General features: G+C 43.8%; 2 protein-coding genes across 3 annotated transcripts in view; one reads left to right on the top strand and one right to left on the bottom strand.

The window, feature by feature from the left end:
* The first annotated feature begins 12,117 nt into the window (after positions 1-12,117).
* Positions 12,118-50,867, top strand: LOC135525144 (protein shisa-9-like). Its single transcript, XM_064952881.1, has 4 exons — positions 12,118-12,734; positions 21,417-21,535; positions 42,338-42,442; positions 49,663-50,867. Exons 1-4 carry the CDS (start codon positions 12,118-12,120, stop codon positions 50,130-50,132), a joined length of 1,311 nt encoding a protein of 436 aa, XP_064808953.1. The 3' UTR covers positions 50,133-50,867.
* Positions 50,868-61,541: 10,674 nt separating this feature from the next.
* Positions 61,542-72,089, bottom strand: part of LOC135523715 (desumoylating isopeptidase 1-like) — a 21,019-nt gene continuing 10,471 nt past the window's right edge. For both annotated transcript variants that reach the window (XM_064950558.1, XM_064950557.1), the window contains 2 exons: positions 70,972-71,094; positions 61,542-64,954 (listed from right to left, as the gene is read on the bottom strand). In XM_064950558.1, coding sequence (XP_064806630.1) covers positions 64,861-64,954; positions 70,972-71,094 — 217 coding nt within the window. In that variant the 3' untranslated portion in view covers positions 61,542-64,860. The remainder of the gene's footprint in view (positions 64,955-70,971; positions 71,095-72,089) is intronic.

Raw genomic sequence — 72,089 nt, 5'->3', positions numbered from 1 at the left:
GTAGAGGTCTAGAATTTTTTTTTTCTGAGGTCTTGGCTGATTTCTTTTGATTTTCACATGATGTCAAGCAAAGAGGCACTGAGTTTGCAAATTAATTACTTAAAAATCATACAATGTGATTTTCTGGAATTTTGATTGATTCTGTCTCTCACAGTTGAAGTGTACCTATGATAAATATTACAGACCTCTACATGCTTAGTAAGTATGAAAACCTGCAAAATCGGCAGTGTATCAAATACTTGTTCTCCACTGTGTGTGTGTATATATATATATATATATATATATATATATATATATATATATATACAGTGCCTTGCGAAAGTATTCGGCCCCCTTGAACTTTGTGACCTTTTGCCACATTTCAGGCTTCAAACATAAAGATATAAAACTGTATTTTTTTGTGAAGAATCAACAACAAGTGGGACACAATCATGAAGTGGAACGACATTTATTGGATATTTCAAACTTTTTTAACAAATCAAAAACTGAAAAATTGGGCGTGCAAAATTATTCAGCCCCCTTAAGTTAATACTTTGTAGCGCCACCTTTTGCTGCGATTACAGCTGTAAGTCGCTTGGGGTATGTCTCTATCAGTTTTGCACATCGAGAGAGTGAAATTTTTTCCCATTCCTCCTTGCAAAACAGCTCGAGCTCAGTGAGGTTGGATGGAGAGCATTTGTGAACAGCAGTTTTCAGTTTTTTCCACAGGTTCTCGATTGGATTCAGGTCTGGACTTTGACTTGGCCATTCTAACACCTGGATATGTTTATTTTTGAACCATTCCATTGTAGATTTTGCTTTATGTTTTGGATCATTGTCTTGTTGGAAGACAAATCTCCGTCCCAGTCTCAGGTCTTTTGCAGACTCCATCAGGTTTTCTTCTAGAATGGTCCTGTATTTGGCTCCATCCATCTTCCCATCAATTTTAACCATCTTCCCTGTCCCTGCTGAAGAAAAGCAGGCCCAAACCATGGTGCTGCCACCACCAGGTTTGACAGTGTGTTCAGGGTGATGAGCTGTGTTGCTTTTACGCCAAACATAACGTTTTGCGTTGTTGCCAAAAAGTTCAATTTTTGGTTTCATCTGACCAGAGCACCTTCTTCCACATGTTTGGTGTGTCTCCCAGGTGGCTTGTGGCAAACTTTAAACAACACTTTTTATGGATATCTTTAAGAAATGGCTTTCTTCTTGCCACTCTTCCATAAATGCCAGATTTGTGCAATATACGACTGATTGCTGTCCTGTGGACAGAGTCTCCCACCTCAGCTGTAGATCTCTGCAGTTCATCCAGAGTGATCATGGGCCTCTTGGCTGCATCTCTGATCAGTCTTCTCCTTGTATGAGCTGAAAGTTTAGAGGGACGGTCAGGCCTTGGTAGATTTGTAGTGGTCTGATACTCCTTCCATTTCAATATTATCGCTTGCACAGTGCTCCTTGGGATGTTTAAAGCTTGGGAAATCTTTTTGTATCCAAATCCGGCTTTAAAATTCTTCACAACAATATCTCGGACCTGCCTGGTGTGTTCCTTGTTCTTCATGATGCTCTCTGCGCTTTTAACGGACCTCTGAGACTATCACAGTGCAGGTGCATTTATACGGACACAGGATTACACACAGGTGGATTGTATTTATCATCATTAATCATTTAGGTCAATATTGGATCATTCAGAGATCCTCACTGAACTTCTGGAGAGAGTTTGCTGCACTGAAAGTAAAGGGGCTGAATAATTTTGCACGCCCAAGTTTTTCAGTTTTTGATTTGTTAAAAAAGTTTGAAATATCCAATAAATGTCGTTCCACTTCATGATTGTGTCCCACTTCTTGTTGATTCTTCACAAAAAAATACAGTTTTATATCTTTATGTTTGAAGCCTGAAATGTTGCAAAAGGTCGCAAAGTTCAAGGGGGCCGAATACTTTGGCAAGGCACTGTATATATATATTGTGGCAAAGAAGGGGGTCGAGTGGTAAATGGCAGATATGTGAGAGCAGAACTAATAAACGGGCTCTGCCCGATCACTAAAATGGCCACCCCTGTCAGAACTACAGATCACAAAATGGCTGACCACCAAAACTACAAGTCCCAGAAGCAAGGGGAACCCTCAGAAGGTGGAGCCAACCCACAGATAAAGGGTCAAGAAAAACCAGGAAGAGAAGAAGAGAGTGCTGGAAGGATCTATGAACAATAGAGAAAGAGACAATAGAGATTGGCTGGATTTACCGTGTATGAGCTGGACTGTTTTGGACTTACCTGTTGGCGTTTGGACCTGGACCTACCGAGAACCCGATTCGTGTACCGAACCCTGCTATCCTTGACCTCGCCTACGGCCTGGGTGGACCAGGACGGAGAAACAAACACACAGGTACTGTCCTGTTCGAAAGAACTCTCATTCTTGGGGGATTTGGTGACAGTTTACCACTTAGTTTGTGACAAACGCTCCTAACCTTGAAGAGGTTTGCCACACGTGGTGGAGGATGCGGACATGGACTAACCATACCACTGGTTAGGTAGAAGAAAAATAAAAATGTTCAGTTAGCACTCCAAAGGGGAGTCAGGTTTTTTGTGTGGATTTGTTTGGTTAGGACAGTTTCTCAGGAAAATGAGTATGGATGGAGCCATACAGGCCCTGTTACAAGCGGCGGCCGCCCAACAAGAGGCAACTAGAGCTCAACAAATAGATCATCAGGATGCAATGCGAATGTATCAGGACACGTTACAGGTCCAGCACCGCACCAACCAGCTGCTCAGAGAAGAGCAAGAGAGAAACACCGGGAGTTAAGAGAAGGCCTAAAGGGTCTAGCGGACCAAATTGGGGCTCAATTACCAGCTGCAAATACCCAGAGGAGGGCCAATCATTTTCTTCAAAAAATGACAGCGCAGGATGATGTGGAAGCATATCTTACCACCTTCGAAAGGACGGCAGAGAGGGAGAAGTGGCCAAAAGAAGAATGGGCAGGGCTTCTGGCACCATACCTGGCAGGGGACGCTCAAAAGCGTATTTCGACCTGGAGTTGAAAGATGCACAGGATTACGATAAACTAAAGGGAGAGATCCTGACTAGACTGGGAGTGACCAATACCGTGAGGGCACACCGCTTCCACCAGTGGTCCTACCGACCGGGACAACCCCCACGAACACAGATGTTCGACTTGATTCACCTGGCACGGAAATGGTTGCGACCAGAGACCCGGTCATCCGCCGAGATCGTCGAGACCATCGTACTCAACCAGTTTCAGCGAGGTCTACCCCAAGAAGTGAGACGATGGGTTGGCCAGAACGAGGTATTTTCCGCTGACCATCTCGTGGGCCTGGTTGAACGGTATTGTATGGCAGGAACAGCTGAGCAGGCACAGGAGGAAAGATTCCCGTTCCCCAGGCATGGGCAAACCAGCGGACAGGGTAAGGCTGTCCCAGCATATAGAGGGGGAAGAGAGCAGCGCGGGGCCATGAGGAAAGAATCAGAATCAGTCCGAGACACTAAGGGAAAAAACGGAAACCGGGACTGGGTGTCGAGGGGGGTCTCCCCCCCGAACCCCTATTATCTGTTACAATTGTAATCAACCAGGACATATTGCAGCCTACTGCCCTATTAAAGAAGAGCCAATGCAATGTAACCTCGGTGAAAATGAAGATGATATACGGTATGCATGTCCTGTTGTAACCACTGTACTTGAAAGATCAAGAAACAAACATATGTGCAGGGTGAAGGTTGAAGGGAAAGAGGTTGAAGCACTGCTGGATTCCGGCAGTATGCTAACCCTGGTCGTTGCAAGCCTAGTGCCGAATCATAAACTGGATACAAGACAGGATATCAGTGTTACATGCATTCATGGGGATACCCGTCTGTACCCCACGGCCTTAGTGAGCATACAAACAGAGGACGGTCTGCTGGATTATGAGGTCGGTGTGGTCCCAAAGATGCCATATGATGTAATATTAGGTAGAGACTTTCCTAACTTTGCGAAGTTAGGCCACAAGAATGCCATATTTGAGAAGCCAACAACCCTGACCAAGCAGGAAGAAGCATGGGGCCTTCAACCAAAGCCAGGAAAAGAGGTCTCCCAGGGGACAACATCACAAGTGCTAGTAGGGGAGGAGGAGGATGAAGTGGCAAACCTCGCTGATAACGAACAGCCCGGTACTAGTGGGGCTGGGGTCGGTCTGAATCCAGAGGACGACGATCTAGAACCCGCAGACCTGGCAGGTTCCTTGACTAATTTTGGGACGGCCCAAAACCAGGATCCAACCCTGCAGCAAGCCAGAGCAGATGTGCAGGTCGTAGATGGTACTCCCATAAATGTTGGTATGATGCCTAATAGTTTTCCCCACTTCATCATGAAAAAGGGTTTGGTGTACAGAGTCTCGAAAATAGGGGTTGATGTGGTGGAACAGTTGTTGGTTCCCACTCGGTACCGGAGGACAGTACTGGATCTAGCTCATGGGCACATTCTGGGTGGACACCTTGGTATCGATAAAAGACCGGATTGTAAGGAGGTTTTACTGGCCAGGAATTCAAGCTGAAGTGGCTCGGCATTGTGGAGAGTGCCCGGAGTGCCAGTTAACAGCTCCCCGACCAGCTGTTAGAAGCCCGTTAGTGCCACTCCCCATAATCGAAACACCATTTGAGAGGATAGCGATGGATTTAGTGGACCCACTACCCAAATCCGCCAGAGGGCACCAATACATTCTGGTCATTCTAGATTATGCCACTCGCTACCCAGAAGCCATTCCCCTTCGGACGATGGCTTCCAAGAATATTGCAAAGGAATTAGTGCTCTTGTTCACCAGGGTAGGGGTTCCAAAGGAGATCCTTACCGACCAGGGGACCCCCTTTATGTCCCGACTTATGGCGGACCTTTGTAAACTGTGGCAGGTGAAACAGTTGAGGACATCGGTTTACCATCCTCAGACGGACGGGCTGGTCGAGAGATTCAACCGGACCCTGAAGTCAATGCTCAGGAAGGTAATCGATAAGGATGGGAAGAACTGGGATTGCATGTTGCCGTATCTGATGTTTGCCATTAGAGAGGTTTCTCAAGCCTCGCTGGGGTTTTCTCCCTTTGAGCTGGTATATGGGAGGCATCCCCGGGGAATCTTAGACATCGCCCGGGAAACCTGGGAGCACCAATCCACCCCGTATACTAGTGTCATAGAGCACGTCACGGCAATGCAAGACAGGATAGCCACAGTCATGCCCAACGTCAGAGAGCACATGAGACAAGCACAGGAGCACCAGCGGCACACTTATAACCGGCAGGCTACCCTGAGGGAATTTCAACCGGGAGATAAGGTGTTAGTGTTGATCCCCACGGTAGAGTGTAAACTACTGGCCACATGGAAAGGACCATATGAAGTACTGGAGAGAATAGGAGAAGTCAATTATCGGATCCGACAACCAGGTCTACGGCCCCAGGAACAGATTTATCACATAAATCTGTTAAAATCATGGAGAGAGAGAGAAACACTAATGGTCACATACCCCACACACACTCAGGAGACAGCCGAAGTAAATATGTCACCCACTCTGTCCCCAGCACAAGTACAGGAAGTAAAGACCCTGATCCAGAAGAACAGAGATGTGTTTTCAGAGGTACCTGGTGATAATGTTTCCCTACCAGGGAGAAAAGTGAGTATGAGGCCATATCGGGTACCCGAGGCTCGACGGGCCGCGATTAGAGCAGAGGCGGAGAAAATGTTGACTGCTGGAGTGATCGAAGAGTCACATAGTGAGTGGTCTAGCCCAATTGTGATGGTCTCCAAGCCCGATGGGTCTTTGCGGTTCTGTAACGACTTTCGGAAGGTAAATGAAATCTCCAAGTTTGATGCCTACCCCATGCCCCGAGTAGATGAACTACTGGAGAAAATTGGTAATGCTCGGTACATTACGACTCTTGATCTGACAAAAGGGTACTGGCAAATTCCTCTGACCCCCAGGGCCAAAGAAAAGACAGCCTTTGCAACACCTGACAGTTTGTTTCAATACACCGTCATGCCATTCGGCTTACACGGGGCCCCAGCCACCTTTCAACGGCTCATGGACAAAGTCCTAAAACCGCACAAAGCATATGCCGCAGCTTATTTAGATGACGTGGGGATCTACAGCCCAGATTTGGAATCCCACTTACCCCGGGTACAGGCAGTGTTAGACGCCCTTAGAAAGGCAGGGCTCACGGCAAACCCTGCCAAGTGTTATGTGGGGTTAGAGGAAACAGAGTATCTGGGATACACTGTGGGAAGAGGGTTAATCAAACCCCAACATAAGAAGGTGAAGGCAATTAGAGAATGGCCGAAACCAGTAAATAAGAAGCAGGTTTGAGCCTTCCTAGGGCTGACGGGTTATTACCGGAAGTTCATCCCAAGTTATGCCACAGTGGCCGCCCCACTAACCGACATGACTAGAGCCAGAGGGCCAAACATGGTCAAATGGGATGAAAGGGCCACCAAAGCATTTAGGACATTACAGGAGGCTCTCTGCTGTAATCCAGTGCTGGTGGTACCAGACTTTGAGAGAGAGTTTATGGTTCAGACGGATGCCTCAGAGGTCGGCTTGGTAGCAGTGCTATCCCAAGAGGTAGAAGGGGTGGAACACCCCATCCTGTTTTTAAGCAGGAAGCTGGAACCACGGGAAACCAACTACTCAGTCGTTGAGAAAGAGGCGCTGGCAGTAAAGTGGGCTCTAGAAAGCCTGAAATACTACCTGCTGGGGCGCCACTTCACCCTCATCAGTGACCATGCCCCACTCACCTGGATGCATAGGGCTAAAGAGAAGAACGCTCGGGTGATGCGGTGGTTTTTGAGTCTCCATCCATTTCATTTTGACTTGAAACACAGAGCAGGGAAGGAAATGGGAAACGTGGATGGGTTATCCCGCATGCACGCATATTTTGCTGCGGTAGCCCGACCTAGGGGGTCGGATCTAGGGGGAGAGATGTGTGGCAAAGAAGGGGGTCGAGTGGTAAATCGCAGATATGTGAGAGCAGAACTAATAAACGGGCTCTGCCCGATCACTAAAATGGCCACCCCTGTCAGAACTGCAGATCACAAAATGGCCGACCACCAAAACTACAAGTCCCAGAAGCAAGGGGAACCCTCATAAGGTGGAGCCAACCCACAGATAAAGGGTCAAGAAAAACCAGGAAGAGAAGAAGAGAGTGCTGGAAGGATCTATGAACAATAGAGAAAGAGACAATAGAGATTGGCTGGATTTACCGTGTATGAGCTGGACTGTTTTGGACTTACCTGTTGGCGTTTGGACCTGGACCTACCGAGAACCCGATTCGTGTACCGAACCCTGCTATCCTTGACCTCGCCTACGACCTGGGTGGACCAGGACTGAGAAACAAACACACAGGTACTGTCCTGTTCGAAAGAACTTTCATTCTTGGGTGATTTGGTGACAGTTTACCACTTAGTTTGTGACAAACGCTCCTAACCTTGAAGAGGTTTGCCACAATATATAATACTTTTAAAAATATTTTATATATATATATATATATATATATATTGTGAGATTTATCAGGGGGTTCTGCAGCACCCTCAGGATCCCTACTTCACGCGGTTATGCATATTTGTCGCCTACAATGCCTTCAGAAAGTATTCCCACTCCTTGACTTTTTACGCATTTTGTTGTGTTGCAGCCTTAATTTAAAATGGATTAAATTGAGATTTTGTTTCACTGGCCTACACACAATACCCCACATAATATCAAAGTGGAATTATGTTTTTCAAAACTTTTACAAATTAATAAAAAATGGAAATGTCTTGAGTCAATAAGTATTCCACCCCTTTGTATTGGCAAGCCGAAATAAGTTCAGGAGAAAAAATGTGCTTAACAAGTCACATAACACATGGCATGGACTCACTCTGTGCTATAATAGTGTTTAACATTATTTTATGACTATCTTATCTCTGTACCCCACATAAAATTATCTGGAACGTCCCTCAGTCGAGCAGTGCATCTCCAACCCAGATTCAACCACAAAGACCATGGAGGTTTTCCAATGCCTAGCAAAGAAGGGCACCTATTAGTAGATGGGTTAAACAAATAAAAAGCAGACAGTTAATATCCCTTTGAGCATGATGAAGTTATCAATTACACTTTGGACAGTGTATCAATACACCCAGTCACTACAAAGATACAGGCGTCCTTCCTAACTCAGTTTCCGAAGAGGAAAGTAAACGCCAAGGGATTTAGTTACAGAGTTTAATGGCTTTGATAGGTGAAGGCTGGGGATGGATCAACAACATTGTAGTTACTCCACAATACTAACCCAATTGACAGAGTGAAAAGACAGAAGTCTGTACAAAATAAAAATATTCCAAAACATGCATCCCGTTTGCAAAAAGCATTAAAGTAAAACACCAAAAAAATGTGGAGAAGAAATGTACTTTATGCACTGAATACAAAGTATTATATTTGGGGCAAATCCAACACAAAATATAAATGAGTACCACTCTTTATATTTGTCACGCCTTGACCGTAGAGAGCTTTTTATGTCTCTAATTTTGGGTTGGTCAGGGTGTGATTTGGATGGGCATTCATGTTCTTTTTCTATGTGTGTGTATTTCTTTGTTTTGGCCGGGTATGGTTCTCAATCAGGGACAGCTGTCGATCATTGTCTCTGATTGAGAATCATACTTAGGTAGCTTTTCCCCACAGGGTTTTTGTGGTTAGTTGTCTTCTGTTTTGTGTCTTTCTGCACCTGACAGGACTGTTTCGGTTTTCGTTCATTCTCTTTGTTATTTTTGTTATTTCAGTGTTCAGTTAATAAAGATCATGAACACGTACCACGCTGCACCGTGGTCCTCTCCTCCCAACAGCCGTTACAATATTTTCAAGCATGGTGGTGGCTGCATCATGTTATGGGTATTTTTGCCAACGGCATGGACTGGGGAGTTTTTTTGATAAAAATAAATTAAATACAGCTAACCACAGTCAAAATCCTAGAGGAAAACCTGATTCATTCTGCTTTCCAACAGACACTGGGAGAAAAATTCACCTTTCAGCAGGACAAAAACCTGAAACACAAGGTCAAATATACACTGGAGTTGCTTACCAAGATGACGTTGAATACTCCTTGGTGGCCTAGTTACAGACTTAAATCATCTTGACAATCTATGGCAGGACATGAAAATGCCTGTTTAGCAATGATCAACAACCAACTTGACAAAGCTTGAAGAATTTAAAAAAGAACAACGTGCAAAGAAAGCTCTTAGAGACTTACCCAGAAAGACTCACAGATGTAATCACTGTCAGAGGGGATTTTAACATGTATTGACTTAAGGGTGTGAGTACTTATGTAAATGAGATGTTTCTGTATTTAATTTTCAATGAATTTGCCACAATTTAAAAAAAACATGTTTTCACTTTATTATGGGGTATTGTGTGTAGATGGGTGAGAGAAAAATATATATTTAATCCGTTTAGTATTCAGGCTGTAACACAACAAAATGTGGAGTTAGTCAAGGGGAATGAATACTTTCTGAAGGCCCTGTATCTGTCTTTCCTACAGCTTCATTCTGTTCTCCTTTGTTCATAATCCCTTGCTTCCATAACCCTGTCATTCCACTGCCTCTCTCTCTCTCTCTTTCCCCATTGGCCCAGTAACTCTCTCTATCACTTTCAAGTCTCCAGTCCTATTTTCTCCTGCTTCCCCCCCCCCCACTCTCATGTTGTACTTACTATACAACCCTTGTTGTCCCCTATTCCCTCCCTCTCTCTCTCTCTCTCTCTCTCTCTCTCTCTCTTTATCTCTCTCTGACCAAGAAAGACCATACAAAGGAAGAGGTAAACATACACACACAGTCACTGAACTGCTTTGGTGGAAGTGAAAGTGTTGAGAAAGAAGAGGAAAGGGAGGATGGTGAACGGGAAATTCAAGGAGAGTAAAGAAGAGTAGAGCAACGGTTGAGGGAGAGCAAAAACCCTTGTCAATCTGTACCTGTTTATAATTTCAAACCATTTAGGTTTTCTATAATCCACACTGGGAGAAATTGTTCTAATCTGAGCTGGCGTCAGTGTGTGTGCAGATATACAGAGAGGAACACCAGTGCATCAGCTGCCGTCCAGGCTCTTGTCGTTGGATTCCAGCTGCTGTGGTTTTGGCTGGCAGGCTGAGGGTATCGCTGTGGTCTCGCTCCAGGATGGAATTGGAAACAAACCAAACACATGGAGGATTCCAGAGTTGGAACTCTGGACTTAATCTGGCAGACTCTCTCTCTTTTACACACACACACATACACACACACACACATACACACACACACACATACACATACACATACACATACACATACACACACACGCACACACTCATTCATGTGAGAGGGTGGAAAGAAATCGAATGAGTGTAGGACAAATAAGAAGCAGACTGAGAAATAACAAAAGCTCCCGCAACTAAACAACAGGATGGATAAAAACAGGTGTTTGCTGTCCACTGTCTGACTTATAGCTACATACCTTTAGACAGAGCAGAACAAACACACACACACTTACATGCAGTACTTACTTAAAAACAGGGTAATTTGTGACAGAAACTATAGAACATCTCAGTTGTGCTCTCTTTTTATATCTTCTACTACCGTCCTTCCTTCTCAGGGGATGATGTGAGCAGCAGCTGTATAGGATTGCCTACCCTCCCTCACTCTCCCTCCCTTTCTCCTTTTCTTGCTCTCTCTCTCTCTCTCTCTCTCTCTCTCTCTCTACTCTCACAATGTCTTGCTCTTCCTCTCTCTCTCTCTCTCTCTCTCTCTCTCTCTCTCTCTCTACTCTCACAATGTCTTGCTCTTCCTCTCTCTCTCTCTCTCTCTCTCTCTCTCTTCCTCTCTCTCTCTCTCTCTCTCTCTCTCTCTCTCTCTCTCTCTACTCTCACAATGTCTTGCTCTTCCTCTCTCTCTCTCTCTCTCTCTCTCTCTCTCTCTCTCTACTCTCACAATGTCTTGCTCTGCCTCTCTCTCTCTCTCTCTCTCTCTCTCTCTCTCTCTCTCTCTCTCTCTCTACTCTCACAATGTCTTGCTCTTCCTCTCTCTCTCTCTCTCTCTCTCTCTCTCTCTCTCTACTCTCACAATGTCTTGCTCTTCCTCTCTCTCTCTCTCTCTCTCTCTCTCTCTCCTCTCACAATGTCTTGCTCTTCCTCTCTCTCTCTCTCTCTCTCTCTCTTTCTCTCTCTCTCTCTCTCTCTACTCTCACAATGTCTTGCTCTTCCTCTCTCTCTCTCTCTCTCTCTCTCTCTTCCTCTCTCTCGTTCACTGTGTTGAGCAGAGGGGATTGAATTTGGCTCCTGAACTGTTACGTTTTCACGGAGCTCAGAGCGAGTTGCATTCAACAGCACACACACACTCTCACACACACACTCTCACACACACCCACCCACTTGCAAACGCGCACACAGGCAGGTTTGTCAGCAAGCGCAGCGCGGTGCTCTTTGGGATTGCAACCACAAGTGGACTGGTCTGGTCTGGACCTCCAAGCCACCCTCAAACATTGAGCTAGGAGGAGGAACAGGGAAACACTGCTTTAACGAGAGGAGAGGTCGCCTGTGGTGGACAAAGCTGCTACAAAACTACTTGGCGAATGGAAAAAACATAAGGAAAAATACAAACTCCTTTACCCTATAGAGAAAAATGCTGAGTAAAGTTTGTGGTTAATTGTTCATGGAATATACCCTGGTATATTGAACCTGCTGCTTTCTCTAAAGGCAATTTCAAAAGACAAAGGTAAGACAAACCTACTACGATGGTTCAGAGGATTTTAGTCCAGAGCATCAGATATTTGAGCTATTTTGCACTGTTCTGAGTAACCGGCATGCTTGTACCAAAACAAAAATGTAAAATCTACAAACACTTTCTGTCTGTTCCCATTATTCATACATCGCATATGTGAGTGATTGAACTGTGGGTGAACCTTTCAATTATGGAACGTCAGTTAGTATTCGTCTGTTTGGGAGACAGGAACCACATACTTTAGATTTTTGGACTTTAGATTTTTCTTTGTTGTTTCTCCCCAAACGTGTTGGTCTGTCTCTGACTACAAGCCCTGCTCTGAGACTCTGATCTCTGGTCTGACCCACCATAGAGAACTGTTCTAAAGCCTTAGCTTGGCACTGAGGATGGGGTGTACCATGGCAGCGTGCCCCCTGTCCTGCCTCCTCCTCATCCTATCCTTCATCCTGACGGGGCCCAGCCTGGCCCAGGACCTCACCAGCTCCACCACCGCTGGCCCATACACTGTCCAAACCCAGACAGACAATCAGACAGCTCCAATGACCCCCACCACAACGGAGCCCATCACCACGCTAGTAACCACAGAGTTCAGCGGCATGTCGACGCCCAGTGGCGACATCGCGGATGATGAGGATGCCATCCCTACCAAAGGCACCCGTTGCCAAGGTTACTACGATGTGATGGGCCAGTGGGACCCACCTTTCAACTGCAATATGGGTGTTTTCCTGTACTGCTGTGGTACCTGCTTCTACCGCTTCTGCTGCCAGTTCAGAGGGCAGCGGCTCGACCAGAGCATCTGCTCAAACTATGACACACCCATCTGGGCCAACACGGGCAAGCCCATCACCACGGTGACCGAGGGCCATGGGAACCAGGAGAGAGACCGCACCCATATGATTGTCTACATCATCTGTGGAGTGGTGGCCATCATGGTGCTGGTGGGCATCTTCACCAAGCTGGGCCTGGAGAAGAGCAGGGGATCGGCAGGGGCGCAGAACGACCTCAGCAACTCCAGGTGAGGGAGAGTGTGTGTGTGTGTGTGTGTGTGTGTGTGTGTGCGTATACATGTGGCTGCAACCATCAACTGAACCAGGAAAATTCCACTACATCATTCTCTTTTGGCAAATTCTAAAGAAATGTGTGTGTTGTGTTGTCAGGGGAAACAAATAAATGTTTTCATACACAAATCATGTCATGTCTTATCAGTGGGTATTTCAACAAAATTTCACAAACTTGTTCAGGAAGCTACCTGATCACTTTAGCCAGTATTGTAATTACATTCATGTTGAATATTGAAGGTAACTGCAGGGTTATGTTGTGTTTACCAACAATCTTTAGGGAATATGACCTGCTCCAGAAAGTGAGAGGGAGAGAGAGAGAGCGAGGAGAAGAAAGGCACAAAGGAAAAGAGACAAAGAGAGGAAGGAGATCACAATATGGCCAGAGGTACAGTATAGTAATCTATAGATATCAAGCTAAATCTGTTACCAGTACAAGCCAAAGATTCTGCATATACTTAGCAAAACAAAACATTGAGGGGAAGTTTCAAGTATTCTAAACCATGTATCATATTCCCTAATAGCTACAGTATGTACATCACATGACTTCTCATTCAGGCTTCATCTCACTGTACAGCGTTTTAGCCAGCGTCAGTCAGGTTCAATATCTGGTTCAGTGTTGGAGCAGAACCACTAGGACATCATTACTGAAACACTGCTATGCTACATTGTGTCAACTCTCCCTCCTTTAATCAGTTTTCCTGTTGTCTTTCCTCCTCTTCATCTCTCTTTCTTTTGTATTACACCTTTCTCTCCTCCTCTCTTCCGGCAGCCCTTGGGTTTTTGAGGTAATCAACGGAGGCAGGGCTGCAGGGGAGAAGAGATTTCGCCCCATCAGAATCTCTCTCTCTCTCTCTCTCTCTCTCTCTCTCTCTCTCTCTCTCTCTCTCTCTCTCTCTCTCTCTCTCTCTCTCTCCCTTTCAAACTCCCTTTCTTTGTGTTGTTCTTTCCCACCTTTCTCTCCCTTTCACGCTTTCTCACCCTTTGTCGTTTTCCCACTCTCCTCCCCTTCCCCTCTATCTCTCCCTTCTCACGACTGCTGACTTATGTTGCCTATTTTACAGTAATGTCTATATTAGCCAATAGTTAATAACTCTGCCATGGTTTCATATAACTCCACCTAGCCAATATTGAGTTATGGAAATCTTCTAATGACCTCAATGATCCCCCTGTCATAAAAACGTGATTTAAATACATTTAATTAATAAATAAAAAGCTCAAAGGAATGTTTTTATTTCTCTCTGAAATCCACTTATATACTTATATGCAGTAGTTATCCCGCAGGGAGTGAACAGTTGCTCTCGTACGAGGCCGTCTACATCTTCAGTTTGGATAAGTATTCCCAGGATTTAATCTTTTTCAGAGGTTAACACCTCTCAAAAATAGAACGCTCCCCGACTCTATACACTCCTCGGCTGGTTAACACTTCGTAACAGATGAACTGCCCTGGCCAGATTAGACTCGCACAGATGAAATAAACTTCTCTCAGATTACTGGAATACTGTCGCTACTCCTCTGCTGCCCAGCTATTACTCCTGACTGGTCTAGCTGTATTCATGCTCTAGAGGCCAACTCATTTCTATACAGACCATTTTCTCTCTCTCTCTCTCGCTCTCTCTCTCTCGCTCTCTCTCCCTTTCTTTCTCCCTCTTTCGGCAAAAGGCCCCCTGCAGTGCTGCTCTATAGGGCCCCTATTAGACCAGCATGGGGTGTCTGTCTCTCACATCTGGTAGTCAGCTTCTACCAGGGCAGGTGTTAGGTCATTACTCCTCTCAATCCCCCTCTAAAACCTCACAGCAGTTAGCAGTGTACGGTCCATCACACACTGCTCCAATTCTTGATTCCCAAAGGACAGAATGTGCCACTCTACCTGCCCCCAGGTGATGCATGTCGATTCTAATGGAAGACATCAACTGGAAGGGACTTAAAACAAACAATGACATTCATCCTAAAAGGCATTATGCCTGACATACTGTATAGTGATTTATAGTTCAATTAACAACAAGAATGATGATACTGATGTTTAGGTTGTGGTAGTGCATGGTTCAGATCACAACATTCAGAGGACACGGGCCCCAGGCATGATAGCATGGCTAACAGTGTCCACTTTAGACCACCAAGGGTGAGAATTAACATGGGGAAGAGAGAGGCCTGGTGGGGTGGTCCATTGATCTGATCTAAGTGTGTGTGACAAAAAAAAGGAAGAAATCATAAAACACCCCTTTCCTGCAGTCAAATGCTCAAATTGCCATCTAGTGACCTCAAGGGTGGAATGTTACAAATCTTTTTCATAATTTCATAATTAATAAACATTGTTTCAAAAAACCTGTCAACTCCAGTGTTTCTATGTCAAACGTTTTTGTAATATTTCAGTCTTCTGTGATGTACAGTATACACAGTGTAATATCTGACATAGTACAGGTGTCTTCTTTGTTTTAAGCCCAGAACCATGTGTGTGAGGTGTAAACTTTTGTTTCAAAGTAGATTTGCTTAAGACTACCAAGAAACACTGTGTGACCCTGATTTAGCCCACTGCAGTAAAAGGTTAAAAGATGAGACTCACCTGCCACCGTGTAAAAAAACGTCTTTACACTGCGAGCAATTGTGATAGAAAAATTACCTGATTTGTTTGATATTAATAGTTAACAATTATATACTTGACATTTCTGTTCTATTAAATGCTGTGTTTCTGTAAAGGGATGGTTTCCACTCGAGCTTCCTACAGTTAGTCTGGGCGCATGGTCAAGTAAATGGCTCTTCCGAGAGATACCTTAAGCTGACAATGACTTGGTTATAAAAACCTAAAGCTGGCATTCCATAGACAAGATGTGGTGTGTGACCCGAGATAGAGATAGCCTGGAAGAGTTTTGAACAATCCCTCATTGTCTCATCTTCCTGGCATCTAGGAAACTAAGCCGGGTTAGGGGTAAAACAACATCCGTGCGGATAACCAGGAGATGACCCAAGGTGGTTTATGATGTCCCCCGATCCGCATGGGAGGGGTGGAACTAGCCCTGACTAAGCATTTTTAGGTCTCCTATATTAAAAAAATATATATTTATTTGTCCTTTTATTTAACTAGGCAAGTCAGTTAAGAACACATTCTTACTTACAATGACGGCCTATGAACAGTGGGTTAACTGCCTTGTTCAGGGGCAGAACGACAGATTTGTACCTTTCGGTTACTGGCCCAACACTCTAACCACTAGGCTACCTGTTTTTTCATTATCAGTTAGGCTGCTCGGCCCAACAGTCAAGAGTGTTGTGTTGACTAGTCTCATTATTGCAATAATTAATCAATATTAAATAAAGACGATTGTTTGAAGAAATGATAAAGTCTCTCTCAGTATGAATTTCCACGACACAACACAAAGGAAGACGCAGACAGACAGACAGACAGTTGGGTACTTATAGAACACAGCACACCCCTCCTCTCCTTCTTCCTCTATCCTGTCCCTCTATCAGTCAGCTTTCCTTCAGGGTTGGTTTATGTTTGCTATGAGTGCTCTCTGATTTTATACCCCCCTCTCCATCTATTCATCCTAGTCCAGCTGTGATGGATACTTTGTGACATTTACCTTCCCCTGACCTCCTCCTCGGGCTCTACCTCTCACCCCTGGACAGACACACATGAGGGTCACTGCTCATTGACTCAGCTCCAAGGGGTTGAATTCTCATGTTAACCCTTTTTTCTGAATATCACAACATGGAGCAGAATTGGATGTACGGCAAGCTAGATACCACGCTCTCAGGGAAACCAACACCAGGGGACTTTGTTGTGAGGCAAAGTGTTGAGGTAGTATTAATGAATCATCTGTGCCCAGACCTGCCGCTAGTTATAGCATAGCGTTACCATGTATCCTGTGTTTGGCTGTCCATAGAGGACAGGTTAGTGTGCTTGTGAGTTTTAAAGATGGCTTCCAGTGTGGTTCTGCCTGGATGCCACTGCATGTTTTATGCCCAATTCCAAATCGATTTTTAACCTCTGCCACCTCAGCACTTGTTTGGATCTGAATAGATTGGATCGATAATATACATGTTTAAACAGTATTTCCTGGAATCCTGTGTGTTTCTGAATGCCACTGAATGTTTTTAATGATCAATTCCACATGGAACCGTAGCTTCTACCTTCTGAGCACTTGTTTAGATCTGCGTACCATTAGGCAGTAGCATTGGGCAGCGTGCCCAATATGGTATTACAAATGCTAAAACCAATCTATTATTTTTAAATGAAGACTATAGAAATGATAGATAGGGGTCGATTTCTAATTGGTTATTGGTGTTCCCAATGTTTCTCTGAATGGGTGTACATGTTCCCATATGGCTGTAGAGTGCCACTGGGTGTATGTGAGCGCTGTAACCATAATCCAAACTGACAGGGCATTCTGAGTGAGATTTAGCTGCATTGTTGATAGAGGGATGGAGAGGGGAAATTAAGAGAGTGCTCGTGGAAAAGGGAGAGAAAGGGAGAAAGAGATGAAGGGAGGGTAAGAGATCGAAAGATTGGGAAAGGGAGAGAGGGAGAAATATGGAGAGGGAAAGAGAGAGTGAGAAAGGCTGTGATGGACAGTGAAAGGGAGAGAGCGGCAGAGTGAGAGTGACATCACAAAGCATTGGAGCTGACACAGAAAGAGAAGTTATCCATTGTTTTGGGAAAAGGTCAGCTGAGGTGACACACATCCATAAACATACAAACGAGACAACACACACACACACTCCATCACAACTCATCAAGGCCTAATTTGTTTGCTGTAGTCTCATTCCTGTCCGTTGTTCTCTCGTTACTCTGTGCTCATCACCATCACAAGCATGCCAATTTCAACAATTCAAATGACATTATTCACACCGATTCCAAATCCAGGTCAGGGTATGGGGTATTGAGAATATGGTTCATGAAGTCAAGGAGAAAACATTGTCAGATAGTACAAGGACATCTCTGCTTTTGAAACTGCACACAGAGTTAATGAAATGAGAAATTACATTAGTACATGGGGTGGTAATTATTTAAAAAAAAACATTATTGTGATTTATCAGGGGTACTGCAGCACCCTCAGCACCCCTACTTCCTGTGGCTATGCTTTGTTTATTATTGTATTGTTTTATATATCTCTGAAGACTATCCAGTTTTGATTTCTATTTGCCATATATTTTTCACCTGTGCTGTGATGTTTCACCAAAGATTTTAACCTTTCTATTCTCATAGTTCCTACAGATTGTAAATTAAAGATAAACATTTTTGCTACGAATTTTATTATATTATTTATTGATCAATATTATTATTGCTTTTCAAATCACCCAGTAGTGCTATTTGCAGAGTTAGCTCCAGGTAAATGTTTCAAATCTTCAGCCATTCCTGAACCTGTGACCAAAAACAAAAAACAACCCATATGGGCAGTACCGAAACAAATGATCTAATGATTCTGGCTCTTCGCAGCAAAATCTTCAGAGCTGGGACGGTTGTGTCTCCCATATATATTTATAACATTCTATTAGTTGCAATCATTTTTTATAATCATTGAAAATCTCAATTTTCTTTAACCAATTTTGGTCTTTAATGCAGGACCAACAGACAAGTTCTTTACTTTCTCCCCCTTCTACTTGCCACTTCCATTTTTGCTGGAATGCTGCAATTAGTTAGTTGTAATTTTGGACAGAGCAGACATTTCCATATATTTTTGTTGCATGTGTGCTGCATGTGTGACATGACTCCACAAGTCCTATTTATGATATGCTAGTACATTAGTTTACAGGGCTGGATTCTCTTATCATTAGAGTGGGGACTGTGCTGGGCTGGAAGCTGTGGATTCCATTATCATTAGAGTGGGGACTGTGCTGGGCTGGAAGCTGTGGATTCCCTTATCATTAGAGTGGGGACTGTGCTGGGCTGGAAGCTGTGGATTCCCTTATCATTAGAGTGGGGACTGTGCTGGGCTGGAACCTGTGGTGGTGAATGACGAAGAGTGGGACTGAATGTTGCTAATTAGCCATCATCCTTCCTGATATGAGAGGAGGGATAATTGATTGTTACACAGCATTAGGAGACTCTCCTTGTAATTCGATATGATGCACTTTCACCACAAAGGATTAGCGATGATGATATCACGAAAGCTCTGACGCAGGAAGTCAGATATAAGAGGCTATAGATACAGAGGCTACTGTATATAGCCTCGCTACTGTATGTAGCCTGTCTTTTTACTGTTGTATTTCTTTATCTACCTATTGTTCATCTAATACCTTTTTTGCACTGTTGGTTAGAGCCTGTAAGTAAACATTTCACTGTAAGGTCTACTACACCTGTTGTATTCAGCGCACATGACACAAGCTTTGATTTGATTTGATTAGTGTACATTTATGGTAAAAATTGGACAGAGATAGAGCCTGAAATGGAAGTTCAATTTAGCCTCTATAAATGCCCTAAATGCCCAGAGATAAAGGCAACAATGCAGATTAAAAGCCTTAATCAGCAAGTTGTTTAGTAGCGAGCCAAAAGAAGAGACAACATGAGGTAGCGAGGGAACGACAGCAACGTAGGTTTAGAAAGAGAAATAAAGTAAGAGTGACATTGGAGAGGGAAAGAGAATGGAATATTTAAAGATTTAGGTGGCTTGAAATTGGCCCAGTAGTTACATAATTTGAGCACAATCTTTTCTTAATTTTACCGAAACCAAAAACTTAAAATCAAGCCACTGTCTTTATCCACTGTACACAGAACCCTCTTGAAGCTCTACACCTCTGCAAAGTCCCCCAGGCGATTCACCAGTTTACTAGCCTAGAATACACTAAATTCTTCTGCTGCTCTGTCTTTCACTACATACTTTAGGCTGAGACTGCAGGCGTTGAAGTCATTTGTCGTGACGAGGGGCACGAGTGGTGTTGTACAAATCAAAGTCATCAGCGATTGGTACAACTTTAGTCGTTTTTTGGGGTATCTGTACTTTACATTACTATTTATATTTTTGACAACTTTTACTTTTACTTCAATACATTCCAAAATAAAATAATGTACTTTTTACTCCATAAATTTTCTCTTACACCCAAAGTACTTGTTACATTTTGAATAGTAGGACAGGAAAAATGGTCAAATTCACACACTTATCAAGATCCCTGGTCATCCCTATTGCCACTGACCTGGCAGACTCTCTAAACACAAATGCTTTGTTTGTAAATGATGTCTGAGTGTTGGAACCGTAAATTGAAAAAAGAAAATGGTGCCGTCTGGTTGAGAATTTATTTATAAATTATTTATTTACTTTAAATATTTTAGCAATCACATTTACTTTTGATACTTAAAACCAAATACTTTTAGACTTTTACTCAAGTAGTTTTTCACTGGGTGACTTTACCTTTACTCAAGTACTTGAGTAAAGTACTTGTGTACTTTTTCCACCACTGGGAAGGAGTCCCTGTAGACGAGACATTTTTTCCATCTGAAAACAGCCAGCTATCATGTCTGACATCAACATTGCTTCCCTCTCAGCATGCCACCACAGCACTCCCCTTAGGGGCAGAATTTGGCAGTCCCACACACATATCACACCTACACACTGTTCCACTCAGCAGTCCCAATGGGCTGGGGCTCACTTTTTGGCAGCTCTAACACAGGGGTTCCCCTCTGGCTGGTTCACTTACCATGTGGTCGCAGTCCCTGATGTGCAGGGTGGAGGAGCACTATTCGGCAGCAGGGAGATACACTGAGCAGAACAGAGGCACCAGTGTGTGAATAATTTTATTTATTTATTTATTAGAAAAATGGGTTTGGGAGTTTTTGTGTGTGCGCATGTGTGCGTGCAAGTTTCTGCAAAGTCTGTTTTGTATAAAAACAGAGTTTGTAGAGCAAGAGTTGTTCATTCTATTAATCTCTCCCATTTGATATACAGTATGTCACATTGTCGCCTCTCCCTTAGCTCACCCCTATGGAGTTCTGCTCTGTCCAGCTAGGGAGGGCAAATTCACCGTAGTACCCTTCCCACATGTATACACATTGCTGGCACGTAATGTACTGTACAGATAACCACAGCCCAGGGGAAGGTCAATCTGTTCAGGAAAGTCCTCCCAGGAGAAGAGAGGAGAGGAAAGCCCTGGCTCCCCACCCTTCCTGAGGTCTGGTTCCGTGGGAAACAAACACACAAAGAGAGATGATGTCTTTCAGTACAGCAGTGTGTTCCCTTACACACAACTCAATGACTTGACAGTGTGTTTTAGGGTATTTATGAGTGTGACACTGTGTGCCTGATAAGATTACACTCAATTAAAATGGCCCATTTTCAGTGTCACTCTCTCTGTCTCCGTCTCTCTCTCCCCCCCTCCTCTCTATCCTTCTCTCTCTGTCTATTTCTCTTTCTCTCTCAAGATTATATTCTCACACACTCAGCCCAATTCTCTGGCTCCTGTCACTTTCTCCCATGTTCCCATGCAGTGCTGCTGTTCTTATTTTTGGCTTTGACTAAGCCTACAGTCACACACAGTGGCCAGCTATGGGGAGTTATTTGCCCAGGAGTTTAGGGTTAGGGCTTGGGTCGATTGCCTATAACCACGGGATGATCTTGTTCAATCCCCACTCACTGTTCTTACTCAATCACCACACATGTAGAGAGTCATTCTAAAGTCTAACTGTAATATGTGTGTGTGTCCATTCACAGGACCCTGACAGAGCTTCTGAAGCAGCCCAGAGGAGAGGTTAGCTCAGTGGACAGCACAATCATCAACCCCCCTATCGAAACCAACTACATCTCAGCTAGGATGCTACGCAGCCGCAGCGGTAAGCACAGCTACTCAGCAGACACGCACAGTGGTGTAAAGCACTTAATAAAAATACTTTAAAGTACTACTTAAGTCATTTTTTGGGGTATTTGTACTTTACTTTATTATTTATATTTTTGACTACTTTTACTTTACCTTAAGGAAATATTGTACTTTTTACTCCATACATTTTCCTTTACACCCAAAAGTACTCATTACATTTTGAATGCTTAGCAGGACAGGAAAATAGTCCAATTCACATAGTTATCGAGAGAACATCCCTAGTCATCCCTACTGCCTCTGATCTGACAGACTCACTAAACCGACATGCTTTGTTTGTAAATGATGTCTGAGTGTTGGAGTGTGCCCCTGGCTTTCTGTAAATTAGAAAACCCAGAAAATGGCGCCATCTGGTTTGCTTAATATAGGAAATTTTTATTTTTTTTATTTTTTGACACTTAAGTATATTTTAAACCAAATACCTTTAGACTTTTACTCAAGTAGAATTTTACTGGGTGACTTTTACATTTACTTGAGTCATTTTCTATTAAGGTATCTTTATTTTTACTCAAGTATGACAGTTTTCCACCACTGCACAGGCACAGGCTAACAAATTCTCTCACTGTACTTTTGCTTGATGGAAAAACTTTACAAACAGCCCCTTCTCTTCTCTTGCATCCCTAAAGCAGCCAGACCAAACACTGCAGTTTCAGTGCTGAGTAAAACCAAGCTGACTCATTAGTGTAGTTACAGGATGAGGATCTAGGGGGCACTTATAACCCTGTACCCAAACACACTATGACTTATTCGAGGAATTCAGAGCGGAGCGCAACTCAGTCCATCCTATTATAGGATCACAAAATTGATGTTGTACCACATGATTTCTGGAGACTTCTTTCAATGACTAAAGAAATGACATGTATTTGTACATACTTCACTAGTTTCCGGCTGTGTATGCATCACAGTATGCATGTATGTGTGTGTAGCTACCGTAGAATAATAATGACTCATTCTAATTCATTGGTGTGTACACTGTGCTGATAGTGGCATCACGTTAACACACAGCATGCCTTAGTGGTTGGTAACATCAGTGAGGCATCAATTTGGAGAGCTCCTTGTCTGATAGTGGCAACAACAGATACTACTCACATCAAGGAGATAAGGAACTAGGGAGAGGAGAAGAAAACCAGGGACAGCACCCTCCTCAGTAAATAGGCCACCTGTACGGTACACATGGTAAACTGGTAAACATCAATAACGAAACCAACAGCAATTACCATGCAAACTCAACAAGCCAGCCCACCAGCACATCAGGCATGTGTCAATAGAATACATCCAGATGTGTGAGAGAGAGAGAGAGCGAGAGACAGAGAGGGGTGTGTGAGAGAGAGGGGTGGTGGGAAGTGTTTGATCTAAAAGGCCCCCTACCTTTTCCCTCACCCCTCCAGCTGACTGTGCATCCATAGACCTAGGTTAGAGAGAACACACACATCACACACACACAAATGCGTACACACATCACACACACATCAAGGATCTGTATTACTGTGTGTTGATGGAGGCCTTGGCTGTAGCACTAGAGATTGGACTTGGATCATCTGCGCAAATGCAGTTTAGTGGATTACACGCACACACACAGCACAGCACTCCTCCCGTCTTGAGGATTTGGGCCGTCGGTGATGTATTATTTACGGTGAGAACTGTAGACTCCGCTAGGCTCACCAATCCTCTTTTTACTCCTTTTTTCCCTCCTTTCTTCTTTCTAAAAGATTTCAGTTTGACACACCAGTGCTTCTGGTTTATAGTTCTGTCACTCCTCTAATCTCACTCTGTCTCAGAGTGTGGGATTGGCACCGTTTAAAAGGTCTGGCTCTGAAGGTGATGTTATTAAAATGCTGTGGTTTGAATAACCTCTGTCCTCTCAATTGACTGTTAAGTGTCATCCCTTTCTGTTTCTCACTTAGTTGAGTGGGACATTATAGCACATTATGGCGCTAAAAAGTATTGGATTTTCCAGTGGGGAGGGAAAGAGATGCTTTGGGAAAAGAAAGAGATGCTTTGATAAAAGAAAGAGATGCTTTGATAAAAGAAAGAGATGCTTTGGGAAAAGAAAGAAATGCTTTGGGAAAAGAAAGAGATGCTTTGGGAAAAGAAAGAGATGCTTTGATAAAAGAAAGAGATGCTTTGGGAAAAGAAAGAAATGCTTTGGGAAAAGAAAGAGATGCTTTGGGAAAAGAAAGAGATGCTTCGGGAAAAGAAAGATGCTTTGATAAAAGAAAGAGATGCTTTGGGAAAAGAAAGAGATGCTTCGGGAAAAGTAATGCTGCCTGCTCACTGACCAAAGAGTCAGATTTACGAAGCATTTTGCTCTGGGTGTAAAGTTTGCACCAGCTTTTTCAATAGGGGATAAAAACCCCAAAAACAAAGCTTATTATACTTCCTCTTAACTCTTAACCTTTATTTAGCCTTTTTGGTCTGCCCTCAATATTTAATTCCCTTAAAAATATTGTGTCTTCTGGTGTAAACTTTGCACCTGGTGCAAATGCTTAAGTTTGGCCCAAAAGCTTAATTTTCATTTAAGTGTAGAGCAGCTGATGATGCTTTTGTGTCTGTTTATGAACCTCTGTCAGTCCAAAGACAACATTAAAACACGTAGAATGTTGGTTAACGTAAGAAATTGATTGTTAAGAGAGGCCAGAGAAGAAAAGGAGCAAATGAACTAGTTATCAATCAGGAAACTACCTTGGGATAAGCATTTTCTCACGATACTCACCTCTCACTTCCTCTATCACTCAATAGCTCTTTCCCTTTCTATTCTGTCCATCTTTCTCTTTGTCTCTTTCTCTCTCTCTCTGCAACACTTATTTTTCACCCACATTTACCTTCCCTCTCTTTCTTAGTATCATCATATTGGCTGATAACCTCCCATCTCCATCTCCAGGTTCCAAAAAATACAAAACAGCTTGTTATTCTTATAAATCACAGATTTTAGCAGGGAGCGATTTGTAGCCCCCCTCCCTCCAGCCCTAAGGGAAGCACTCCAGTTAAATATATAAAAACCAGTCTCTCATAGGGACTGATCAAGTGTGAGTCTTCAAGCACAGAGGGGTGATGGGGAGTAGCACGGCTCTATATACAGGGCGGTAATAGTAGGTGGTAGCAAGGAGTGTGTGTGTGTGTGTGTGTCGTTATGTCGCTATGCCTGTCACACTAGTGAAGCTCAAATGGCCAATGTGAAACTACACTGCTCTCAAAGTAGTACAGACGCATTAGGGCCAGCCACACACACACATTCTTGTGTCTTATAGATAGACGTCAGATGTCCCGTTATGCACTCTCCTCTTTATTACCCTCCCTAAGGCACAAAATACTCTTTAATGTAACATTACAAACACACACACACACATGTGCTTGCTTGCTCGTCTTAGCAGTCTCTTAGTGTTTCACGGCTATGAACACACACAATAGCTGGGTATTGGGAGCAGGTTGTACTATGGGTAAGTGTGTTCAGAATGAGGCACAAGCACACCTCTGGGCCTCTTGTGTAATAACCATGTAATATCCAATGTATTATGAGTCCTGTTACTGTTCTGAAGGATCATGCCATCTCACCAATTCCCTAATCACCCTTTGGACACGCCGGCTCTCTGGCAAACTCACCACACCTGAACTCACTATGATAATCACCATTCCTCTCCTTTCCTCACCTATATAAGCAGCTAGTTTTATATCAGTGTTTGTTCGGTGTTTCTAGTGGCATGGGGCGGCCCAAGTCCTTATTCGATTTCCTTCGTTGTGCTTACCGGACTCTAAAGTAAGTGCCTTTTATGTATATAGAGAATTGTATAATGCTAACTTTCTAGCCGGTATGTTTATTGCCAATCAGTTTATGATGCTATACTTTCCTTAGAAAGTATTCCTTCCTTTCTTTGTCTTATATATCCTGAGTTCCATAGATATTACCCCAAGCAGAAGTCATGGATTACAGGAAACATTCGCACCAAGCTAAAGCTGTCGCTTTCAAGGAGCGGGACTTTTTTCTTACCTTTATTTTACTTAGTCAGTTAAGAACAAATTCTTGTTTTCAATGACGGCCTAGGGACAGTGGGTTAACTGCCTAGTTCAGGGGCAGAACGACAGATTTTTACCTTGTCTGCTTGTGGATTCGATCTTGCAACGTTTCGGTTACTAGTCCAACGCTCTAACCACTAGGCTACTCTAACCCGGAAGCTTATAAGAAATCCTGCTATGCCTGCCGACAAACCATCAAACAGGCAAGTGTCAATACTTTACTAAGATCTAATCGTCCTACACTGGCTCCGACGCTTGCCGGATCTGGCAGGGCTTGCAAACTTTTACAGAATACAAAGCGAATGTAACGCTCGTCTTCCTCCTCTTCTGAGGAGGAGTAGCAAGGATCGGACCGATGCGCAGCGTGGTACGTGTTCATGGTGATATTTATTATAACTCAGAACACTCAAACAAAAATAACAAAGAGAATGACACGAAACGAAACAGTCCTGTCTGGTGACATACACAAAGACAGAAACAATCACCCACGAAACACAGGTGGGAAAAGGCTACCCAGCCTAAAACCAACCTAAAACAAAGACATAACAAAAGAACTAAGGTCAGAACATGCCAGGGAAGCACAACCGAGAGCTGCCCAGTGACACAAGCCTACCAGATGAGCTAAAAAAGTTCTATGCTTGATTTGAGGCAAGTAACACTGAAACATGCATGCATGCACTGTGTGGTCACGTCCTCCGCAGCCGATGTGACAGGTCAACATTCACAAGGCCACTGGGCCAGACGGATTACCAGGACGTGTATACCGAGAATGCGCTGACCAACTGGCAAGTGTCTTCACTGACATTTTCAACTTCTCCATGTCTGAGTCTGTAATACCAACATGTTTCAAGCAGACCACCATAGTCCCTGTGCCCAGGACAACAACCTCCCCCTCAACGTGATCAAGGCAAAGGAGAAGATAGTGGACTACAGGAAAAAGAGAACCAAGCACACCTCCATTCTCACCGTCGGGGCTGTAGTGGAGCAGATTGAGAGCTTCAAGTTCCTTGGCGTCCATATCACCAACAAACTAACATGGTCCAAGCACATCAAGACAGTTGTGAAGAGGGCACAACACAACCTATTCCCCTCAGGAGTCTGAAAAGATTTGGCATGGGTTCTCAGATCTTCAAAAGGTTTTACAGCTGCACCATCGAGAGCATCCTGATGGGTTGCATCACCGACTGGTATGGCAACTGCTCAGCCTCTGACCACAAGGCACTACAGAGGGTAGTGAGTACGGCCCAGTACATCACCGGGGCCAAGCTTCCTGCCATTCAGGACCACTATACCAGGCATTGTCAGAGGATGGCCCTAAAATTTGTCAAAGACTCCAGCCACCCAAGTCATAGGCTGTTCACTCTGCTACCGCACGGCAAGAAATATTGTAGCGCCAAGTCTAGGTCCAAGAGACTTTTAAACAGCTTCTACCCCCAAGCCATAAGACTCCTGAACAGCCAATAAAATGGCTACCCAGACTATTTGCACCCCCCCCCTACCCTGCTGCTACTCTCTGTTATTGTCTATGCATAGCCACTTTAGTAACCCTACCTGCATGTACATAATTACCTCAATTACCTCGACACCAGTGCCCCCGATCATTGACACATTCACTCTGAACCGGTACCCCCCTGTATATAGCCCCGCAATTGTTATTTACTGCTGCTCTTTAATTATTTGTTTTTCTTATCTCTTACTTTTGGGGGTATTGTCAAAAAAATGCATTGTTGGTTAAGGGCTTGTAAGTAAGCATTTCACTGGAAGGTCTGCACCTGTTGTGTTAGGCATATGTGACAAATAACATTTGATTTAATTTAATTTTATTGGTAATGTCCTTTGTTTGGTTAGCATTGTTGATATACTTAAATATTTCTCCTTATTTATGGCACTTTGTCTTGTATACTAATGTATTTTATCTATCTCCTCTTTGTATTCCCTTCAGACCACAACCTCCTATCATAACTTGTCACAAACTTATCTTCCGGCCTTACGAGCCATCAAATCTCCATCTTACCACCCATGTGCTCCTGTGACCTTCTGCTGTGCCCTATTAGTTAGTGAATAAATAACAAGAACTGGAAACCTTTTCTTGAACCTTCGTTCCTGCATTCTTACTGATGCGCCACAGTGGCAATATCACTCTTCAACCTAGCCTAAGATACAGTCCACCCTAGTCTTTTTCTTTAATTATGTTAGTAATAGTACTGCTGCTTCACTGCTGCATAACTCCAGCCTGTTCCCTCTGTCCCTCAAATGACTGCATCAAGTCTCAACAACCCTCCACTGTTCAGACAGAGAGAGTAGCCCAGGACCAACTGGAACAGACATCTAAGGACACATATCTACACTATCTATCATAGATGGCCTGGTCTGCAGTGTAATGTACACCACCCAGCCAGACCAGACTGGGAAGACATGACATTACATAACCATAATGGGCCGCTCCTGCCCTCTTGTTCTTTCTTCAGTGGGTCACCACGCCGAAGGTCTTACTTGGTCATAATTTAATGGAGAATTTTTCTTAATATGCAGGGCATAACTCCAACTCTCCATCTCCCAGCTTCTTCTTTGCTAGATCACATACCACTCATTTGATGTAGGCATACACACATACAGTGCATTCGGAAAGTAGCCAGGCCCCTTCCCTTTTTCCACATTTTGTTACTCCAAACCCACAACGACAAAGAGAAAAATGTTTTTTAGAAGTGATTGCAAATTTATAAAAACTAAAACACAGAAACACCTTATTTACATAAGTATTCAGACCCTTTGCTATGAGATTCAAAATTGAGCTCAGGTGCATCCTGTTTCCTTCGATCATCTTTGAGATGTTTCTACAACTTGATTGGAGTCCACCTGTGGTAAATTCAATTTATTAGACATGATTTGGAAAGGCACACACCTGTCTATGTAAGGTCCCACAGTTGACAGTGTATGTCAGAGAAAAAAACAATCCATGAGGTCGAAGGAAATGTCCGTAGAGCTTTGAGACAGGATTATGTCGAGGCACAGATCTGAGGAAGGGTAACACAAACTTTCTGCAGCATTGAAGGTCCCCAAGAACACAGTGGCCTCCATCATTCTTAAATGGAAGAAGTTTGGAACCACCAAGACTTTTGCTAGAGCTGGCCGCCCGTCTAAACTGAACAATCAGGGGAGAAGGGCGTTGGTCATGGAGGTGACCAAGAACTCGATAGTCACTCTCACGGAGCTCCAGAGTTCCTCTGTGGAGATGGGATAACATTGCAAAAGGACAACCATCTCTGCAGCTGTCACATCGTGTATGTAGGTGGCAGGGAAGTCAAGTGCAGGAGAATCAAACTTGGTATAAATGAAGTATTTTAATAACTTAAAACACAAACTCCAAAACCAAAGTCCATAATAAAATAAATGTGGGTACAAGAACCCGTCACACACTAATCCATAAAACATGAACATAACAATAAACAATCTCTGAGGGTAAACAGAGGGTTAAATACACAATATAAATGAATGGGATTGGAACCAGGTGTGTAAGAAGACCAGACAAAACAATGGAAAATGAAACATAGATCAATGATGGCTAGAAGACCGGTGACATCAATCGCCGAGCACCGCCCGAACAAGGAGAGGCATCGACTTCAGGCAGAAGTTGTGACAGCAGCACTCCACCAATCAGGCCATTATGGTAGAGTGGCCAGACGGAAACCACTCCTCAGTTAAAGGCACATGACAGCCCGCTTGAAGTTTGTCAAAAGGCACCCAAAGGACCCTCAGACCATGAGAAACAAGATTCTCGAGTCTGATGAAACCAAAATTGAACTCTTTGGCCTGAATGCCAAGTGTCAAGTCTGGAGGAAACCTTGCACCATCCCTACGGGGAAGCGTGGTGGTGGTGACATCCTGCTGTGTGGATGTTTTTCAGCGGCAGTGACTGGGAGACGAGTCAGGATCATTGAAAGATGAACGGAGCAAAGTACAGAGAGATCCTTGATGAAAACCTGCTCTAGAGCGCTCAGGACCTCAGACTGGGGCGAAGGTTCACCTTCCAACAGGACAACAACCCTAAGAACACAGCCAAGACAATGCAGGAGTGGCTTCGGGACAAATCTCTGAATGTCCTTGAGTGGCCCGGCCACTATCTTACGTCTCAAATCAAATCTTGACTACCAAAGTCCATTTGATGTCACAAAGCTGTCCAGTACTTTAAAAATATACTCTCCTGTTGTCCTGGTTTCCAGTGGTTTGCAGAAGAGGATGTCTTCCTTAATTGACCCCCCATAAACGTAACGGGCATATACCAGGAACTGTGCCAGGCCCGCCACGTCTGTTGACTCATCCAGCTGTAATGCATAGAATTCACTGGCATGTATGCAAAGCAGAAATTGTTTCAAAACATCTCCTGCCATGTCATTGATGCGTCGTGAAACAGTGTTGTTTGATTAATTCATTGTCTGTTTAGTTTTTTGACCTTTCCCCCCAGCATTGTCCCAATCAGATCCGCGGCAGCGGCAAAAATGAAGTCCTCCACAATAGTATGGGACTTGCCTGTCCTAGCCACTCGGTAGCTCAAGAAGAAGCTCAAGAAGCTTCTAGACTCTTCTTATTAATGGTATCTGTTGCTTTTATACATGTCTCACTACTCAAACGTCGTCTTAATTCTCGCTCAAAAAACTCCCGTGGCTTATTTTTCAAATTGGCATGTTTTGTTTCTAAACGTCTGCGCAAGAGTGAAGGTTTCATCGAGTTGTGAGAGAGTACTTTTGCACATATAACACACTGTGGCTGAGGAAAGGCACTACTCCCAATATAAGTGAACCCCAAATCAATGTAGTTCTCATCATATTTGTGCCTCTTCCATGGTCCAACGTCCCTGTCTGTTTTTCGGTGCTTTCCTGGGTAAGGGGGCAGTAGCTCTTCACAACTGTCAGTGTCCGTGCTAGCTGGGCTAACAACAAATGTAGAATTACTGATGCTAGCATTGGATGTGCTCGTGGAAGCAGAACAACTTGTGTCGTCGACAGGTGCCGGTGTAGTACTTCTGGTAGTAGCAGTACTACCAGTAGAGCTGGTATGTGTCTCTATGGACGCGGGCCTTACTTTCTCTAACCATTTATCAATTTTAGAGCAAAGAGAATGAGCAACGGCTACATTTGGCTACATACAGACCGTTAGTGAAATTCCCACGAGAGAATAACGGTTAATGTGATTGGATGTTAATTATTTGACGAGGCTACCTGTATTTGACATTGTGTTGTTATTTTGCTGAACACTGGATGGTTTAATTTTATTTTTGGCCGTGAAACGAGGCTACTCAGGCGAGAAAAAAACCTCTCCCAAATGTATAGCCCCGTAGGAAAATATAAATTGACTGTTTGAAAATGTGAATTTTTTCTCTCCAATTTTTTAAATAATTGTATTTTATATGTGAGTCACATTTTTATTTGGCTACCCCCGACGGCATTGCGTGTACCCCTGGGGGTACATTGTAGCCCAGTTTGGAAATACCTGTTCTACGTATACCCATGACTGTCAGAGTGCTCACGACCACTGCCATCCTACCCAGGGTCTGAGTAGGACCATGAACCAGCCCTACAGGACTTCATTGAGTGGTGTGACAGTGCGCTGCTGGAGTTGAATGTCTCCAAGATGAAGGAAATGGTAGTCGAAATCAGGAGGAAGCCCCCCAGGATGGGCCAGGTGATCATCCATGGTGAAGAGGTGGACATTGTGGACCAGCATAAATATCTTGTTACAATCTTTGATAACACCCTGAAGTTTGAAAAAGCTCACCAGAGGCAATACTTCCTCATGAAACGGAATTAATTAATTGTCCACAAATCGATATCGCAAACCGAGAGCATGCTGTTTTTCCTTCGTATGCTGGTTCACATTCCTTTCTGTCAAGAACAAGAAGCACCTCCAAGCCATTGTGAACACCTGTTGTAAGATCCCCGGTGTGCCTCTCATAAGTCTGGCTTCATTCTTTGAGCAGCAGGCCAGGAGGAAGGCCTATAACATCCTCAGCACTCATGTCCTCAACCCACAGTTTCAACTGCTCCCCCTTGGACGCCGCCTGCGCTGTCTCAAGTGCTCCACCAATAGGCACAGGGCCTCGTTTGTGCCCGAGGCCATCGAGGACCATTAAGGAAGACCTAGAAATAGTTTAGCCCTGCAATGAATTAAGAACTGTAATTACCATTAACTTTAAGTTTCTTAAATTGCACAATGTGTGTGTTTGTCCTGTCTGAAGCAGCCTGTCAGCCAGGAATTAATTGCCCCTTGGGGATTAATGAAGTAGTATTGTATACACATGGGAAACTGAGCATGAAAAACCCAGCAGCGTTGCAGATCTTGACACACTCAAACTGGTGCGCAAGGCACTTGCTACCGTTCAAAGACATTTGTCTTGCCCATTCACCCTCTGAATGGCACACATATATATAATTAATTTCTCAATTGTCTCAAAGCTTAAAGCTCTTTTAACCTGTCTCCTCCCCTTAATCAACACTGATTGAAGTGGATTTAACAGGTGACATCAATAAGGGATCATAGCTTTCACCTGGTCAGTCTATGTCAACGAAAGAGCAGTTGTTCCTAATGCTTTGTACACTCAGTGCATAAGTATGGAATGTTATTTGTATACAACAAATACAATGTCTTATAAGCCCATATGGGCTGAGCATCATGAAGATGAGTGACACTATAAAAATATATATACATAAAAAAAATAAACAAAAACAAGTGATGATCGGATTTGCTGAAGGAGGGACGAGTAAGGGCCTTGTAATGCATGCTTGTAAGTTGAGTAACAGCAGTCTAGGACTTTATTGCCCCTAGTGGTAAGAAATAGGTGTTGGTAAAAGTTGAGGGTCACGTGTCTTAGTGGTGTGAATTAAAATCACCAGCAACAAGAAAAGCAACCTCCGGGTGCATGGTTTCCTGCTTGTTAATAGCCTCGTACAGTTCGTAAAGTGCCTGCTTGTTGTAGTTGTTGTCGTCCTGAAGTGGAATATATATATAGCAGTCATGATATAAGATAGAATATATATCCAGCCATTATTATGAGCTGTCATCCCCTCAGCAGCATCCTGTGCATGGTGTGGTATCTTGTCTGAAAGCATTGTTTCAAAAAAACAGAGAGTATTGCAGTTACGAGTCCTGTTGATTAAAACAAATCTGTGATCAGTTCTATCCATCTAATTATTAGTCAATAGAATGGAGGGAAGTGGTGGCCAGTTTTCCCTTCGCCTTCAGTTCAGCTGGTGCCTAGCCGAACCCAGCCAGATGAACCGAACAAGTGTGCTCGCATACTCCCTTAAAAGTCCTTCACTTGAAAAACTAGAAAAAAATGGCAATAATACCATTTGTCCATTTTGAGACTCCGTAGCCAGTAAGATAACTCAAGAAGTCTGTCATTAATTTTGATGTTTTTGCCGAGGAGATCTTAGTTATGCAATTGTACATCTAACTAGGATGTATTTATCAATAAAGAAATGGGCATAAAAACAAGTTGTCTCTCATTGAATGACAACAAAGGCTTTATTGAAGAATCCATACTGTTGACCAATCACCGACAAAGGAGAATAGACTTTGGCTACCGACGTCGGCTTGCCTCGAGAAGAAAAATGATGTTCCCGAACAGCCGAAAATACCCTTAATGAAGTCGAAAACTAGCAAAAGAGGTAGGCCTCTGATTGGCTGAACAAGTCACACACCCCCTGACAACCTGGTCATGAGGGTTTTCTACAGCCGCCCTAAAATGTATGTAGTACATGTTTTACTCAGTAAAACATGTGGGCAAGGCTGTTTGTCCCCAGGAGGTTCTCCATGTAGTAACCAAAAAAGTGTTAAACAAATCAAAATATCAGTTGTTGTGACAAGGTAGGGGTGCTATACAGAAGGTAGCCAATTTTGGTAAAATACCAGGTATATATTATGGCAAGGACAGCTCAAATAAGCAGAGAGTAACAACAGTCCATCTTTACTTTAAGACATGAAGGCCAGTCAATCTGGAAAATATAAAGAACTTTTAAAGTTTATTCAAGTGCAGTCGCAAAAACTATCAAGCGCTATGATGAAACCAGCTCTCATGAGGACTTTTGACTGGTACTGTATGTACACTACTGTTCAAAAGTTTGGGGTCACTTAGAAATGTCCTTGTTTTTGAAAGAAAAGCACATTTTTTTGTCCATTAAAATAACATCAAATTGTTCCGAAATACAGTGTAGACATTGTTAATGTTGTAAATGACTATGTTCAGAAATGGATTGTCTCAACAAACATCCGGTGAAATTGCAGAGAGCCACATCAAATTACAGAAATACTCATAATAAACATTGATAAAAGATACAAGTGTTATGCATGGAATTATAGATAAACATCTCCTTAATGCAAGCACTGTGTCAGATTTCAAAAAGGCTTTATGGCGAAAGCACACCTTGCGATTATGTTAGGTCAGCACCTAGCCACAGAAAAACATACAGCCATTTTCCAACCAAGGAGGTGTGTCACAAAACTCAGAAATAGCATTATAAATATTCACTTACCTTTGATGATCTTCATCAGAATGCACTCCCAGGAATCCCAGTTCCACAATAAATGTTTGTTTTGTTCAATAAAGTCCATAATTTATGTCCAAATACCTCCTTTTTGTTTGCGCGCTTAGTTCACAAATCCAAACTCACGAGGCACGGGCAAATCCAGGCGATAGTTCAGACGGAGAGTCAAAAAAGTTATGTCAGTTCGTAGAAACATGTCAAACTATGTATAGAATCAATCTTTAGGATGTTTTTTTTTATAAATCTTCAATAATGTTTCAACCGGACAAATCCTTTGTCTGAACGCAACTACCTCTCACGGCCGCGCACATGATTTAGCTCATGGCATTCTGCAAGACTCCTGACTCAAACAGCTCTCATTCTCTCCCCCTTTACAGTTGAAGTTGAAACAAGGTTCTAAAGACTGTTGACATCTAGTTGGAAGCCTTGGGAAGTGCAATATGCAATATGTATATTCGATAGGCAATGACTTGAAAAACTACAAACCTCAGTTTTCCCACTTCCTGGTTGGATTTCTTCTCAGGTTTTTGCCAGCCATATGAGTTCTGTTATACTCACAGACATCATTCAAACAGTTTTAGAAACTTCAGAGTATTTTCTATCCAAATCTACTAATTATATGCATATTCTATCTTTTGGGCCTGAGTAGCAGGCAGTTTACTCTGGGCACCTTATTATCCAAGCTACTCAATACTGCCCCCCAGTCCCAAAGAAGTTAACAAACTATAGTTTTGGCCAGTCGGTTAGGAAATCTACTTTGTGCATGACACAAGTAATTATTTTAACAATTGTTTACAGATTATTTCATTTATAATTCACTGTATCACAATTCCAGTGGGTCAGAAGTTTACATACACTAAGTTGACTATGCTTGGAAATTTCCAGAAATTATGTCATGGCTTTTGACATAATTTGAATAAATTGGAGGTGTACCTGTGGATGCATTTCAAGGCCTACCTTCAAAACACAGTGCCTCTTTCCTTGACATCATGGGTAAATCAAAAGAAATCAGTCAAGACCTTAGAAAAAAATTGTAGACCTCCACAAGTCTGGTTCATCCTTGGGAGCAATTTCCAAATGCTTGAAGGTACCACGTTCATCTGTACAAACAATAGTATGCAAGTATAAACACCATGGGACCACGCAGCCGTCATACCGCTCAGGAAGGAGACGCATTCTGTATCCTAGAGATGAACGCGCTTTGGTGCGAAAAGTGAAAAACAATCCCAGAACAACAGCAAAGGACCTTGTGTAGATGCTGGAGGAAACAGTTACAAAAGTATCTATATCCACAGTAAAACTAGTCCTATAAATCGAAATAACCTGAAAGGCCGCTGAAGGAAGAAGCCACTATTCCAAATCCGCCATAAAAAGCCAGACTACGGTTTGCAACTGCACATGGAGAAAAGATAATGACCGTCGTTATGTTTGGAGGAAAAAGGGGGAGCCTTGCAAGCCGAAGAACACCATCCCAACCGTGAAGCACGGGGGTGGCAGCATCATGCACTTCACAAAATACATGGCATCATGAGGAAAGAAAATTATGTGGATATATTGAAGCAACATCTTAAGACATCAGTCAGGAAGTTAAAGCTTGGTCGCAAATTGGTCTTCCAAATGGACAATGACCCCAAGAATACTTCCAAAGTTGTGGCAAAATGGCTTAAGGACAACAAAGTCAAGGTATTGGAGTGGCCATCACAAATCCTTGACCTCAATCCTATAGAAAATTTGTGGGCAGAACTGAAAAAGCGTGTGCGAGCAAGGAGGCCTACAAACCTGACTCAGTTACACCAGCTCTGTCATGAGGAATGGGCCAAAAGTCGCCCAACTTATTGTGGGAAGCTTGTGGAACGCTACCCGAACCATTTGACTCAAGTCAGACCATTTAAAGGCAATGCTACCAAATACTAATTGAGTGTATGTGAACTTCTGACCCCCTGGGAATGTGATGAAAGAAATAAAAGCTGAAATAAATGATTCTCTCTATTTTAAGTGTGAAATGTGAGAATAATAGTAAACTAACTGACCTAAGACAGGGAATTTTTACTAGGAGTAAATGTCAGGAATTGTGACAAACTGAGTTTAAGTGTATTTGGCTAAGGTGTATGTAAACTTCCAACTTCAACTGTATGGGTCACGTGCTCTTTCCATGACAGATTGACCAGGTGAAAGCTATGATCCCTTTTGATGTCACTTGTTAAATCCACTTTGTGGCAACTCAATATTAGGAAGATGAAACTAAATGCATGCTCTTCAACTGATCGCTGCCCGCACCTGCCCGCCTGTCTAGCATCACTACTCTGGACGCTTCTGACTTAGAATATGTGGACAACCACAAATACCTAGGTGTCTGGATAGACTGTAAACTCTCCTTCCAGACTCACATTAAGCATCTCCAATCCAATATTAAATCTAGAATCAGCTTCCTATTTTGCAACAAAGCATCCTTCACTCATTCTGCCAAACATACCCTCGTAAAACTGACTATCCTACCGATCCTTGACTTCGGCGATGTCATTTACAAAACAGCCTCCAACATTCTACTCAACAAATTGGATGCAGTCTATCACAGTGCCATCCGTTCTGTCACCAAAGCCCCATATACTACCCCCCACTGCGACCTGTAGGCTTACGTTGGCTGGCCCTCGCTTCATATTCGTCGCCAAACCCACTGGCTCTAGGTCATTTATAAGTCTTTGCTAGGTAAAGCCCCGCCTGACTAGAGGCTGGAATGGAAAGTATTTCACTCTGAATTCCTCTCAGAAACATTCACTCTTTCTCTCTTAGATTTGTCTCTCTCTCTAATGAATATCCAGACATCACACACATAAATGTCTCCTGGCAGACAATACTGATCCGACCTGACAGAGACCTGGAGACAACTTACACATACACACACATGAAGACACACACACACACACACACATATGTACACACACACGTATATAAACGTATGTAGGAACACGCATACTGTACATACAGGCAGACACACACAGCAGCAGCAAATGTGTTTCTCATGTTGTGTTTGGATCAATTCCATTTAAATTCTCTAAATTCAGGAAGTGAATTGAAATAACATTTTGATTATTATATTTTTTTATGAAAATCCTTCCTGAATTGAAATGGAATTGACACCTATTCTGGTGCTTTATTCAAAACCAAAAGCATCATCTGTGTGAAAGGGGCATTATGACTTCAGCTCAGAGAGAACAGAACGTCATTGACGTGTTCATGGAGAGAGACAGAACAATACATTCACGAGAGCACACACACAAAGTGAGAAGGACGGGGTTAGGAGTGTGTGTGCCTGAGGGATCGGGGTTCTGGAAGCACTGACCTCACTGCTAAGACAGAGGCTGTCCCCGTCCCCCTGAGCTGACCGAGGCTGTCCCCATCCCCCTGAGCTGAAGCTATCTGACACACTGACACACTGACCTCACTGCTGAGACCGAGGCTGTCCCCGTCCCACAGAGCTGAAGCTGTCTGACACACTGACCTCACTGCTGAGACTGAGTCTATCCCCGTCCCCCTGAGCTCCAGCAGGTATATTTCACTGATCACGCCCAAAGCCTTTGGCCGCCTTTCCTTACAGTTCTCTTCTGCCAATGACTGGAACAAATCCTCTCACAAATCCCCTCACTAACTTTAACATCAGCAGTCAGAGCAGTTTACAGATCATTGCCCCTGTACATAGCCCATCCTTAAATAGCTCACCTAACTACCTCATCCCCATTTGTTATAATTTATTTTGCTCCTTTGCACCCCAGTATCTCTACTTGCACATTCATCTTCTGCACATCTATCACTCCAGTGTTTAATTAATAAATTGTAATTATTTCGCCACTATGGCCTATTTATTACCTTACCTCCCTAATCTTACTTCATTTGCACACACTGTACATAGGCTTTTCTGTTGTGTTATTGACTGTACGTTTGGTTATTCCATGTGTAACTCTGTTGTTTGTGTCTTACTGCTTTGCTTTATCTTAGCCAGGTCGCAGTTGCAAATGAGAACTTGTTCTCAACTTGAATATATGGTTAAATAAAGGTTAAATATATGCACTGCTCAAAAAAATAAAGGGAACACTAAAATAACATCCTAGATTTGAATGAATGAAATATTCTTATTAAATACTTTTTTCTTTACATAGTTGATTGTGCTGACAACAAAATCACACAAAAATTATCAATGGAAATCAAATTTATCAACCCTTGGAGGTCTGGATTTGGAGTCACACTCCAAATTAAAGTGGAAAACCACACTACAGGCTGATCCAACTTTGATGTAATGTCCTTAAAACAAGTCAAAATGAGGCTCAGTAGTGTGTGGCCTCCACGTGCCTGTATGACCTCCCTACAACGCCTGGGCATGCTCCTGATGAGGTGGCGGATGGTCTCCTGAGGGATCTCCTCCCAGACCTGGACTAAACCATCTGCCAACTCCTGGACAGTCTGTGGTACAACGTGGCATTGGTGTATGGAGAGAGACATGATGTCCCAGATGTGCTCAATTGGATTCAGGTCTGGGGAACGGGCGGGCCAGTCCATAGCATCAATGCCTTCCTCTTGCAGGAACTGCTGACACCCTCCAGCCACATGAGGTCTAGAATTGTCTTGCATTAGGAGGAACCCAGGGCCAACCGCACCAGCATATGGTCTCACAAGGGGTCTAAGGATCTCATCTCGGTACCTAATGGCAGTCAGGCTACCTCTGGCGAGCACATGGAGGGCTGTGCAGCCCCCCAAAAAAATGCCACCGCACATGACTGACCCACCGCCAAACCGGTCATGCTGGAGGATGTTGGAGGCAGCAGAATGTTCTCCACGGCGTCTCCAGACTCTGTCACGTCTGTCACGTGCTCAGTGTGAACCTGCTTTCATCTGTGACGAGCACAGGGCGCCAGTGGCGAATTTGCACATCTTGGTGTTCTCTGGCAAATGCCAAACGTCCTGCACGGTGTTGGGCTGTAAGCACAACCGCCATCTGTGGACGTTGGGCCCTCATACCACCCTCATGGAGTCTTTTTCTGACCGTTTGAGCAGACACATGCACATTTGTGGCCTGCTGGAGGTCATTTTGCAGGGTTCTGGCAGTGCTCCTCCTGCTCCTCCTTGCACAAAGGCAGAGGTAGCAGTCCTGCTGCTGGGTTGTTGCCCTCCTGCGGCCTCCTCCATGTCTCCTGATGTACTGGCCTGTCTCCTGGTAGCGCCTCCATGCTCTGGACACTACGCTGACAGACACAGCAAACCTTCTTGCCACAGCTCGCATTGATGTGCCATCCTGGATGAGCTGCACTAGCTGAGCCACTTGTGTGGGTTGTAGACTCCGTCTCATGCTACCACTAGAGTGAAAGCACCGCCAGCATTCAAATGTGACCAAAACATCAGCCAGGAAGCATAGGAACTGAGAAGTGGTTTGTGGTCACCACCTGCAGAACCACTCCTTTATTGTAGGTGTCTTGCTAATTGCCTATAATTTCCACCTGTTGTCTATTCCATTTGCACAACAGCATGTGAAATGTATTGTCAATCAGTGTTGCTTCCTAAGTGGACAGTTTGATTTCACAGAAGTGTGATGGACTTGGAGTTACATTGTGTTGTTTAAGTGTTCCCTTTATTTTTTTGAGCAGTGTATATATTTTTAAATCTACACACAATACCACATAATGACAAAGCAAAAACAGTTTTTTTGAAAAAAAAAACTTCAATATAACATTAACATCAGTATTCAGACCTTTTACTCAGTACTTTGTTGAAGCACATATGCAGCGATGACAGACTTGAGTCTTCTTGGGTATGACTTGAGTCTTCTTGGGTATGAATGGGTTTCTCCCATTCTTCTCTACAGATCCTTTCAAGCTCTGCCAGGTTGGAGGGTTGAGCATCGCTGCACAGCTATTTTCAGTACTCTCCAGAGATTTGATTGTGTTCAATTCCGGGCTCTGGATGGGCCACTCAAGGACATTCTGAGACTTGTCACAAAGCCACTCCTGCGTTGTCTTGGCTGTGTGCTTAGGGTCATTGTCATGTTGGAAGGTGAACCTTTGCCACAGTCTGAGGTCCTGAGCGCTCTGGAGCAGGTTTTCATCAAGGATCTCTCTGTACTTTGCTCCGTTAATCTTTGCCTTGATCCTGACTAGTCTCCCAGTCCCTGTCTCTGAAAAGCATCTCCACTGCTGCCACCGCCATGCTTCACCGTGAACATGGTGCCAGGTTTCCTCCAGACGTGATGCTTGGCATTCGATCTTGGTTTCCTCAGACCAGAGAATCTTGTTTCTCATGGTCTGAGAGACCTTTAGGTGCTGTTTGGCAAACTCCAAGCGGGCTGTCATGTGCCTTTTACTGAGGAGTGGCTTCCGTCTGGCCACACTACCACAAAAGCCTGATTGGTGGAGTGCTGCAGAGATGGTTGTCCTTCTGACAGGTTCTCCCATCTCCATAGAGGAACTCTGTCAGAGAGACCATTGGATTCTTGGTCACCACCCTGACCAAGGCCGTTGCTCGGTTTGACTGGGTGGGCAGCTCTAGGAAGAGTCTTGGTGGTTCCAAACAGTGTTTGGAAAAAGTACCCAATTGTTATTCTTGAATAAAAGTAAAGATACCTTAATAGAAAATTACTCAAGTAAAAGTGAATGTCACCCATTAAAATACTACTTGAGTGAAAGTTTTAAAGTATTTGGTTTTAAATATACTTAAGTATCAAATGTTAAAGTAAAATTATAAATAATAAACCAAAGCAGGTGGGATCCTTTTCTTGTTTTTAAATGTACTGATAGCCAGGCACATGCTCCAACACTCAGACATAATTTACAAACAAAGCATGTGTTTAGTGAGTCTGCCAGATCAGAGGCAGTAGGGATGACCAGGGATGTTCTCTTGATAAGTGTGTGAATTAGACAATTTTCGTGTCCTGCATTCAGCGAGTACTTTTGGGTGTCAGGGAAAATGTATGGAGTACAAAGTACATCATTCTCTTTAGGAATGTAGTAAGTAAAAGTAAAAGTTGTCCAAATTATAAATAGTAAGGTAAAGTACCAATACCCCCAAAAACTACTTAAGTAGTACTTTGAAGTATTTTTACTTAAGTACTTTACACCACTGGTTCCAAACTTCTTCCATTTAAGAATGATGGAGGCCACTGTGTTCTTGGGGACCTTCAATGCTGCAGACATTTTTTGGTACCCTTCCCCAGATCTGTGCCTCGACACAATCCTGTCTCGAAACTCTACGGACAATTCCTTCGAACCTCTTGGCATGGTTTTTGCTCTGACATGCACTGTCAACTGTGGTACCTTATATAGACAGATGTGTGCCTTTCCTGATCATGTCCAATCAATTGAATTTACCACCGTTGGACTCCAAGTTGTAGAAACATCTCAAGGATGATCAATGGAAACAGGATGCACCTCAGCTCAATTTCGAGTCTCAAAGAGTCTGAATACTTATATAAATAAGGTATTTCTGTTTTTTATTTTTCATACATTTGCAAAATTTCCTAAAAACCTGTTACGCTTTGTCGTTATGGGGTATTGTGTGTAGATTGCTAAGGAGTTTTTTTGTATTTAATCTATTTTAGAATAACACTGTAACGTCACAAAATGTGAAGAAATTAAAGGGGTCTGAATACTTTCCGAAGGCACTGTATATATTGCAAACTGCGCTGGCATGCCTTGGCAATGTTGGTGTAACAGTACATTATAGGGAAAAACACTTGGGGATTTTTATGGCGATGTACCGGTATGTAGGAATGATCATGGGAGCCTACTGTATGTGCTCATATAGGCTACTAACGGACCCCAGTTCTATGGCCACTGGCCATGCAGGGTGTGAGATGGCTCTGCCCCTATGCAACCCCTGTGTCCCACTTTTCTTGTTCCCCCTGACAGCATGACAGAGTCATTGATGCAGTTTTTTTCTACTTAGTTTGTTTGTTCCATTGTTAATTAGTCACACCTCATTTAGCACTAGGGGCCACATCCTCCCTTGGAAAAACAGCACTTTGCAACAGGCAGTGTTGGGCTGTGATAGATCTGTGACAGATAGGGAAGGAGAATTCTCAATCCCATCACAAATGTTAGGAGCATTTACATAGTATGCTGTCTGTACAATTGACAAATAAAGTGGTATTAATCTTATTACTAACTTTATTCTCTTTTTTTCTCTCCATCTCGCTCTCTCTTACTCTCTATTCTTCTTTCTCCCTACAGAGCACTACCACCTGAACAATTCAGCCTTATACCCAGGAATGCCACACCCTCATAGCAACCTCAGTGGACTGGGCCTCAACAAGTACAACTCCCTCAGGGCTGTGGGTAAGGCCACACACACACACACACATTCACATGCATAATGGACACAAACATGCGCGCACACACACACATGCATAAACACACACACACACACACACACACACACACACACACACACACACACACACACACACACACACACACACACACTGTGCACTCCAGGACATGCTGATCATAATCCAGACTAGCACTGTAACCTTTTCAAACCACCGTAAGGTTTTCAAGCTGGCATCTGATGTGGTTTCGGCTCCCTTCATTGAAAAGACATATCATGAATGAAAGAAGATATCCTACTGGCAATACAGTCTCAGCGCTTTTCTGGAAAGTGTAGGTCAGATCCATATACACTCAGTGGCAGTTTATTAGGTTCACAAAAATGGTTTGCTCCTACAGGCAGACAGGCATCAAGCAGGCAGACAGGCATCAAGGCATTCCGTTACTGTTCGAGGTACTGCTGCTCATTCCGTTCACCAGCTCCGAAGGACTACATCACTGGCCTTCTAGGCGTCACTGAACTGGATTCATTACCACCAACCCCGGACTGTCTTGTTTCAATAGGCACACCTGGTTCCCTATCCCCCTGATTAGTATGTGTACATATGTGTCCTCTGTTCCCCTTTGTCCTTGTTGATTATTGTTTCGTGTCCGTTGGCCTTGTGAGTACCTGTGCTGTGTTGTATTCGCTTGCGGGTTACCATGTTAGTGTGCACTTGTTATTACGTGTCACAGTCTTCGAGGAGTAGTGGGGTTGGAGTCAGGCGCAGAGAGCAGAGGGTTTGGAAACTCCTATTTTATTCCGGTACAAACGGTCACGCCAAAATACTGGGCGCATAAAAGTGACCAGCCCAACACAGGACCCAAACAGTCCGGAGAAAATAAAATACAAATACATATCCACACTCTAACAGAGCTACAATCCCGCACAAACCTAAGTGCGCCTAACAGGCTTAAATTGATATAAATCAAGAAACAAAATAAGGGACAGGTGCAACCAATAAGACCAAACGAACAGAAAAGGAAAAAGGGATTGGTGGCGGCCAGTAGACCGACGACGACAACTGCCGAGTGCTGCCCGAACAGGCAGGGGAGCCACCTTTGGTGGGAGTTGTGACAGTACCCTCCCCCCGACGTGTGGCTCCCGCAGCGTGTCGCCACCGGCCTCGAGGGCGACCCGGGGGGGCGAGGTGCAGGGCGATCCGGGTGGAGGCGGTGGAAGTCCCTCAGTAGTGAAGGGTCCAAAATGTCCCCCACCGGTACCCAGCACCTCTCCTCCGGACCGTACCCCTCCCAGTCCACGAGGTACTGTAGGCCCCTCACCCGGCGTCTAGAGTCCAGGATAGCACGTACTGTGTACTTCGGCGACCCCTCGATGTCCGGAGGGGGCAGAGGGACCTCCGGCACCTCCGGCACCTCACCTTCCTGCAGGGGACCAGCCACCTGAGGAGAGACACATGAAACGAGGGGTTAATACGATAGTAAGGAGGCAGCTGTAACCTATAACACACCTCATTTATCATCCTCAGGACTTTAAATGGCCCCACACACTGCGGCCCCAGCTTCCGGCAGGGCAGGCGGAGGGGCAGGTTTCGGGTCGAAAGCCAGACCCGGGCCCCTGGTGCGAACACGGGGGCCTCACTGCGGTGTTGGTCAGCGCTCCTCTTCTGCCGTCCACTAGCTTGTTTTAATGAAACAAGCTCGTGGACTTGTTTCCTCCACCGCAGGAGCCCATTCCTCCACTGCAGGAGCCTTGGTCTGGCTCTGATGCCATGGAGCCAGGACCGGCTGGTAGCCCAACACGCACTGGAACGGTGACATGTTAGTAGAGGAGTGGCGGAGGGAGTTCTGAGCTACCTCCGCCCATGGGACGTACCTCGCTCATTCACCAGGCCGGTCCTGGCAATACGTCTGCAGAAACCTACCCACATCCTGGTTCACTCTCTCCACCTGCCCATTACACTCGGGGTGGAAACCTGAGGTCAGGCTGAACGAGACCCCCAGCCGTTCCATTAACGCCCTCCAAACTCTGGACGTGAACTGGGGACCCCGATCTGAAACGATGTCATCAGGCACCCCGTAGTGCTGGAAGACATGGGTAAACAGAGCCTCCGCAGTCTGTAGGGCCGTAGGGAGACCGGGCAACGGGATGAGACGCCAGGACTTAGAAAACCGATCCACAACGACCAGGATCGTGGTGTTTCCCTGAGACGGGGGAAGGTCGGTGAGAAAATCCACCTCTGCTGACCAGCGCAAGTGCGCCGGTCCCCCCTTCAGCAGTGAGGTAATGGGAGCAGCCACCTGACCAAAACCCCGGATAAACCTCCGGTGGGAATTTGCAAACCCTAAAAAACGCTAATTACGCACGGCTTTAATGCGGTCACACTCCATCACCACCCCAGAGGTGGAAATGCGTTAACCCAGGAAGAAAACGGCTTGTTTGGAGAACACACATTTCTCAGCCTTGACATACAGATCATGCTCCAGCAGTCGCACAAGTACCCTATGCACCAGAGACACGTGCGCGGCGCGTGTGGCAGAATAGATCAGTATATCATCGATATACACTACCACCCCCTGCCCATGCAGGTCTCTGAGAATCTTGTCTACGAAAGATTGGAAAACGGCTGAAGCATTCTTCAACCCATAGGGCATGTTGAGGTACTCATAATGGCCAGATGTGGTACTAAACGCGGTCTTCCACTCATCTCCCACCCGGATACGCACCAAATTATATGCACTCCTAAGGTCCAGTTTTGTGAAGAAACACGCCCGTGAAATTATTCCACCGCCGTGGCGATGAGAGGTAGCGGGTAACTAAACCCCACTGTGATGGACTCTAGACCTTTATAATCAATGCACGGACGCAGACCTCGCTCCTTTTTCTTCACAAAAAAGAAGCTTGAGGAGACGGGTGACGTGGAGGGCCGAATGTACCCCTGTCCCAGAGATTCAGTGACGTATGTCTCCATAGCCACTGTCTCCTCCTGGGACAACAGGTACACGTGACTCCTGGGAAGTGCAGCGTTTACCAGGAGGTTTATCGCGCAATCCCCTCATCTATTAGGTGGTAATTGGGTCGCCCTCTTCTTACAGAAGGCGATAGCCAAACCGGCATATTCAGAGGGAATGCGCACAGTGGAAACCTGGTCTGGACTCTCCACCATCGTCTCACCGATGGAAACTCTGATGCACCTGCCTGAACACTCCTCTGACCACCCTCGGAGAGCCCCTTGTCTCCATGAAATCTTAGGATTGTGATTAGTCAGCCAGGGAATCCCCTGCACCACTGGAAACGCAGGTGAATCAATAAGGAAGAGACTAATCCGCTCCTTATGATCCCCCTGCGTTACCATGTCCAGTGGAACCGTGGCCTCCCCGACCAGCCCTGACCCTAATGGTCGGCTATCTTAGGAGTGCACGGGGAAAGGTTGGCCTAACGACACCAGGGGAGTCCCTAGCCTTAACGTGAGCCCACGATCCATAAAGTTCCCAGCTGCGTCTGAATCGACTAGCGCCTTATGCTGTAGAGAGGGAGAAAACTCAGAAAAATAAATTAGTAAGAACATATGACCAACAGGGAGCTCTGGGTGAGTCTGGTGCTGACTCACCTGGGGTGAACAAGGAGTGCTCTGCCAGCCTTCCCGACTCCCAGACGAGCTCCTCGAGCACCGATCGGCAGTGTGTCCTCTCCGAGCCTCCTCCGGTCACCCTCGATGCAGCCCCCCCTAACTCCATGGGGATTGGAGCGGGAGGGTCTGGAGGTGGAACCAACAGGGCATATTCTGGACTCCCGCGGGCAGCCAGCAGGTTGTCCAGTCGGATGGACATGTCAATAACTCGTCGAGGGAGAGGGTGGTGTCCCGACAAGCTAGGCTAAAGCGATAGTGGTCCATCAGGGCCCTGTCGTTCCACCCCGCCCCGGCGGCCAAGGTCTGGAACTCCAACGCAAAGTCCTGCGCGCTCCTCGTCTCCTGTCGCAGGTGAAACAGCCGTTCATCCGCTGCTCGGTCATCCGGTGGGTGGTCGAACACGGCCCGGAACCGGCGGGTGAACTCGGGGTAGTGATCCCTCGCCGAGTCTGGGCCATTCCACACTGCGTTGGCCCACTCCAGGGCTCGACCAGTCAGACAGGAGACGAAGACGCCCACGCTGTCCTCCCCCGAGGGAGTCGGATGAACGGTAGCCAGGTACAGCTCCAGCTGTAGTAGGAACCCCTGGCACCCAGCCGCCATTCCATCGTACTCCCTGGGGAGCGCCAGACGCAGGGCACCGGATCCGGATGCCGGAGGAGGGGTAGGTGGTGCTGGCAGAAGAGGAGCTGGGGGTGAGGTAGGGAGGTTATTCCTCTCCCATCGGTCCATCCTCTCCATCATCTGGTCCATTGCCGACCCGATCCGGTGGAGAATGGCCGTATGATGGAGGACTTGCTCCTATCCGAGGTACAATCCCGGACAAACCTAGGTGGGCCTAACAGGCTTAAATAGGCATAAATCAAGAAACAAAATAAAGGACAGGTGCAACCAATAAGACCAAACGAACAGAAAAGGAAAAAGGGATTGGTGGGGATACTAGACCGGCGACGACGACCGCCGAGCGCCGCCCGAACAGGCAGGGGAGCCACCTTCGGTGGGAGTCGTGACATTATGGGTCTCGTCCCGTGTATTTATTAGAGGTTTACACCTTGCTCTTTGTTCGGGTTTCAGCCCTGTGTTATATGTATACGTATTTGTTTTGGGCTTCGTCTATTTAATGTTCATGACATAAGCTATTTTGGGTAGAGAAATAAAAGCCCCTATTTCATATTTCTGCTCCTGTTTCCTATCATTATACAACGTGACATCGATTGCACGTTAGAATGGGCAAAACGAGTGACCCTAGCGACTGCGCGTAGCATGATCGGCGGTGCCAGGCGCACTGGTTCCAGTATCTCAAACGTCCAGCCCCCTGGTCATTTCACGCGTGACAGTGTCTAGGCAGTGGTGGAAAAAGTTAAAGTAAAGATGATACTCTTTAATATAAAATTACTCAATAAATGTCACCCACTAAAATATTACTGGTTTTATATATACTTAAGTATCAAAAGTACATGTGATTGCTAATATATACTGAATTATCAAAGGTAAAAAAAGTTAAATAATTTCATATTTCTTACATTAAGCTAACCAGACAAAACACTCCAACACTCAGACATAATTTACAAAGGAAGCATCTGTGTTTAGTGAGTCCACCATATCAGAGGCAGTAGGGATGACTAGGGATGTTCTCTTGATAAGTGTGTGAATTGGACCATTTTCCTGTCCTGCTAAGCATTCAAATGTAACGAGTACTTTTGAGTGTTAGGGAAAATGTTTGGAGTAAAAAGTACTTATTTTCTTTAAGAATGTAATGAAGTAAAAGTTGTCAAAAATAGAAATAGTACAGATGCCCCAAAAAACTACTTAAGTAGTTCTTTAAAGAATTTTTATTTACATCACTGTGTCTAAAGGTTACAGAGAACGGTGCGACAAACAAAAAACAATCAGTCAGTTAAGTCCTGTGGGAGAAAACATCTTGTTTATGAGAATGGTCGAAGTAGAATGGCAAACATCGTGTGAGCTCACAGGAAAAAAACAAACAAACAAACAAATAATGGCGCAGTGCAACAGTGGTGTGCAGAACAGCATCTCGGAAAGCACAACTCGTCAGTCCTTATCGCGGATGGATTACTATAGCGGACGACCACACTGCGTTCCACTCCTATCAGCTAAAAACAAGAAGCGGCTCCAGTGGGCACACGGTCACCAACACTGGACAATTGAGTGGAAAAACATAATCTGGTCCGACGAATCGCGGTTCCTGTTGCGTCATGCTGATGCCAGTCAGGATTTGGCATAGGCAGCATGAGTCCATGGCCCCATCCTGCCTGGTGTCAATGGTTACAGGCTGGTAGTGGTGGTGTAATGGTGTGGGACATTTTTCCCTGGCACGTTTGGTCCCTTGATAACAATTGAGCAACATTTGAATGCCACACCTTGTAGAATCCATGCCTCGAATAATTCAGGCTGTTCTGGAGGCAAAAAAATGGGTCCAGCCCGGTAGTAGATGGGTGTACCCAATAAACTGGCCACTGAGTGTATATACACAGTTTGATTCCGGTGAAGGTCATGTAAACCAGGGTTTTCCAAACCTTGGGTGCACGTTTTGTTAATTTCCTTAGGACTACACAGCTGATTCAAATAATCAAAGCTTGATGTTGAGTAAGTTATTTGAATCAGCTGTGTTGGGCAAAAACCAAAACATGCCCCCAGGAGCTACAGTGATGTTGTGGTACAGACTGGCAGATCATGAACTTGGGAGATAGAAATATTAAAGTCGCACACTCTATACTATTCACAGTAATGTATTATTTTGTGTCTGAAACAACATTATGGCAGTGTGTTGGGACAGAACACACCATTCACACCAACAGACTGAAGAGAAATACAGCAATGGACAGGGAACGGAATCTCTGTCACCTCATAATTTACTTTTCAGGCATAAAGGGATGATTCACTGACGAGAGTGGAATGGAAAGTATTGCACTCTGAATTCCTCTCAGAATCATTCGCTCTTTCTCTCTTAGATTTCTCTCTCTCTCTAATGAGTATCCAGGCATTACACACATACATATTGCCTGGCAGATAACGCTGATCCGACCTGACAGAGGTCACACGTACACACGTAGACACACACACATACACACGTATATAAACGTATGTAGGAACACACATACTGTACATATGTACAGGCAGACACTTGATTATTATATTTTTTATGAAAATCCTTCCTGAATTGAAATGGAATTGACACCAACTCTGGTGCTTCATTCAAAACCAAAAGCATCATCTGTGTGATTAACGTGTTCATGGAGAGAGACAGAACAATAAATTCACGAGAGCACACACACAAAGCGAGCAGGACAGGGTTAGGAGTGTGTGTGCCTGAGGGATCGGGGTTCTGGAAGCACTGGCCTCACTTCTGAGACCGAGGCTGTTCCCGTCCCCCTGAGCTGACCGAGGCTGTCCCCATCCCCCTGAGCTGAAGCTACCTGACACACTGGCCTCCTAGTGCCCACCCTATTTATAACACAAACTTCCAGGATTATTACAGTCGAGTATTTTAGTTTTTTTTTCTGAAATAGGGCCTCTTCTTAGACAGTTGACAGTTAACTTCAGGCCACTAACTCTCTTCTCTCTTGTCTGCTGCAGCGGACACTGCCTCTAGGGGATACTATAAGAGCTACCCTTTGATGGACTTCTCCCAGTACCAGGCAGCTCCAGCCTTCCAGCCCATCTCCCTGCACCCTAAGGACAAGTCCTACCTTCATCAGGACCACCACCAGCTCCCCACCCACCACAACCTCCACGCCCCCCTCTCCATCTCCATCCCCCAGAGCCACCCGGAGAGGTCCCGCCTGTCCAAGACCACCAGCCACCCCCTGTTCTCTAGCTCGGCCTTGAAAGCCTGGGACACCAGTGGACACTACGTCCAGAGGCAGACCTCCCAGCCTGGGCACATCTCAGCCCATCAGCATGTCTATTCCACCAGGAGACAGCACAGCGTAGAGAATTTCCCGGAGATGTTCAACCACCCTGTGTCATACGGCCACCCATCCTCCTACCACCACACCAGGCATAAGAGCTACTCCACCAACAGCAAGACAGAGGTCACTGTCTGAGAATGGAGCTCTGAGTTCCTCTGTACCTACAATGATACAGAAACAGATACAAAAATGTACAGGATAGAGAGGAGTGTCGGAGTGTTTCAAAGATACTGGATGAAGGGGGGTTAAAAGATAGGGCAACAATGCATCAGCATCGCCACCCACCACCATGACTCAAGTACAATAACTGAACCACAAAGATCCCCAAGACATTGATAATGCAAGAGAAACACTGTCGCTCTCTGAACACCTCTGAGCCTCTCGGTCTCTATGTCTACCACAACTCCTTGTTGCTCGAAACCTTTCTTTAACTCTACTACATCTCTCCATGCATTCTTCTCTGATCTTGTTCTTTCGCCTATATCCTCTATTTCCCACTCCCACAGCTCCCCCCTCTCTCAGCCCTTAGAAGCGCTGTGTTCAGGCCTTTAGAGGGATGATGGCACCCGCGGGGCCACATTAACTCGACAGGGACAATGCCATCCTCACGTCAGCTCCAATCAGCCTCCGCCCCAGCGCAAGACAGAGAGAGAGAGAGGGAGAGAGACAGGTAGGGAGATAGTGGGAAATCACTCTAGGGATCTTTAGAGGAAAGCCGGATGACAGGAGTGGACAAAGTATATATGTACAGATTTTTCTTCCCTGGGGGTGAAATGAAGGAGTCATTGTGGATCTGGAGACTGTATAGCCTGGGTGCCAGTCTGTGTCTGCTCTCTTGCCAACTCCTTATGGAATTGTCACGGCTTGACAATGACGATGGAGTAGGCAATGGCACAAACAGATCTGGGACCAGCCAGGCTAGAGACTGGGTCTTGGTGGATTGTTTATGAGTGTGTGTGAGTATGTGAGGACACACTGGGCTGTCAGTGTAAGTGAATTCACTGCGGCATCTCAGACCCCAGAGGAGGTCTTCCGTGTTTCCCCCTGATGCACGGACAGTAAAGGGCACAGACAAGAGCTCTAGAGGTGTTGCTAAGGCTACCAGACTCTCTTTAAATGGCAATGGATGTACCCTAGTCTACAAGTGGTGCATCTATTTGTTTACCAGGACTATGATTAACCACTGAGGGAGAATAAAGAAACAAAACTATTGTTGAAAAGTAGGATACTTGTACATGACTAAATGACACATAACAGGCAGGGGACTAGTGATAGCAGCACCTTTGGTCAGTTGCAGTAGTTCTAAAACCCAGACAATGGTGCAGAAATGTGTAAGGACCAATGAAGTCTAATCGACGCTACGGTCTCTCGGAAGGTATTGGGTTGAGCACCAACTCACCCTAAAGAGGTACACACATGAAGCCTTGTAGGACCATCCTGATCTCGCGATCTAGCAAGATCGGGATGGCCATACGAGGCTAACACACATGGCCAACGTACTAGCTGCACACTTCAGATTAATCCACTTCCAGAAGTGCTAATGCTAATGAAGGCAATGAATACAACTAAACTCTTTACATGAGTCATGATCATGATGCATTACTACCCCTTACCTCGCACATCCCTACCATTCCTCCTTTTCGACAAGTAATCTAACGTTTAAGAGTGTGTGCGCCAGTAACCGAAAGGTCACTGGTTAAAATCCCCAAGCCGACTAGATGAAAAATATGTCAATGTGCCCTTGAGCAAGGCACTTAACCCTAATTGTGCCTGTAAGTCACTCTGAATAAATGACTAACATGTAATCTTCTCTCTATTCCTACTCATCTTCTCTTCTCTATTCCTCCTCATATTCTCTTCTCTATTCCTCCTCAACTTCTCTCTAGTACTCCTCATCTTCTCTCTATTCCTCCTCATCTTCTCTCTATTCCTCCTCTACCATTTTCTAATCAGCTCCTCTCCAGTTGTAACCGTAGCCTTCTTTCATCTCTTCCTTCTCTCGGCTCTCTCGTCAAGTCTCTATTCACCCCATCTTTTGGAGAGCTATTTTCTTTCTCATTCCCTCCCTATCACCCGCTCATGTTCCATCTGTTCTCTGGCTCTAGGCGATGTAACTGATAGTCCTTTGGCCCCCTGCTCTGTTTCCCAGTCCCATCACCCCACGTCCCACAGCCCCAGAATGCAGGTTTGCTTGCGTGTGTATGTATCTGTTTCAGGGCAGTGGGCTGAGACAAGGGCATGTGTACTCTCACATGAACATGATTGAAACTTCCAGACAGTGTTTAAATGACTCCCGCGCCAATAGCAGCTTTTAAAACAAATGTTTTGACGACAAGAACAGAAAACAGAAAACAGACCCATTTTCAGCTAAGTTTTCCACTGAATGCTTCCTGTCCTCAACTGAAAACCGAACATAGCCTATGCAATGCAAACCTGTAACACTGTATCAACATCAACACGCTAGCATTACACCCTCACAACAAATTGTAAGATACCACCACCACAATGACTACCGCAACTGGTCATAACCATGTCATAACAGCTGACATAACTTGCCATAACATGTCACACTGTCATGACCCATATATTTTCACCTCTTGTGATATATATTGTGTTATTTTATGGCTGGTTATGACACCTACATACAAAACCCACATTTTTTTTCAATTTCTTAAAATGCTTTTTAAAATCCTTTGTTGTTGTAATGTATTCATTAAAGTCATTTAAAAAAAAAATATTTTAAATAACTTGTAGAAAATACACTTTGTGTCATGAAGCATTCTGGCCACCCTGTGTCACTTTACTTGGACTAAGAAAATACACTATGCCAAGAGTGCAAAGATGTCATCAAGGCAAAGGGTGGCTACTTATATAAAACATATTTTGATTTGTTTAACACCTTTTTGGATATTACATGATTCCATATGTGTTATTTCTTAGTTTTGATGTCTTCACTATTATTCTAGAATGTAGAAAATAGCAAAAATAAAGAAAAACCCTGGAATGAGTAGGTGTGTCCAAACTTTTGACTGGTACTGTATATAAGTCAGAAGTTTACATACACTTAGGTTGGAGTCATTAAAACTAGTTTTTCAACCACTCCACAAATTTCTTGTGAACAAACTATAGTTTTGGCAAGTCGGTTAGTACATCTACTTTGTGCATGACACAAGTAACTTTTCCAGCAATTGTTTACAGACAGATTATTTAACTTATAATTCACTGTATCACAATTCCAGTGGGTCAGAAGTTTACATACACTAAGTTGACTGTGCCTTCAAACAGCTTGGAAAATTCCAGAAAATTATGTTATGGCTTTAGAAGCCTCTGATAGGCTAATTGGAGGTGTACCTGTGGATGTATTTCAAGGCCTACCTTCACACTCATTGCCTCTTTGCTTGACATCATGGGAAAATCAAAAGAAATCAGCCAAGACCTCAGAAAATAAATTGTAGACCTCCACAAGTCTGGTTCATCCTTGGGAGCAATTTCCAAATGCCTGAAGGTACCACGTTCGTCTGTACAAACAATAGTATGCAAGTATAAACACCATGGGACCATGCAGCCGTCATACTGCTCAGGAAGGAGACACGTTCTGTCTCCTAGAGATGAACGTACTTTGGTGTGAAAAGTGCAAATCAATCCCAGAACAACAGCAAAAGACCTTGTGAAGATGCTGGAGGAAACAGTAAAATACATCATATGTCGACATAACCTGAAAGGCCGCTCAGCAAGGAAGAAGCCACTGCTCTGAAACCGCTATAAAAAAGCCAGACTACGGTTTGCAACTGCACATGGGGACAAAGATCGTACTTTTTGGAGAAATGTCCTCTGGTCTGATGAAACAAAAATAGAACTGTTTGCCCATAATGACCATCGTTATGTTTGGAGGAAAAAGGGGGAGCCTTGCAAGCCGAAGAACACCATCCCAACCGTGAAGCAAGGGGGTGGCAGCATCATGTTGTAGGGGTGCTTTGCTGCAGGAGGGACTGGTGCACTTCACAAAATAGATGGCATCATGAGGAAAGAAAATTATGTGGATATATTGAGGCAATATCTCAAGACATCAGTCAGGATGTTGAAGCTTGGTCGCAAATGGGTCTTCCAAATGGACAATGACCCCAAGCATACTTCCAAAGTTGTGGCAAAATGGCTTAAGGACAACAAAGTCAAGATATTGGAGTGGCCATCACAAAGCCCTGACCTCAATCCTATAGAAAATTTGTGGGCAGAACTGAAAAAGCGTGTGCGAGCAAGGAGGCCTACAAACCTGTCTGAGTTACACCAGCTCTGTCAGGAGGAATGGGCCAAAATTCACCCAACTTATTGTGGGAAGCTTGTGGAAGGCTACTCAAAATGTTTGACCCAAGTTAAACAATTTAAAGGCAATGCTACCAAATACTAATTGAGTGTATGTAAACTTCTGACCCACTGGGAATGTGATGAAAAAAATAAAAGATTAAATAAATCATTCTCTCAACTATTATTCTTTATTCTTAAAATAAAGTGGTGATCCTAACTGACCTAAGACAGGGAATTTTTACTTGGATTATATGTCAGGAATTGTGAAAAACTGAGTTTAAATGTAGTTGGCTAAGATGTATGTTAACTTCCGACTTCAACTGTATATAACATAAACCTACTGTTGACACGTAGGCTATGGAGTAATGGAATGTTTTGCTTTGTGTGTAGGTGTCTTATGTAGGTGTCATAACCAGCCATAAAATTACTACCGTGGTAGGTTTTGTGGGTTTTCACACTCTTATGTAGGTGTCATAACCAGCCATAAAATAACTACCGTGGTAGGTTTTGTGGGTTTTCACACTCTTATGTAGGTGTCATAACCAGCCATAAAATAACACATTGTCACAACAGGTTTAAACATGTGTCATGACAGTGTTATGATCATATTATGACAGGTTGTGTCAAACGTTATGACATTATGACATGGTTATGACCGTTGTAATGAGGCTGGGTGTCAAGTAAAGTGTTACCATGCAACATAACACAACATGAGTGAGGCAAAAACTGTGCAAGCAGCACACACTGGTGACGGTGGTCAAGAGGGACTAGAAAGGTTGAAGCAATATAAATAATTATTCATATTTCAGTATTTAAGTCAATGTTTTTACCGTTGAATGAAGTGCTTCCAACCTTTTCTATTATGACACCATGCATTTTTCCAACCCTTGTACTTACCGTAAGAGTAGGGGTGTTAACCCCGGTGTCCTGGCTAAATTACCAATCTGACCCTCATGCCATCATGGCCACCTAATGATCCCCAGCTTTCAATTTGCTCATCCATCCCCCTTCACTCCCCTGTAACTATTCCCCAGGTCGTTGCTATGAATGAGAATGTGTACTCAGGCAACTTACCTGGGAAAAAAAATAAGAACGTACAGGGAATACTTTGCTTTATGTTCTGTTGGGATAAATGTATGACACACAGTGAGCTCCAAAAGTATTGGGACAACAAATATTTTGTTATTTTGGCTTTGTACTCTAGTACTTTGGTTGTGAAATGATACTATGACTATAAGGTTAAAGTGCAGACTGTCAGCTTTAATTTGAGGGTATATACATCCACATCGGGTGAACCGTTTCGAAATTACAGCACTTTCTGTACATAGTCCCTCCATTTCAGGGGACTAAAAGTAGTGAAACGTTAAGTATTTGGTCCCATTTTCATCGCACGCAATGACTACATCAAGCTTGTGTCTCTACACATTTGTTGGACGAATTGGCTGTTTCAGATTATTTTGTGTCCAATAGAAATGAATATATCTTACTGAAAGCGCGAACCATCGCATTTAACAATGAAAAAAGGTGACTGGGAATATTGGTGAATACAAACAGTGTTGAAGTCCTGGACTTCAAGACGGGCCGCCCCCAGGTGGTGAAGGTAGGAAACAACACCTCCACCTCGCTGATCCTCAACACTGGGGCCCCACAAGGATGTGTCCTCAGCCCACTCCTATACTCGTCGTTTACCCATGACTGCGTGGCCATGCACGCCTCCAACTCAATCATCAACTTTACAGACAACACAACAGCCTGATTACCAACAATGACGAGAGCCTACAGGGAGGAGGTGAGGGCCCTGGGAGTGTGGTGCCAGGAAAATAACCTCTCCCTCAATGTCAATAAAACAAAGGAGATGATCATTGAATTCAGGAAACAGCAGAGGGAGCACCCCCTCATCCACATTGATGGGGCCGCAGTGGAGAAGGTGGAAAGCTTCAAGTTCCTCTGCGAACACATCACTGACAAACTGAAATGGTTCACTCACACAGACAGTGTGGTGAAGAAGGCGCAACGGAGCCTCTTCAACCTCAGAAGGCTGAAGAAATTTGGCTTGACACCTAAAACCCTCACAAACAGGTGCATCAAAGCTGGGACCGAGAGACATCTATCTCAAGGCCATCAGACTGTTAAATAGCCATCACTAGCACATTAGAGGCTGCTGCCCTATATACATAGATTTGAAATCACTGGCCACTTTAATAATGGAACATTAGTCACTTTAATAATGTTTACATATTTTGCATTACTTAACTCATATTGTATTGTATACTGTATTGTATACTATTCTACTGTATCTTAGTCTATGCTGCTCTGACACTGCTTGCCCAAATATTTATATATTCTTAATTGCATTCCTTTACTTTAGATTTGTGTGTATTGTTGTGAAATCTTTAGATATTACTTGTTAGCTATTACTGCAGTGTTGGATCTAGAAACACAAGCATTTTCACTACAGCCCCAATAACATCTGCTAAACACATGTATGTGGCAAATAAAATTTGATTTGATAAATAAATAATGTCGTCATTTTGGAGTCACTTTTATTGTAAATAAGAATAGAATGTTTCTAAACACTTCTACATTCATGTGCACGCTACCATGATCACTCATTATTATTCATGCATTTGTAGAGTCACAAGCTTGATGTAGTCAGTGTGCTATGAATATGGGACCAAATACCTAACTTTTTCTACTTTAATACGCACAAGTGAATGAGTCCAAATACTTTTGGTCCCCTAAAATGGGGGGACTATGTACAAAAAGTGCTGTGATTTCATTTCACCTGATATGGATGAAAATACCCTCAAATTAAAGCTGCATTTGAACATTTTAGTCATTGTATAGTTTCAATTCCAAAGTGCTGGAGTACAGAGCCAAAACAACAAAACATGTGTCACTTTCCCAATACTTTTGTAGCTCACTGTATAAATGTATGTATTCTTGTACACGTAAATTATATTTGATGGGCAATACATGACTTACAGATCATACCAAATTATATGTTTTATATTGAGAAGAAATCTGAAAATCATGTGTTCAGCTGTAAATTTCAATAATATTATTTTGTGTATATGTTATGAGATGTGATGGAGTTTTAATATTTGGTTTGCATAAGGGCTTTATGATCTGAGAAAATATATATATTTCATTTGATTTGCAGTTGATCTCTCAGACTAGTCCACTGTGATGTGACCAAATCAGCTCGATTTTTCACGTAGAATGTTACTCTGATAAAATGGAGGCCATTGAAATCTATGTTCATAAAAAAGTGTGAAAGGTCGATATATTTCTGATGAATAACCCAGGGTTACCAGTGGTAAATTGTGACAGAACGCAGTGGAATGAATTTCCTGTTTCTATTGGGAATTACCATAATGGAATAACAACCAATTTAACCCATGTGAATTTCAATCCATCTATTCACTGCATATAAGCATATAAGCTGTACATAACATTGAACCCAGAGTAGGCCACTAAAAACATGTATTTCCATTCAAATATGAGTCTCACTGTACTGTTGTATGGACATCTGTACTGTTGTATGCAGATCTGGGAATTGGAGCTACATTAGTATCCATTCTTTTCTAAAGTAAGATCTGTCTTGTTGACAATGTAGGTTTGGTAATAGGAGACATAATACTTCCACATACAGATGATACAGTCCCCCTTTAGGACTGTGATGTCTAGGACTGTGATGCTTAGTTGTAAATCCAAGGCTGGCTCTCACTGCAGTGCTTGTAGTAGCAAAGCTGTCACCAGCTGAAGACTGAATCAACAGCCTAGTTTGGTACACAAAAAGACAACTAGACCAATGCATAACTCATTATATGAATATACCTACTTCAGTCAAAAGTATACAGTGCAGTATTAAATGTACAAGATACTATGACCAAACATAATTATCTGATATAAGTGTGATATGTGTACGCTATTATGTGCTGAATAAGACCAAACTACTTATGTGTCTGTACATGCTCTATATGGAAATGTTCTTTGTTGAGGACTGTTTAAGTTTTCGTTAACATTGACTTTTCAGATGAAGATGAAATGTTATGGAACAATTTCAAGAGGTTTAAATGTTTCTCTCAAAAGAGACATTAAGTGTTATTTGTATAACTTGATAAAACTTTTTTTTTTTTAAACACGGGTGTGTTTCATGTTTATAGCTCTATTAATTTGTCACAGCTGACAAAAGAAAAAGGGAGGGAAGAAAATAAAGCATTGCTCCTAAGAAGACTCCTTTCTCACAAAAGCCACGAGGAGTCTAAACACCCTCAAGCTGCTCACATTTTTCACACAGGTTGTTGTTTTTTCCCCCTCAATTCTGTGTTCCCTGACATGTGTGTGTAGAGTAATGTCACAGAACAATGAGCCAGATGTTTGACCGAAATCTGAAGCATCCAGTTGGTATTTCCACTCACCACCAAATATGGTGATGAGAGGAAGTCCAGTGGCCGGCAGTTGGAGAAGATTGATTTTTTTTACGAGCAGAGTGGAATAAGTTTTTTAGACTTTACCCTTTGTCAGTTTCAAAAAAATGGTGTTGTTTTGGAGTGCAAGGGCGAATTGTGTTATTGCACACATGCACTTCACATACTAGGCGTTCCCTAAAGGAAATATGCAAATACATGCTAGAATGCACCAATAGGATCTCGCTAGCTTGTGCTTGGCTTTACCCACCTCCTTGCTAGTTCTGACTACTATGATTAATTTGCTTGCATTGGAAAGAGGCTTTGGTCTATCTTGGGTATAACAAATCATTGGTAAAGTGTTGTCCAGAGTGGACTCGAGACAGGAAATGAGAAAATCTGAAACTAGAAAACCAACATCCCCACCATGTGGACATTCTGGGCATTATTAGGAAGTCCAGTGGGGCGTCAGGGTAGCCTAGTGGTTAGAGCCTAGTGGTTAGAGCCTAGTGGTTAGAGCCTAGTGGTTAGAGCCTAGTGGTTAGAGCCTAGTGGTTAGAGTGTTGGACTAGTAACCGGAAGGTTGCAAGCTCAAACCCCCGAGCTGACAAGGTACAAATCTGTCGTTCTGCCCCCGAACAGGCAGTTAACCCACCGTTCCCAGGCCGCCATTGAAAATAAGAATGTGTTCTTAACTGACTTGCCTGGTTAAATAAAGGTAAAATAAAAATTAATCAAAAGCACTTACCAGTATCACTCAATAAGTATCTTACACACCAGTGGTTCCCAAACTTTTTCTAGTCCCGTACCCCTTCAAACATTCAATCTCCAGCTGCGTACCCCCTCTAGCACCAGGGTCACCACACTCACAAATGTTTTTTTTTTTTTTTACATCATTGTAAGCCTGCCACACACACACACTGTACGATACATTTATTAAACATAAGAATGAGTGTGAGTTGTCGTCACAACCCGGCTCGTGGGAAGTGACAAAGAGCTCTTATAGGACCAGGGCAGAAATAATGATATAATAATAATAATAATCAATAATTTTCTTTATTTAACCATCTTACATATTAAACCTTATTTGTTCATCGAAAATTGTGAATAACTCACCACAGGTTAATGAGAAGGGTGTGCTTGAAAGGATGCACATAACTCTGCAATGTTGGGTTGTATTGGAGTCTGTCTTAAATAATTTTCCACACACAGTCTGTGCCTGTATTTAGTTTTCATGCTAGTGAGGGCTGAGAATCCACTCTCACATAGGTACGTGGTTGCAAAGGGCATCAGTGTCTTAACAGCACAATTTGCCAAGGCAGGATACTCTGAGCGCAGCCCTATCCAGAAATCTATAAGTGGCTTCTGATTTAATTCAATTTTCACAGAACCGCATGTTGCGATTTTGACGAGGCTCTCTTGTTCAAGAAATCGGTAAGTGGACTAGAGGCAGGGCATGAAAAGGATAATGAATCCAGTTGTTTGTGTCATCTGTTTCAGGAAAGTACCTGTGTAATTGCGCATGTAACTCACTCAGGTGCTTCGCTACATCACATTTGACATTGTCCGTAAGCTCGAGTTAATTTCCACACAAAAAATCATACAATGATGGAAAGACCTGTCTGTTGTCCTTGTTATTGCAGACAGAGAAGAGCTCCAACTTCTTAATCATAGCCTCAACTTTGTCCCGCACATTGAATATAGTTGCTGAGAGTCTCTGTAATCCTAGATTCAGATCACTCAGGCGGGAAAAAACATTACCCAAATAGGCCAGTTGTGTGAGAAACTTGTCGTTATACCAACACAATCCGTTTTGTCACCAAAATCCCATATACCACCCACCACTGCGACCTGTATGCTCTCGTCGGCTGGCCCTCGTTACATATTCGTCGCCAGTCCCACTGGCTCCAGGTCATCTATAAGTCTTTACTAGGTAAAGCTCCACCTTATCTCAGCTCACTGGTCACCATAACACCCACACGTAGCACACGCACCAGCAGGTATATCTCACCGGTCATCCCCAAAGCCAACACCTCTTTGGCCACCTTTCCTTTCAGTTCTCTGCTGCCAATGACTGGAACGAATTGCAAAAATAAATAAATAAATAAATAAAATAAATAAAAATCGCTGAAGTTGGAGACATATCTCCCTCACTAACTTTAAGCATCCAGCTATCTGAGCAGCTTACCGATCGCTGCAGCTGTACACAGCCCATCTCTAAATAGCCCATCCAACTACCTACCTCATCCCCGTATTGTTTTTATTGACTTTTTTTGGGCTCTTTTGCACACCAGTACAACATCATCATCTGCACATCTAGAACTCCAGTGTTAATTTGTTAAATTGTAATTACTCAGCTAATATGGCCTATTTATTGCCTTACTCCATTTGCACACACTGTATATAGATTTTTCTATTGTGTTATTGACTGTACTTTTGTTTATCCCACGTGTAACTCTGTGTTGTTTTTGTCACACTGCTTTATATTGGCAAGGTTGCAGTTGTAAATGAGAACTTGTTCTCAACTGGCCTAGCTGGTTCAATAAATTAAAAAAAAATCACAATTTTTATTTGGCGTACCCCCGACGCATTGTACCCCAGTTTGGGAATACCTGTTACACACCATCATATAATGTAGTATGGTCTCCCACTAATCACTGGCTGAAGAGATATTTCTGGGTGAATAAGTATTTGTTTAGGAAACTACCTGTACAAAAATAATCATAGTCAGAGGCTGGTAGCATACTGCACTTTGGTGTGTATTTCACCGTGGAACATCCTCCATCTGCCTTAAGAGTGTTAACACAAAAAGACACATAGACAACCATACTTAGAGAAAAGTTGTCTTTATCAAGCAGAGGCAAGAGTTTCGTTAAATATAAACAGGATCTTTACATCACAATAGTGGACAGAGTAAGGATGGACATTTTGGGGGTATCACAACTTTGACTTAATACCAAATGTGAATTACCGAATATATTAAATCTTGATAATACAATAATAACGATATGTATGCTCATACTGACATTAGGTAATAAATTAAAAGTATGTAACTTACAAAGACAGTCTTGTGTATATAATATTACAATAAATAAACAGATCAAAACAAACAAATAATGGCATCAAAATCACAGACACTTGATATCAGGAAAAAAGTGAACGGCAGTTGGCATAACTCTCAATATGGAGAGTGATTTCCTATGCTGGAACAACATTAGGCTGCACACTGATTGCAAGAAAACAGTACAGAGTCTCAACAACATTCCAATCTTTGAAAATGCCTAGATATGGTGTATTCCTGCTAATTTGAAAGGTATAAGTACACCAATTCTGGAAAGATGCAGTTGTTCAGTGTATTACTGTAAAATCCTACATACAGACGTGCTCAAATTTGTTGGTGCCCTTACAGCTCATTTAAATAATGCTTCATTCCTCATGAAAAGTGAGTAAATTAAAAGCGGTATACTTGCATGCCGTTGGTATGTCATAGAATAAAGCAAAGAAGCTGTGAAAAGAGATTAATTATTGCTTATTCTACAAAGATATTCTAAAATGGCCTGGACACATGTTGGTACCCCTTAGGAAATAGAATAAATCATTTCATTATAGTGATATTTCAAAGTAATTTGTTTCTTTAATTAGTATCTCCAATCTTGTAATCAGTCATTCAGCATATTTAAATGGAGAAAAGTAGTCGCGGTGCTGTTTGATATCATTGTGTGCACCACACTGAACATGGACCAGAGAAATCAAAGGAGAGATTTGTCTGAGGATATCAGAAATAAAGTAATAGACAGGCATGGTAAAGGTAAAGGCTACAAGACCATATCCAAGCAGCTCGATGTTCCTGTGACAACAGTCACAAATTTGATTAAGTTTAAGGTCCATGGATCTGTAGCCAACCACACTGGGCACGTCCAGAAGAGGACAATCGACCCCAGATTGAACAGAAGGAGAGTGCGAATGGTAGATAAAGAACCAAGGATAACTGCCAGAGATACAAGCGGAACTCCAAGGTGACGGTACGTCAGTTTCTGATCGCACCATCCGTCGCTTTTTGAGAGAAAATGGGCTCATGGAAGTAGACCCAGGAGGACTCCACTTTTGAAAGAAAAACACAAAAAAGCCAGACTGGAATTTTCTAAAATGCATAATGACAAGCCATAATCCTGAGAGAATGTCCCCCAAAACTGGAGCTTTTTGCCAAGTCACATCAGCTCTATGTTCACAGACGAAAACATGAAGCTTTCAAAGAAAATAACAACATACCTACAGTGAAACATGGAGGAGGCTCGGTTATGTTTTGGGGCTGCTTTGCTGCGCCTGGCACAGGGTGCCTTGAATCTGTGCAGGGCACAATGAAATCAAGACGATCAAGGCATTCTGGTGCGAAACGTACTGCCCAGTGTCAGAAAGCTCTGTCTCAGTCGCAGGTCATAGGTCCTCCAACAGGATAATGACCCAAAACACACAGCTAAACGCACCCAAGAATGGATAAGAACAAAACATTGGACTATTCTGAAGTGATCTTCTATGAGTCCTGATCGGAATCCTATCGAACAACTATGGAAAGAGCTGAAACTTACAGTCTGGAGAAGGCACCCATCAAACCTGAGACAGCTGGAGCAGTTGGCTCAGGAGGAGTGGGCCAAGCTATTAACAGGTGCAGAAGTCTCATTGAGAGCTACAGAAAACATTTGATTGCAGTGATTGCCTCTAAAGGTTGTGCAATAAAATATTAGGTTAAGGGTCCCATCATTTTTGTCCATGCTATTTTCATTTGTTTATTATTTAAAATATTATGTTTAATAAAAAATCTAAAGCAAAGTCTGATTTCTATTAAATATGGAATAAACAACAGTGGATGCCATTTACTCTTGTCAGTTAAGTTATTTCAGAGAAAATTGTGCATTTGTGGAGGGGTACCAACAAATTTGAGCACGTCTGTACAGGTCACACGAGGTCATAGCTTGATGATCTTGAGTGTGTGTGTGCTTGTGTGTAACAATGTTTTCAAGGGATAAACCTTGACACCAGACAGGTGGAGGTTGATACGAAGATAAGTGAATACGCAAGTTCACAATATCAAGACAAGTGCAAGTCAGAATTTGTATAGTTTTTATCACGTCTCCAGCTAAAATCTCAAACGTGGTTTGTTTCTCTTTTCATCTTCTCTATCCCTTCTCTCTACCTCTCTGGAGTGTCAATGCAGTCATGTCATGGTAATTAAAAAAGAACAATGAAAACACTAAAATAGCTTACTTAATTACTTATAACAGGAAGGTAAAAGGACACCCTACCCACCCCTGTGCAGGAAAGAGCTGCAGCTCTGGCTCTAGATAGAAACCTTGCAGCTCCCTAGTTTTACATTCAGCTGACCATGGGCTCCTATGGAGAGTAGAAGAAATATCTATCTTATCATACACTTACGGCCATGGACATACTAAAATACACACACAGATCGCAGGCCAAGTTTATAGTGGAAAAGGGGTAAGTTAGGTTGGATCATGTTAAGTCTGGGGAGTGTCAGGCTGGGCTGGGGTAAAAGGTCAGATGCAGCTGTTTTTATCTCAATATCAAATCATTTCTGGGGAACAATTAAGTACCTTAGTGTGGTTATTTTAAATTAGTCAAAAAATAGCAAAGAGAATTTCTCAATAAATAATTTTGCTAGGACTGTCTGGGAGTGGTATGAGTGGGGATGGGGGAAAACTGAAAATGTGCTGATATTGGCAGAGAGTTTTGGAACTCTTTCTTATTGGTCTATTAACTAATTTACCGCGTGGTGATGTCAACATGAAAGGCCAAAACGCCATCCCACCAAAATACGCTGAAATTTCCAGCGGTCTTTTCAAACAGCTCCTACACTAAAAGGGCCTTATAATTTTCACAATTTCACTGTATTATTGACACCTCATAGTGTGGAAATATATTTACAAAAAAAACAGGAAAATCACTTTTTTGACTGCACTGGGCCTTTAAGGTATTAAAGAGGTCAGGTTGGGTTAGGTTGCTGCCTGGCCCACTGACTGACTGACTGATGTACATCAGTAAGGGACTTACAAAGGTCCAGAGCTGCAGATCTCCCACCCCCCCACACAGACTGACTGATCGTTTAATATATTACTCTGTGCACCTGTGTTATCGGTCTATCTCTGGCCATAATGTCCATTGAAGGTGTTGCCCCCTTGAGGTGCAATATTGATGGAGTCCAGAAGCGGGCGTAGCGCCTGGCCGAAAGGTCTGCGGGTGACAGAGTGGAACACAGCACAAATTAGAATCCACACAGTGAGTTATGTTTTGAACAAGCTTTCCTTATTTATATCATACATTCCAACAAACTAAATTTAACTTGAAACATACAGTAAGTGCAGTGAGTGTGAGGTGACCTGGGAAGTTATGTGGTACCGGAGCACATTAGAGAGAAAAAATTAAGCATTGCATGCATATCAATGCATTTGCGTAGTGGCATAGAGCAGTAGAGTAGAGTCACTTACATTAGTAGCACACATGGGGACATGTTTTAATAGCCTACGGTTCGGGGAGAAAATGTGCCTTTTATAAACCAATTTCATGCAATTCTACATCATTTTACATGACTGGAGACTTTGGCAGAATATGTTTTTATACCACACAAATGATCAACATGTCAGGCTACTTTGACAAACTGAGATCAATAAAAACGTCCTTGACTTGAATCCATCAACAGCCTAGGCCTAGGTGTGTGGAGACACATTATGTAGGCTACAATATGAAGAAATTATAATCCTAAAAATGCTTTCCAGTTTCACTGACTCACCCAATGATGAGCAGCTCACTCACTGGTGATGGCAGATGTGCTCGTGCCAAAAGCCTCTCTCTCTCTCTCTTTGTAAAACAATATTTGGAAGTTGATCTAACATTTTGTCAGCCTTATAGCATAGAGTCTTCACTCTTCAGCAGGAGTAAATTGTTTTCCAACCTGTGTTTTCCCTCGATTGTATTTGAAATGTTTGGCAAAAGGCCAGTTTTATCTGCATGCTGTTTTTTCACCAACAGATTTGCCTTGCGTTCCCAACTGTAGGCTATTCCTGGTTATTGGGCTACAATCCACAGCTACGCTATTTTGAAAAAAAAAGAAGAAGCTATTGATCCTCTGTGGCTAAATTATAGGGCTTCTCGTGGTATAGTAGCCTATTCTGAATTGTTTATTTTACTTCTGAACAGAGAAGTAATCCTATAATTTTGGCCTATGTATTTCAATTTATCAGGGGCGGCTGCAGTTCCTTCAGAACCCTTTGTGTGGCTATGCATAATAAGGAAGAGGGGGGGGGGGGGTTCCACCTGTGGTGAGGACACCTTGCACGAGACAAGACTATTGACAGAATCATGCAGAGATTCTATTGGCCCCGGGTCACCAGAGATGTGGCCAGGTATTGTAGGACGTGTGGTCAACGTACAGCCCCACGGCCACACCTAAGTAACCCTTTGATTCCTCTCCCCATCATAGAGACTCCCTTTGAACGCATAGCTATGGACCTCGTAGGACCCCTCCCAAAATCCGCCAGAGGACATGAGTACATCCTAGTGGTTATAGATTATGCTACCAAGTTCCCGGAGGCCATACCCCTGCGTAACATGTCGTCAAAGGGAATTGCCAAGGAGTTATTCCTGATGTTCTCTCGTGTGGGCCTCCCCAAGACTATTTTAACCGATCAAGGAACCCCATTCATGTCCCGGTTGATGAAGGACTTGTGTCGGTTATATCAGGTTCAACAGATACGTACAAGCATATTCCACCCTCAAACAGACGGGTTGTGTGAACGCTTGAACAAAACGATTAAAAGCATGTTGAGAAGAGTGGTGTCCCGAGATGGGAAAAACTGGGACATGCTTCTCCCACACTTAATGTTTGCCCTGCGAGAAGTACCCCAGGCATCCACTGGATTCTCTCCGTTTGAATTGCTCTATGGCAGACCCTGTCGAGGAATCCTCGACTTAGCCAAGGAGACCCAACCATGCCCCTTTCGATCCACAATAGAACACGTTACCCTGATGAGAGACCGCCTGTCAGCAGTGTGGCCCATAGTCAAGGAGCATACGGAGAAGGCCCAAAGGACCCAAGGCCGGGCCTATGATAAGTCCGCGACCCCCCGTGAGTTCACCGTGGGAGAGAAAGTGATGGTGCTTGTGCCCACGGCCGAACATCGCTTGCTGGCGCAGTGGAGGGGGCCCTACGAGGTAATGAAAAGGGTCTCACCGGTCAATTACCTCATCAAGCAACCTGACAGGAGGAAGAAGGTCCAACTCTATCACATAAACCTGCTGAAGACGTACCATGGACGAGAGGAGGAGGTGGCTTTGATGAACCTGGAAGGCAAAGAAAAAGAGGAGGCTCTACCACAGGTGCGCCGTGGCCAAACTCTCCTACCAGAGCAGTCAAGACAGCTAGAGAAGCTGATTATGAACTTCGGTCGAATATTCTCTCCATTCCCAGGACAAACAGATGTCTTGTTCCACCATATCCACACTGAACCCGGCAAGAAGGTGCATATCCGCCCTTACAGGATTCCTGAGGCTCGCCGAGTCATCGCTAAGAAAGAGGTGAGGGAGATGTTGAGGATGGGCGTGATCGAGCCCTCGACGAGTGAGTGGTCCAGTCCCATAGTCCTGGCCCCCAAATCCGATGGTAGTATGAGACTCTGCAACGACTTTAGGGGCGTGAATGCCATCTCTACATTCGATGCGTATCCCATGCCCCGCGTGGATGAACTCATGGAGCGCTTAGGAAAGGCCAAGTTCATCACTACCCTGGATTTGACGAAGGGATATTGGCAAGTGCTGGTGGCTCCGGAGGATCGCCCAAAGACGGCCTTCGCCACCCCAGAGGGGCTTTTCCAGTATGTGAGGATGCCCTTTGGACTGCACGGTGCCGCTGCAACCTTCCAACGCCTCATGGATGCCATTCTACGGCCCCATCAAGAGTATGCAGCGGCGTACATAGACGATGTGATCATCCACAGCGAGGACTGGGATAGTCACCTCCTGCGATTACGGGCGGTGCTCGTGAGTTTGGAAGCCACAGGGTTGACAGCCAATCCAAATAAATGCTGCCTGGGCCTGTCCGAAGCGGAATACCTGGGGTACACCGTGGGGAATGGGAAAATACGCCCACAGGCAGAGAAGACCAGGGCAATTCGTGACTGGCCTCGACCCCGGACCAAGCGAGACGTTCGGGCCTTCTAAGGGATAACAGGATATTATCGCCGTTTTATCCCGGGATAAGCAACCATTGCCAACCCCCTCACAAACCTCATCAGGAAAAACCTGCCAAACCAGGTAGAGTGGAAAGACGAGACGGAAGAGGCCTTTCAATTGCTAAAAGATGGCCTGTGTTCTGATCCCGTTCTACAGGCTCCGGACTTCTCACAAGAGTTCATTGTGCAGGTCGACGCCTCGGATACAGGGCTCGGGGCCGTGCTAGCTCAGGGTAAAGGTGAAGCAGAGAAGCCAATTCTCTTCATTAGCAGGAAGCTCAGCGATCGGGAACAGAGGTATGCGACCGTAGAGAAAGAGGCCTTAGCCATCAAGTGGGCCCTCGATTATCTCCGGTACTACCTACTGGGTCGGAGGTTTTCATTAGTTACTGACAAATGCACCCGTCACGTGGATAGCTGGTAAGAGAAACAATAACAACAGAATAGCCAGATGGTTATTGTCTTTACAACCGTTCTCTTTCCATGTCATCCACAGGGCCGGATCGAGGAACGGGAATGCAGATGCGCTGTCCCGACGCGACCAAGACAGTGCGTCTGGCGCCCGACCCTCCGGTTTGGTCCTGGGGGGGAAGGTATGTGGAAGGACCACCAGAGGGCAGGCTGGGCTCATGGATAGTAGCCCAACAAGGCATGGGAGACAAGGTAACCAGAGGCAATTAAGCACAGCTGACGGTACTAATGACATACTCTCCTTCCCCTATAAGAGAGAAATGGAACCAGCAGAGAGGGGGGGAAACTATCTCTGGAAGATGGCCACCGAGAGAGAGGAGCTATCCAGGAAGAACCACTAAGACGGTGACAATCCCGTGACTTTTTGTTGTAGTTTAAAGATAATCCTATTGTGTTCCTGTTTCATCTGGAGAAGAAGATGTATGTTTTTTTCCTTGGAAGATTTTCATTGATTATGTTGGAATGTTTTTGTTGACCAAATGCCCTCAATAGAGAACTGTGTTAAATCAAGAAAACCTACTCCTGACTCGTTTATTCCACCTTCCCGCTTTAGAGTGATGCCCAATTACTTGGTCCGCTCACACTGGAGAAACCTGAAAATATCTGTGCAACGACGCTTCCCATCCAACCTGACAGAGCTTGAGACGATCTGCAGAGAAGAATGGGAGAAACTCCCCAAATACAGGAGTGCCACGCTTGTAGTGTCATACAGAATAAGACTGGAGGCTGTAATCGCTGCCAAAGGTGCTTCAACAAAGTACTGAGTAATGTGCAAATGTGTTGATTGTTTATACATTTGCAAAAATATCTAAAAACCTGTTTTTACTTTGTCATTATGGAGTATTGTGTATAGATTGATGAGGGGAAAAAATTATTTAATCTTTCCTAGAATAAGGCTGTAACATAACAAAATGAGGAAAAAGTAAAAGGGTCAACACCAGGGCTGTCCAACCCTGTTCCTGGAGAGCAACCGTCCTGTAGCTACAGTTGAAGTCAGAAGTTTTCATACACTTAGGTTGGAGTCATTAAAACTTGTTTTTCAACCACTCCACAAATTTCTTGTTGACGAACTACAGTTTTGGCAATGCGGTTAGGAAGTCTACTTTGTGCATGACAAGTAATTTTTCCAACAATTGTTTACAGACAGATTATTTAACTTATAATTAATTCACTGTCGCTCAGCAAGAAAGAAGCCACTGCTCCAAAACTGCCATAAAAAAGCCAGACTATGGTTTGAAACTGCACATGGGGACAAAAATAGTACTTTTTGGAGAAATGTCCTCTGGTCTGATGAAACAAACATAGAACTGTTTGGCCATAATGACCGTCGTTATGTTTGGAGGAAAAAGGGGGAGCCTTGCAAGCCGAAGAACACCATCCCAACCGTGAAGCACGGGGGTGGCAGCATCATGTTGTGAGGGTGCTTTGCTGCAGGAGGGACTGACACACTTCACAAAATAGATTGCATCATGAGGTGAGAAAATTATGTGGATATATTGAGGGAACATCTCAAGTCTTCAGTTAAAGCTTAGTCGCAAATGGGTCTTCCAAATAGACAATGACCCCAAGCATACTTCCAAAGTTGTGGCCAAATGGCTTAAGGATAACAAAGTCAAGGTATTGGAGTGGCCATCACAAAGCCCTGACCTCAATCCCATAGAAAATTTGTGGGCAGAACTGAAAAAGCATGTGCGAGCAAGGAGGCCTACAAACCTGACTCAGTTACACCAGCTCTGTCAGGAAGAATAGGCCAAAATTCACCCAACTTATTGTGGTAAGCTTGTGGAAGGCTACCCGAAATGTTTGACCCAAGTTAAACAATTTAAAGGCAATGCTACCAAATACTAATTGAGTGTATGTAAACTTCTGACCCACTGGGAATGTGATGAAAGAAATAAAAATTAAATAAATCATTCTCTCAACTATTATTCTTTATTCTTAAAATAAAGTGGTGATCCTAACTGACCTAAGACAGGGAATTTTTACTAGGATTAAATGTCAGGAATGTGGAAAACTGAGTTTAAATGTATTTGGCTAATGTGTATGTAAACTTCTGACTTCAACTGTATTAGTGTTTTTCCAGGAACAGGGTTGGAGAGCCCTGGTGTTGACTCAATATGTGAATGGAGACTTGTCATCCTTATGTATTCTTTATTCAGACAGCATTGAACGTAGATATAGGGGGACAGGTAGAGTAGATATAGGGGGACAGGTAGAGTAGATATAGGGGGACAGGTAGAGTAGATATAGGGGGACAGGTAGAGTAGATATAGGGGTACAGGTTGAGGAGATATAGGGGGACAGGTAGAGGAGATATAGGGGGACAGGAAGAGGATATATAGGGGTACAGGTGAGGATATATAGGGGGACAGGTAGAGGAGAACCCGCACAAAGGTGTCAGGGCTGGAATTCATACCAATGTCGCTCATGGACAATATGTGCTTGGAAGACTGCAGCACTGTCGTTGTGCCACGCTCCCACACTACACTGATTATGTTTGACAATAGGTTCTTGTTTCTAGAGAGACGGGGGGGGAAGAGAGGGGTAACTCACGTGGACAGCACTTCAGCCGGCAGGTCTGTGATGTGGGCAGGGATCTTGCTGCCGGTGAGGAACTGGGCCACTTCGTTACTGAACGTGTTACAGTTCCACTCAAACAGATGGTACTGGTTCCCCCTACAGTGTGTGAGAGAAAGGGGGGTGAGTGGGGAGAAAGGCAGTGAATGAGAGAAAGAAGCAAAGATAGGGACAGAGTAAATATAGAGTGGATACAGTGAGGGAGAGTGCGAGAGAGAGAGAGAGAGCTAAAAAGATCTCGTCAGTATCCAACTGCACATCTCCATCTATACATACAGTGCCTTGCGAAAGTATTCGGCCCCCTTGAACTTTGCGACCTTTTGCCACATTTCAGGCTTCAAACATAAAGATATAAAACTGTATTGTTTTGTGAAGAATCAACAACAAGTGGGTCACAATCATGAAGTGGAACGACATTTATTGGATATTTCAAACTTTTTTAACAAATCAAAAACTGAAAAATTGGGCGTGCAAAATTATTCAGCCCCTTTACTTTAAGTCCAGCAAACTCTCTCCAGAAGTTCAGTGAGGATCTCTGAATGATCCAATGTTGACCTAAATGACTAATGATGATAAATACAATCCACCTGTGTGTAATCAAGTCTCTGTATAAATGCACCTGCACTGTGATAGTCTCAGAGGTCCGTTAAAAGCGCAGAGCATCATGAAGAACAAGGAACACACCAGGCAGGTCCGAGATACTGTTGTGAAGAAGTTTAAAGCCGGATTTGGATACAAAAAGATTTCCCAAGCTTTAAACATCCCAAGGAGCACTGTGCAAGCGATAATATTGAAATGGAAGGAGTATCAGACCACTGCAAATCTACCAAGACCTGGCCGTCCCTCTAAACCTTCAGCTCATACAAGGAGAAGACTGATCAGAGATGCAGCCAAGAGGCCCATGATCACTCTGGATGAACTGCAGAGATCTACAGCTGAGGTGGGAGACTCTGTCCATAGGACAACAATCAGTTGTATATTGCACAAATCTGGCCTTTATGGAAGAGTGGCCATTTCTTAAAGATATCCATAAAAAGTGTTGTTTAAAGTTTGCCACAAGCCACCTGCGAGACACACCAAACATGTGGAAGAAG

Source organism: Oncorhynchus masou, chromosome 31 (assembly GCF_036934945.1).
Source record: "Oncorhynchus masou masou isolate Uvic2021 chromosome 31, UVic_Omas_1.1, whole genome shotgun sequence".
Taxonomy (NCBI): domain Eukaryota; kingdom Metazoa; phylum Chordata; class Actinopteri; order Salmoniformes; family Salmonidae; genus Oncorhynchus; species Oncorhynchus masou.
Note: the sequence above shows the minus strand (reverse complement) of the source record. Positions and strands in the feature narration are given on the sequence as shown.

What these genes read in the sequence shown, in the direction of transcription:
- LOC135525144 (XM_064952881.1), top strand. Translation starts at nt 12,118, where the DNA reads ATGGCAGCGTGCCCCCTGTCCTGCCTCCTCCTCATCCTATCCTTCATC. An exon ending in AACGACCTCAGCAACTCCAG is followed by an intron (nt 12,735 to 21,416) that starts GTGAGGGAGAGT and finishes GTCCATTCACAG; the next exon opens with GACCCTGACAGAGCTTCTGA. An exon ending in CAACTCCCTCAGGGCTGTGG is followed by an intron (nt 42,443 to 49,662) that starts GTAAGGCCACAC and finishes TGTCTGCTGCAG; the next exon opens with CGGACACTGCCTCTAGGGGA.